A 70,541-nucleotide genomic window follows, 5' to 3' on the forward strand; every position below is an offset into this window, starting at 1 on the left:
ACTCAGCTCTCTCGCTCCGTGGGTCAGCACACCCATTGTAGCTACCTAACTCTGTGGACCGAAAAGCCTACTGCACCATCAAGCACCAGTCTTCTGGTTCTGCTGCCGCCACTTGTCTGCTGCTGCTTCTCATCATCTTGTGCCATCTCCCATGTTACAGCTCTCTCTCTCGGATGTAGGAGGCGCTCAGCACAGTGACCTCAGGTTCAAAGGACGCACTTTGCTCCTGTCTCTTCTTCTTGGTGTTAGTGAGATCTCCTCTTTCCGCCTCTGGGATGGCTCATTTTAAGCCTAGTGGGATGGCAAAACTGACCAATCCCCTTGTTAGGGTTTCATATACCTTATTTGTATGGTCCCACCCTCCACAAGGGTGTCATACATCTTATTTGCATTATTAGCAAGCTGTCTAATCCCCTTGGTGGGCCACAAGCACCTTATTTGCATAGTCCCACCCAACCACTTGACAGAAGTTACAAGACCATGGCAAGAAAGGCCATATTAAAGCAATCCATCACACCACAGTGTTATAAATAGTGGTATACTGTGAGGGTGGAGTGAAAACTGGATGAAGTAGAAAAAAGAGTTGGGGGCTACTTCATATAGGAGGTAATTTGCGATGGGCCTTGAAGGATAAATAAGAATTATTTTCCAAGGAGCTACATACCAGATTGAGGGAACAGCATGGTAACGCCTGGTAACATGAGCATGTGGAGTTTATGAGGATGGCAGAGAAAGGGACGTTAGAGGTAATGTAGAGGTTCTGTGACTGGGAGACTGGCAAGATGATACGTGATAGAGAAGAAGAGAAATCAGAAGGAAAGAGGCAGTGGGTGAGGACTAGGGGCAAGGCCAGTTTGGGACATGTGGTTTGAGGTAATGGTGAAACACATCTGGCCTCCAGTTACCCTTTTTAGAAATTTTGGCACAAGGGCCCAGAATTCAGATTTAAGCTGCCTATTCAGGGCTTTTCCACTGGGAAAAGGGGAAGTGCATATTTATTTCATAGAGAAGATGTTGACAAAGCAACTTTGACATGTGATCGCTGGATCCAAGGGATTAAAATAGCATACAGAAAATGAAGTCACCAGATTGACTTCATTTATGGATTTGGCATAAAGCCCTGTCCCGTTCATGTCACTTGCTGCTCTCAGCATCTTTCTGGCTCTATTACTTCTTGCTTGTGAGGCTTGAACCTGGCCACTAGGAGATGGAGCCAGAGCTCATTCATCTCTAAAAGAAGTGGGCAGCAGAGAGGTTTCAGCTTTTGTCTTCTGCCTGAGAGTCCTCAAAGCAGGCAGAGGTGTCCATCTCTGTCATTCAGGACTGGTTTTGTCTTGTTGGGTCTGGAATCCCACAGTGGGAGCAGAATCTTAAAACTTTTACTCAGACTCTACTTAAGTCATTTGAGACTTTAAAAGTGCTCAAATATCTGATTTTAAAGGCTGGAGAAATCTGTGATTGTCTTGTGTATGTGTACTTACTGGTGTAACACATAGGTTTGGGAACACTTAAGTTGATGTTTATCCTCTCTGGTCCTCTAAAAGAAGTCAGCATTTTTATATCCTTTCTATTTCTACTTTTTGAAGAATTTCCTGTCAGATATGAAGCAGAGGCAGATGGAGAACAGAAGAAAGTCTGCTATATACAGAGACTATTGAAACGCTTCCTGTAGCTGGAAGACACCAACCCCCTGACAGGAGTATTATTTCATTTGGAATTTCAAGTTTATAGAGCAATTCACTTCTCAAAAGTTGGGCGAACCTATAGGTAAGACTGGATGTACATTTTACTTTTCTTTTTACATTGCTTCAAGTTGAAATTGACTGATGTTTCCAGAGGAGTGGAGGGGTCAGAGATTGTCTAAGCAGTTCATGTTTTCAATATTTAGTTGGACAGCTGGGATTAGCTGGGCTGTTGGTGTGCCTAAAACAGTTTCTTAGCAAAGAGGGGTACATTGCTTTCAGAATAAAATTGCATAGAGAGTTATAAGGAAAACCATGTAGTAACTAAAACATAATTAATTTTTTTTTTTTTGGTTGATAAAATCTTTTTTTGTTGTACTTTAGATGAAGGTTTACAGAATAAACTAGCTTCTCATTAAGCAATTTGTACGCATATTGTTTTGTGATGTTGGTTACCAACTCCACAACATTTTTAATTACAAAAATAAAACAACCACATTATAACAAAATAAGACAAAAGTGTAAAAAGTGAAATTCTCACACCCACCCAATCTCATTCTCCAGATGTAAGCATTGTTAATAATTTGGGATGTATGTCTTTGAGTTTTTTTTTTTTTTTTTTTTTAACTTACATATGTGATATATATGATAACATTTGGAAGGGTTCTGTTACACTATAACCTAAGATTTAGTCATGTCTGGCAGGTTATAGATAATGTGTCATTTGTAGATTTGAGTGAGATGAGGGCTGGGTGAGAGTGATTTTAGCCTAATCTGTGAGTCTTCACACTCCTTTGCTTCTGTTTATCACCCCTCTTCATCTGTAGCTTCCCAGTGGCACCACTGTCTTCTACTGCTCCACATCCCCATACTAGCTTCCCTTCTTTAATCCTCCTCTTCTTTGATGACACTACTATTCTTATGGTTACTTGACTTTGGTTAATAAGCACATACTTCATATTGAGGTCTCCTTCTGTGCTTGGCTTCATACTAGGCAGTAGAGTTAGAAGTTAGACACTGTCCCTTCTTTCAAAAGAGGATAGTAGTCTGACTTCTTCACCATCTCTAGTCATTTGGCAGGACTAGAACCAGTTCTGCTTCTGTGGCTCCATTCCCCTACTCTGTGACACCTATCTCCTCTTTCTTTTCCTTTCTATCCCTCCTGTCCTGCCTCAGTTATAGGCCTGCCTTGCCTTCCTCCAGGCTCTTGCAGCAGCCTCACTCAGCCCTTCAGTCTCTCACCAGTCTCCAGTTTGTTCTGCACATCACAGCCAGATCAGTGGCCCTAAAGCACAGCTCCAGCGACTACAGTTCCTCCCTGTTGCCTATAGCAGTGGTTCACAGTGTGGCCTGCAGACTTGGGGGGGTCCCTGAAGCCCTTTCAGGGATCTGCAAGGTCATAACTATTTTCATAATAGTACTAAGGTGTTGTTTGTTGTTGCAAAGCAACCATGGGCAAATCAAGGCAGTGTCACCAAACTGTACTAATAGTCATTGTATTCTTCACTACTATATATTCACCGTCTTGAAAAAAAATGCCATTTTCACTTAAGAATGTTCTTGATGAAGCTGTAAAAATTATTTGATTAAATCTCAGCCCTTCAGTGCGTATCTTTTTACTGTTCTGTGTGACAAAATGGAAGTGCTCATAAAACACTTAACGCTGCATCCAAAGTACAGTGGTTGTCTCAGGAAAAGTACTTGTGCTGTTGTTTGAATTGTGAGCTGAACTAGCTACTGTTTTCTTTTTTAAATAAAGAATGACTGACGGACAAACCGTGTTATTCATTCTTTAGTATTTGGCGGACATTTTCTCGGAAAGGAAGGATGTGAGCCTGTTGCACCAAGGGACGTAACTGATAGCTGTTGTTGCCAATGATAAAATTTGAGCTTTCAAGCAAAAATTAGAATTTTGGAAAATTTGTATCTGCCACTGTGAGCTTGACAGCATCCCAATACTTAAAAATTTTTCTGGTGAGATAGGTGGTTATATTAATGAATGTGATTTTTCAATATTTTTGATGAATTGTGCCAACATTTAGAAGATATCCATAACTAATTATTCCAGTACTTTCCATATATCAGTGCATGGTATTACAAAATCATGCACAAGAAAAAGATCCATTCAAAGTATAAGATAGACCAATGAATTTTAATGTAACAGAGTATGAAGAGTTCGTGGATATAGCTCCAGGTTTCTTGCTACAGACTTTTAAGATGTTACCATTTGTTGAGTTTTGGTGTAGTATCAAAGAATACCTACAGTTATCTGAAAAGGCTGTTAAAATATTCTTCTCTTTCCCTACATATCTGTGTTGTCCAGATTCTTCATATACTTCAACCAAAACAACCTATTGTAACAGATTGAATTCAGAAACAAATAAGAGAATCCAACTATCTTCTATTAAGCCAGATAATTTGAGATTTGCAAAAATATAAAAACAATGCTACTTTGTTTTGTTTTGGAAAATAGTTATTTTTCATAAAAATGATGTTTATGTTAACATGTACTGAGTTTATTGTTATTAAGTAAATTGATAAATACAAATTTAGGAATTTCTGTTTTGATTTTAACAGTAAATATTGATGAATATAACCCACATTAAAAAAAAATCCATTCACCTGTGGTCAGCTGATCTTTGACAAAGGACAAAAGTTCATTAAATGGGGAAAAGGCAGTCTTTTTAACAAATAGTACTGGCAAAACTGAATGTCCATCTGTAAAAAAAAAAATGAAGCAGGACCCATACCTCACACCATACACAAAAACTAACTCAAAATGGCTCAAAGACCTTAATGTAAAACCTAAAATGATAAAAATCATGGAAGAAAAAATAGGGACAGTGCTAGGAGCCCTAATACATGGCATAAATACAATATAAACCACAACCAATAATACACAGACACCAGAAAAGAAACTAGATAACTTGGAGCTCCTAAAAATTAAACACTTATGCTCATCAAAAGACTTCACCAAAAGAGTAAAAAGAGAACCTGCAGACTGGGAAAAAATTTTTAGCTACGACATATCCAACGGTGATGTAGTCTCTAAAATCTATAGAATACTTCACCTCAACAACAAAAAAGACAATCCAGTTAAAAAATGGGCAAAGGATATGAACAGACACTTCACTGAAAAAGACATTCAGGCAGCTAACAAACACATGAGGAAATGCTTGTAATCATCAGCCATTAGAGAAATGCAAATCAAAACTTATACCATCTTACCTCAACTTTACTAGCACTAATCAAAAAAACAGAAAATAACAAATGTTGGAGAGATTGCGAGGAGACTGAAACTCTTACCCAGTACTGGTGGGAATGTAAAATGGTACAACCACTATGGAAAACGGTATGGCGCCTCCTTAAAAAACGAGAAATAGAAATACCATATGATCCAGCAATCCCACTCCTAGGAATATATCCTAGAGAAATAAGAGCTGTCACATGAATAGACATATGCACACCCATGTTCATTGCAGCATTATTCACAATAGCAAAAAGATGGAAACAACCGAAATGCCCATCAGTAGATGAATGGATAAACTATGGTACATACACACAATGGAGTACTACACAATAATAAAGAACAATGATGAATCCTCAAAACATCTCACAACATGGATGAATCTGGAGGGCCTTACACTAAGTGAAGTAAGTCAATCACAGAACGACAAATATTGTATGAGACACTATTATAAAACCCCAAGAAAAGGTTTACACACAGAAAAAAAAGTCTTTGATGGTAAGGAGGGAGGGGTAGTGGGGAAGGGAAACCACTAACTGGATAATAGACAAGTGTTAACGTTGGTGAAGGGAAAGACAACACACAATATAGGGGAAGTCAGCACAACTTGAACCAAGGCAAATCCATAGAAGCTTCCTAGACACATCCAGACACCTTGAGGAACCGAGTTACTGGGGCTGAGGGCTGGGGACGCTGGTCTTGGGAGACATCTAAGTCAATTGGCATAACAGTTCATAAAGAAAAAGTTCTACGTCCTACTTTGGTTAGTAGTGTCTGGGGTCTTAAAAGCTTGTGAGCGGCCATCTAAAATACATTTATTGATCCTATCATGATTGGAGCAAAGTAGAATGAAGAAAACCAAAGACACAAGGAAAATGTAAGTCCAAAGGACTAATGGACCACATAAACCACAGCCTCTACCACTCTGAGCCGAGAAGAACTAGATGGTGCCCGGCTACTACCACCAACCGCTCTGACAGGGATCACAATAGAGGATCCCAGACAGAGTGGAAGAAAAATGAAGAACAAAATTCAAATTCACAAAAAAAACTGGTCTGGCAGTGACTGGAGGAACCCCCGAGACTATGGTCCCTGGACACCCTGGTAACTCAGAACTGAAGCCACTCCCAAAGTCCACCTTTCAGCCAAAAATTAGACATGTCTATAAAGTAGAATGTTGACACATTGCGAGGATTGCAATCAATGTCACAAAACAATTTGTGTATGAATTTTTGAACAAGAAACTAATTTGTGCTGTAAACTTTCACCTAAAACACAAAGAAATTTAAAAAAAATTTGCCCCATGTACAACAATATTAAGAGGTCTTAGTGGCTCAGTGGTTAAGCACTCAGCTGTTAACCTAAAGATCAGCAGTTCAAACCCACCAGCTGCTCCACAGGAGAAAGATGTGGCAGTCTACTTCTGTAAAGATTACAGCCTTGGAAACCCTGTGGGGCAGTTCTGCTCTGTCAGTGGGGTCATTATGAGTCAAAAGTGACTTGGTGGCAATGGGTCAGTGAGGCTTCAACAATATTATCAAGTTCATAGACCCTGGTACAAAAGTTTTAGAAATAGAGAATGTAATATGACAGGCCTTTTTTGTCTGACAAAATATATTTTGAAATAAGTCTTCGGGCCTCCTTTTTGTTCCAAACAAGGAAATACGAAAATTAAAAAAAAAAAAAAAAAAAAGCCCCTTTGGGTTCTTGGTAATTTTTAAGAGTGTAGGGATCCTGGGACCAAGAAGTTTGAGAACCACTGGTATATAGAATAAGTCCAAGCTACTTAGCCTGGCATTTAAGCCCCTCCCTCCCAGATGTTAATTAATTCCTTTACAGGCATTCAGTGAGTACCTACTTTGTGTCAGGCTCTGTGCTAGCTAAGTGCTGGGGATTTAGAGATGGAGGTGATGTAATTCCCTTCCTTAATGAAGCTAATGAGGGAAAAAACACATAATCAGATAATCATAAGTGTTAGTAATAGAACATGCACAAGATATGGGAACACAGAGGTGGGAGAACTAACCCAATTGGACTTCAGGGGGATAGTAGTCAAAGAAGACTTCCCGACAGATGAAGCCTAATTTGAAAATTAGAGGTAAATCAGAGGTAATGATGTAGCATTTGAAGAGAACTGTGACAGGTTCCAAGTTTCTGAAGTATTATGTAATAGGCAAAGGAGTGTTGGTTGTTGAGGCTGGAAGGTAGAAAGGCGTTAGAATGCCTTGTAAGTCATATTAATAAGCTTGAGTGACCTGACCTCAGCCAGTTTTTTCAGGTTTATATACTATACTCCTCACACAAATCTAATCCTTTACTCTTGCTTGCTATTTCTTTAGCATACCCTTCCTTCCTCGCCCCGTCCATGTCCTTTCTTTTGTCATTCCTTTCATCTGAAGTTCCTTCTCCACATTTCTGCCTGGGGAAATCCTGTCCAGCTCAGGGCAACCTCTTTTATGATGCTTTCCAAGATTTCTGAACTAAAAAGGATCTCTCCTTTCTCTGAGCTTCATAGAACTTTCTGCCCCTTTTATGACAATTATCCCCCTACTTGGTGTTTACTTACGTCAGCCTCCATGCTAGATTGTTTGCCTTATTCATCTTCCCTTAACTCCTCCAGGATTGTATGACCATATCTCAGCAATTATATTGCATGTTCCCAGAATATTTCTTAAAAAGTTAACTCCTGTGTAAGGAATTGAGTTTCCTCCCTGTTTACCAGTTATCTCGGCCTAAATATCTCTCCCTAATTGTGAGCACATGGTTGGGGAAGGAATGAACCTATTGTTGCTAATCAGACCGGAGCCCCTATAATGAAGAGTTTTTTACCAAACTAGCCTCTCATCAATTGGAAAGGGAGGTTTCCAAAGTCTTGGTGGTTTTGCTTTGTGATCCACAGTAGACTGAAGCTAGAATCTCAGCTCATTTGGCCCAGTGATGCCCTGAGGATCCCAACAGTAATTCTGACTCCCTCCTCACTTGGTGGGTTTTCTGTCCTTCTCTGGGAACAGAACCATCTCTCCTGGCCCATCTTTTTGCCACCCCAAGATCATCAGAATCTTTTAAGTTTTATCATAAGGCTCCTCTTGGCCAGTTAGAGGGACTTTTGGTCCCATCTAGAGGATCCCCCTAGGCCTGCCTATGCAGCTGTCATTATGGCCAAGATGACCTAAAAAGCGGGGCCCAAAATCAGTATTGTGATTGGTCCCCAATTCCCAAGTGGATTTCTTCAGGTTGGGCCACGACCCTCAGAGTCAGAAGCCCCTTCTGCAACACCCTGGAACAGACTGGAGCAGCAAGCTTTTTTCCCCTGGCTGCTTGCTCTAAAGTGTGGCCTAAGGGCTGCTGAGTCATGGCAGCAAGATCCAATAATGTTGCCTCATTGCACCTTCCCACTTTGACTTCAAGATTTAAGGACATTCTCTCTGTGCTTTTCATGTTGTTATTTTGAATGGTTTGAGCATCCAGTGTGTATTTTTCAAAAAGTTAAAAGGTGATGGGCCTTTCTTCATTTGGAGACAGGTTTCCCCCACATGCAGGAAAATATGGTTTTAGCAAAAAGGGTTTTTCAGGAAACTGTCACTCTGGGTGTGGTTTTAGTGGCAGCTCCTTACACTGTGATCTGATTCGCAACTGGACAGGACCAGAAACTTGACTGAGTAGTGTCCCTCGGGGAAACTGACCAGTTTGCAACTCCAATGCAAGCTTATTAATTTATCACAGAAATGGATTGACTTAAGAAATAGGAGCTGTTTTTTTCTTCATTTTAAAAAACATTTGTAAAACTTTTATGCATGTTTGAAATCTTCCATAGTAAAATATAAAGAATAGTATAATGAATTCCCATGTATCTGTCACCCAGATTGAACAATTATCAATTTATAAGGACTAATCTTCTGTATGGACATTCTCTCCCAAGCCAGGGGTAGGGGGCATGGTAGAGACTCCCAGAAGATACAGTGATAGCTCTGAAGGCTGTTTTTGAGCCCAGAATTGGAACAGAAGGAGAAGATGGGCCTGAAGTCTAGACCCCAGCCTATTCTTTTTGGGTCTGTTGTGGATCGCCACCCTCAGGCTGCCAGCTTTCACCATAGTTGAGTGAGACACTGCAGCCTTCCTAATGCTGCCCAGCCTTACCACACCAGGACTCGTGAGAAAAACCTATGAAATAACTCAGTCCTTTGGCATCACATTTGCAGACAGATTGCCCTTTGGGTAAGCTGATTTCACAGGTGTCTCCTTTCATCCATCATGTGTTAAATTTGACTGTCTTCAGTTTGAGAGCACTCTTTTTCTTAACCTTGTCCCCATGCCCTCTACATAGTAATGATACCATCAGAAACCAAATCAACCAACAAATGAGTCAGGCAGAAGAACATAGCCTTATACTTTGATACCAGAACTGCCATGAAATAATGTGGTTGGACTTTGGTTTGTAGCTCATCTTTCATAAGATGGCAAAACATGAACTACAAGTCTGTCTCAGAGCAAGAAGAGACTTCTGGTAAATTAGATTTTAGGTTAATATAATAATGACAATGTGATAATAATGCACTTGTATTTATATAAGCTAGAGCAGTATTGCCCAACCTTTTTGACATCATAACACATATAGAAGGTGATATTGTTCAGCACACTTGAGTGAGCTGTGAGCCCCGGGACTGGAGGGCTGATGAGGGGATCAATATCTCATTCACAGCACATCAGCAGGGAGGCTCTGTGCTAAGGTTTTTAAATAAAAACATTCTTATTGGTACCTGGCTGATTGTTACTGGCTACTCCCTTCTACCTTTCAGCATTCATGTTTAAATATAGTGGAATGGTTAAATTCTAAACCATGCTGCCTGGATTTAAATCCCAGCTTTGCCATTTACTAGCTTATGTGACTGTAAACAAATCACTTAATCTCTTTGTATCTCAGTTTCTTTATTATACCTACTTCATAGAGTTGTGAAGATTAAAGAAGGTAGTATACGTAAAATGTAGTATTTATGAAGTGCTTAGAACATGGCCTGATATATAGCTTGCTGCACCATCTAAGTTTGTGTATAGTATAAGTACTAGTAGTGGTAGTATGTACTATAACTACTATACTACTTCAAAGAAGTAAATGTTCCGAGGTCATTCTCCCCAGGCCTCTCCTCCTTCCCCCTCCTTGTTTCTTAGACCTGGTCTTCTCCCTAGGAAGTATAGACCCCACTTCCTTTCATTCCCTCAGTTTCCTTTCATTTTGTCAGCTCTCCATTTGTTTGGGGGCCCTTCGGTAGCTGATGGCTGAGGAGACACTGAATCGGTAATTATAAACATCAGTTTACTCCCATTGATATTCCTTCCCTTGAAAGTTCTTGTGGCTACAGTTTGGGAAGAAGAGAGGAGTGAATTATAGAAGTTGAGAAGAAATCATGTGGTTGGGAGGAGTGTGAACTAAGCTTGCAGAGCTGCGTCAGCCAACAAAGTCACGTTCTTAGCGGGAAGACTTTTCATCTTTGATATCACATACAAGATGTTAGAGCTAGCAAGTTCTCTGTAGAGTCTATCAAATACAGATCTGGTGACTTTAGGGGCAATGTGATTCATAATAATTTATGGAGAAAGGACACAGTTCTTTCAGAAGGTGGCTTTGGGGTCACCTTGGCGAAGAACAGTAGATGGGTACTTGCATGTCAGGATTATCTGTAGGTGTTGTAGCCCCGTTGGGTGAGACGCCTTGGCCCCTCCTTATCTGCTCTGTGAGTTCTCTGGGGCCCTCTCCCCATGCAGGAGCTGGATTGATTCTTGGATCTGTATCCTTAACACCTGCTACACTTCTAGTACAATCAACACTTGTCAGCTAGCAGGTTTTGCAAAGAAAAAGCACGTATCCCTACTTTTATTTTAATGGCGAAAACAGGATAAACATATGCCTAGGAACAGAAACTTTGATTATTACTGAGGTTGATAATGATACTATGATGATGAGACTCTATTTATGATCTGCCCCTGCTACCCCTTCGGGGGATTTGTCATCACTGACCCACAGACTCTGTGTTCCAACCAGCCCAAACAATTTGCAGTGACACTAACTGACCATGTTGCCTCTCCTTCACGCCTTAGCACTTGTTCTTCCTCTGTCTGGGGCACTCTCCTCCCCAGCCCCAACCCTGGCCAGCTCCTGCTCATCCTTCAGGTGTCAGTGTAGATGTCCCTTTCTCTAATTACCGACCGGGTTAGATGCCTCTCTTCTGTGCCACAGCAGCTGATACTTCCCTGTCACGGCACTTGTCCTCCTGTGTTGAAGTTGTTTTACATGTCAGTGGATTTAAATTCCACAGGGGCAGAAGCTGTGTCTTCTCTTGTATTCTCACTGTCTCACACTGGTCAGTTAGTAGGAGCCCAGTAAATACAGTATTTGTTGAATGAATGTATTAGCTGTGCTTTTACGTCTAGTTTCTTGTTTGCTCCTTACAGCAGGCTTGTGATATGGGAAATCCAGGCCTTACTCTTTTTTTCGATTGTGTAAGTATATAGGTAACCGAACATTTGCCGTTTCTACAATCTTCGCATGTACAGTTCATTGACATTAATTACGTTCATCATGTTGTTCAACCATCAGCATTAACCATTCCCAAATTTTTCCATCACCCTTAACAGAAGCTCAGTGTTCCCTAAGCATTGTATCTTCGTTTCTCCCTCCCTCTTACCCACCCCTGGAAACCACTAATAAACTTTGGTCTCTATTTACTTGCTAGGCCTTTCTCTTATCCTCATTTTATCTTTAAACAAACTGATACTTGCCAAAGTTCATACAGTGGTGGAGAGCCAGGATTTAAACTTATCAGGCTCAAATGTTCAGTGCATTTTTTTGTTTTGTTTTTATGAAGTGTTGCCTTTTAAGGTACCCTGGTGGCACAGTGGTTAAGTGCTCAGCTGCTAACCAAAAGGTAGGTGGTTTGAACCCACCAGCCACTCCATGAGAGAAAGATGGGGCAGTCTGCTTCTATAAAGGTTACAGCCTTGGAAACCCTATGGAACAGTTCTACTCTGTCCTATAGGGTCACTATGAGTTGGAATCAACTTGACGGCTGTGGGTTTATTGCCTTTTAAAAATAGGATTTAAAAAAGGTAAAAATAAAAATAGTATTTTTTTCATGATCATAAAAATAATAAATTTCATTGTATACCATTTGTAGAATATTGAAAAATACAAAGAAAAAACTAAAATCACCCATTATGCACAGAAAACTACTGTAGATTAGAAATTGGACTTGAAAGGGCAGCATTGAGTTTGAATCCCAGTTAAACCACTAGATGTTTGACATTTGTTAAGCTATTTAACCTCTGAGCTTCAGTTTCCTCACATGAAATATGGAAAAAATATTCACCTTATGGGATTATTGTAAGAATTAATGTATGTAAAATACCTAGCACATTGTCTGGCACATAGTAGACACTCTTTAAAACTGTAGTAGTATTAACATTTTGTGTATGTCCTTCCAGTCTTGCTACTATGTATGTGTTTGTGTGTGTAAACATACTTGTGCACACACATAAGTTTTTTGAAGCATGTTCATGTTAAGTACATCATAAGGCCCTCACGCTAAACCTGGGAGGTGGGCAGGTCAGGTATTATTTTTAAACTTATAGATTAGGAAACTGAGACTCTAAGAGGCAAGGTAACTTGGCCTTAGTGCTGTGTCTGGTAATATCTGAACAGGACTTTGACCTTAGTCTCCTGATTCCAAGCCCAGTGTGTGCTCTCTGTCAGCAGTGTGCATCCTCTACGGCTCCACCTCCACCTGTGTACACAAATGTGGGCTGCTGAGCACTGAGCTGCTGAGCTGTTTAGCCCTGCCCAAGGGCTGGAGGCAGCAGAAGTGCTGGGAACCTCCAGACCAGTTGGAGTCTGTCTGAAAACTTAGAAGAGGTGCTCGCTTCCTTCTCAGAAATAACAAACACATGGCCCAGTTCTGAAGCCAGGGCCAGGCTTCTGGGCAGAAAGTTAGGGGCCTTTTAGGCCCTAGGGCTTTTTTTGAGAGGGAGTTTGTCAGGGACTTCCTAGAACTGAAGTACTTTACTCTGCGTTGCCTGCAGGGTAAAAGTGTACCCGCGTTTCTTTCAGTGTGTGCACTTGGCACTTAAAGGGCTGGTGTGACATGCACTGTACCTAGCACTTAGCATGTGCTTCATTTCGTATAATTTTCACTTCAAGTGCACATTTCTGGTGGCTGGTATGTGTCTGACATCATGCCATAACTTGTGGGAGAGACACAGGTGGACAGGGGACAGCCTGGCCTTTAGGAACATTGGAGAGAGCTCAAGGCCATATAAAATCAATGCTTCTAGTAGGTCTTGGGAGCAGAGGATGGAGCACTAGCCCTGGTTCTGCACAGTAATATCATGTAGCTGCTTAATGCCTAACTGACTTCCAGAGTGTTTGCACAAATCTTAACTCATTTAGAGTTATCCAAAAAAAAAAAAAAAACCCAGAAACTCAAACCTGTTGCCACCTAGTTGACTCTGACTCATAGTGACCCTGTAGGACAGAGTAGAACTGCCCCCCTAGAGTTTCCAGGGAGTGACTGGTGGATTCAAACTGCCAGTCTTTTGGTTAGCAGCCAAATGCTTAACCACTTGCACCACCAGGGCTCCTTAGAGTTATCAGGGAGCTTCAGAGGGGAGGGGACTTTTGAGCTGGGTTTTGATGGCTGAGAATTCTTAGGCCCAGGGAAGTGGGTGAGCCAAGGTCCAGCTTGATTGTGGGGCCTTGCACCCTGAGGAAGCATTTATCAAATGATTGCATGCATAAATGATTGAAGATGCCACAGACCCTGCAAGTGGACTCTCTGATAGAATGTGTAAACAGGCTCCAAATGGGGAACTGTCAACCCCTTGGTAAGATTTTGACACCTCTCCTGCATCCCTCCCTGCCCCTGCCCCCCCGCCCCTGTTGTAAACAAAAAAGTCAAAGCATGTTTCTTTCACTTCACTGTCTTCCTACATTTTTCCTTCCTAATTTCAAAAACAACTCTCCTTCAACAGCTCTGTTTTCAAGGAAAGCCTTAACCACTTGTCCCTTCTGGGGCACGCTCTTCCATTGAAATCCATGCAGAATAGAGCAGGTACTCTATTTTTGTGTGTGTGAAGCTATAAAATCTAATATTGAGTGCACGGTGGTGCCCAGAGGTATGCTTCTTCCACAAGAGGCTCCCCCAGCCCTGTTGTGGTAAAAACCAAGTATAAATTGCCGCTAACAGGGTTTTCTAGCTAGAGTCGTAAGTATGTCTGTGCATCCCCTGTGAATTATAATGCCACCAGCTCTCTTGCTGCTCCTCTGCCTTGCCTGCCTTTTGGCTATTTTGCTTGTCCTTAGGCCCTCCATCAGAGTGTGGACAGGGGAAGGAGAAAGAGAGGTGAAACCAAAATCTGTCCACTGTGCTCAGCTTGCAGTGCTGATGGGAAAATAGATGGGAATGAGGGACCAGACAGCAAACAAGGACAGGGCAAGCAGGATGGTACTACTGGAGGGGGTTTGAGCCACCTTCTTCTCAGCCTGCTGCCCTAATGGCCAGTGTCCCCTCGCAGAGCTCCTGAAGATGAATGACCCTGTGTTTTATCTCTATAGAATTTCTCACTATGTTCACTGTTTGGGCAGCCTTTTTCATTTTAATTTAACTTGGCGAGGGGGTGTTTGGGTCTGGTGTTTAGATTTAATTCTTGAGATTCATAGGGTGTTGAAGTCCCCAGATACATCTTGTTCTTGAAGCTGTTAGCTGGAGTAATACTTTGAGATCCTCTGTGGATTCCTTTTATCCATTTGTTTATCTGTTCTCTATTCTAAAGTATAATTGAAAATCTGCTATCATCAGATCCCAAAAACGGAAGGAAGAATGCACCCAAATGGTGCTGTCAGACTGTTGGCTGCTTAACCATGCCTTCTGGATTGTGGTGTTGAGAAGTGCCATTCTGGGTGGTTTCTCCTAATGGCTGTTGTGTACTTGCTTCTGAGAACAGTGTATAGACATGCATCCATGTTAATCAGTCTTCCTGAGCAGACTTGCCGTTTCTCTGATCATGTTCAGCCAGGGTCCTCTGAGAAGAGATTGGGCCTTTCCCCACAATGGGCAGAGAGCCAGCTTCCATTTTAAAATCTCTCAAAAAAAAAAAAAAAAATCCAGCAACCCAGAGCCTCTGTTTATTGAAGGTTGGTCGAAAAGTCTCTCATACTGTATGCCCCATCAGCACTCAAGTGCCTCTATTTTAGAAGGATGTAAAGGTTTAATCACCCTGGTGGGGATTTAGACCCAGAGACTTCATAGAAATCTTATTATTTCTAACTGCAGGCAAACAGTATTAAGGCTCCACTCTGGATCAGGGGCTTGACATGTTCTATAAGTAATTTATCTTTAACAGGGGAAGGCCCTTACTAGAGTGTCTTAGAAATAGCCCTATGATTGGGCACTGGCTCATTATTCCTCCTTTTCTCTTTCCCCAGCTCAGCTTCCTGCTTATTCTTTCTGTTTGTACCCTTTCCTGCCCAATCTGTCTAATGTCTGAATGTCTGCCTCACAAATATATCCTTTAAGATGGGGGGCTATGTGCTTACCAGTGAGGGATAATAATGCTTTTGCAGTAAGCAACCTCATCCAACAGCCTGGCCTAGACCTGTCACCTACAGACTTCCAGGTGAGCCCAACCTACATCCTCTCAAATGAAGGCATTGAGGAGGGAGAGGATTCTGTGGGCTCCACAGGCACTCAAGGCTGTGCTCTTGGACGTGATGTAATTTGGGGCCATTCCCAACCCATCCCCAGCCCTTATTGTTACTTTCACAGAGACAATCTCCACCGAAGGCCTTTTGCATCCCTGTGCACATCTAGCATGTATTACTGAGCATATGATTTCATCTGCATGGACCCCCCCGCCCCAACCCCTTCTTGCTTAGCTTCCTGGACCCTGCCTTTCTGGTGCTGAGACTGGAAAATGTCACAGGTTGATTCTGCTTATGGATTTATTGTTCTATTTAGGGAATATAGTTTGGCTGTTAGCAGATCTAAATCCGTGTGCTAATGAGCTTGGTTAAAGCAGGAATCTGCTATCCTCTTTTAATCTAGCCCACCTGTCTGAGTTCCTTTCCACGGTTAATGATCTCCTATAATGGTTTTGCCTTTAGTTTTGCCTCCTGGGTTAAAACAAATCAATAGTCCTCACAGATATTTAAAAACCACCAGTGTAAATCTCCTGATTTCCTTTTTTATTTTTTTCCTCCCTGGGTAAATTTATAGCTTGAGCAGTACAGTAATGTTCCCCTTACATCTTCTCTTATCTTCAGAGATGGGCAGCAGTGAGCCCCTTCCCATCGCAGAAAGTGACAAGAGGAAGAAGAAAAAGCGGAAGGCCCGGGCCACTGACTCCTTGCTAGGAAAGTTTGAAGGTTGGTCACACAACTCTCCTAGATCTGGGCCTGTGGCTCCCCAAGTATGGGAGGAACATCCTGGTAGGATGAATCATCTGAGAGCCAGCTCATGGTTATCTGTGTGATACGTGATGAAGGATAAAAGTTGAGAGGGTTTACACACAAGAGTGACACAGAGAGAGAGATCGAGAGCAAACTCTCAGCTGATGCACAGGCCTCCCTTGAATGACTTGACCACCTCATAGTGGGCAGAAAAACCAATCTATCAGAGGTGTACATGGAGTGAGATTGCCTGGTATGTTTCTCTCCTTTTCACATGGGATCTTTCCCTCTGCTGTTCTGGAGGGGCTGCTGAGTAGTAGAACAGCCATGCAGGAGGAAAGGAAAACCACAAAAGGCCATGACTGCAAATGAAACTAAAATTTTCTACAAGCAAAGAATTTGACTCCTAAAGACTGCAACTACTTGTGCTGTATATGTTTGACTCTATTTTGAAGGATGCATGTCGTGCTCAGGGGACACGACGTTGGATCACCAAACGTTTTTCGAACACTATATGCGAGGCACCAGGCTCAGTGCTAGTCCTTTCATCACTGGGCATGTGATGGGGTGAAATTAATTGGACACTTCTGCAAAGGACTGAAAGGATCAGTAGCTACTCCTAGGAGTAACATGTCCCCCTTCATCTATTTTATTTTTTTCATCGTGAGACCTGAAATAGCTTCCCCTCACAGACGCTCTTTCCATCATTGCAGATACGTTAGTCAACTGTTTTGTAGAGTGGTTTTAACAACAAGCCCTTTATGAGTCAGCAGTATTGGACCTCCAACTATGTATATACTCTGACCTGTGTAAAGAGTTAATGCCAAAGTGTCCACTGTGAGAGAAGCCTGTTATTTAAAATACTTGCAAACAACCGTGTGCCATCTGTTCTTACAAACAGCTGCAAGGTCAAACCATGATGGAGCCAGGAAAGTACTTACTGCAGGGTTGGTTTTGTTTGTTTGTTTTATTTTGTTGTTATTGTTTGTTTTGTTTTGTTTTTGCCTTTAACTCAGACAGATGAGGGGAGGCACAAAAGTCCCAAGGTTTTTAGAATAGTTTCCAACTCAGCAGGTCTTGCTCTTCCAATGAACAGAAGAGAGCATTTCCTGTTATTCAAGGATAGCTTGTGCAATTACTGGGCTTCTCATGACTAAGAGTGATAAAATCTAATTTCATAGATTTGCTCAGTTTGTGGGTTTAAACGCTAGGCTGCTCAAGAGGAAAAAGCTGAAGAACTGAGGCCAGGGGAGGGGAAGCCCAGCTTAACAGAGGCCACAATGGATGTGTGGCTTCCTTTGGAAGGAACTCAAAGAGCTTGTGCTTATTTGTGAGCTTCGGCAGGCCACCTCAATGTTGCTTTCAACCCAGGCGTATTACTCAGAATCACTCTGACTCAGTACCCTAAAAACCTCGAGGCTTCTGTTTGCAGCCTACTTCTGTCCCTTATTTCCTGTGGCTGACTACTGGAAACTTCTCAAAAAGCTCTAATGATTTCCATTTTATGTGTTATTCATTCCCCTTTGTATCATCAGTGTCCAGCATAGCAGGTGTTCAGTAAAGAGTAAATGAATGAATGATGCTCATTCAAGTCACACCCCTTCTATTAGGATCCCCCAGATTCCTTGAGCAGATTTAATCTCTCCCTTCCCCTCTTTTTCTACTGTATCTTGTCCTTCTCTGGTTTATTCTGGAGTCAACTTGTATATGTACCTGTCTTCCTTCCCCATTGGACTGTGATTTTTAGTGGGTAGGGACTTGTATTAGTGTCTTAGGGCTGCTGTAACAAAGTACCACAAACTATTGTCATAGTTTTTGGAAGCTAGAAGTCTGAATTTAGGATGTTGGCAGGGCCATGTCCTCTCTAGAGGAAGCTCCTTCCTTGTCTCTTCCAGTTTCTGGTAGCCCCAAGCGTTCCTTGGCTTGTGGCAACATAACTCCAGTCTCTGCTTCTGTCTTCACATGACCATCTTCCCTCTGCATCTGTCTCTGTGTCTCTCTCCTCTTTTTATAGGACACCAGTCTTATTAGATTAGGGCCCATAAAATGAATACTACCTCATTTTAACTTAATTAATTACATCTAGAAAGACCCTGTTTCCAAATAAGGTCACTTTCACAGGTACTCGAGGTTAGGACTTGAACATATCTTTGTGGGGGACACAATTCAACTCATAACAGAACTATTTCATTCTTCACTCTGTCCCTGTTATTAGTCAGTATGCTCTTTGGCACACAGTAGGTGCTCAGAAAGTATGTGCTGAATTGAAACTCTTTCATCTCTAGAATAAGAAATTGGATGCCTTCTATGTGATCTTGTTGGTCAGCTGAGCCCTGAGAGCAAAGCTATAGGTCTCATTTTCACTGAGTGCTACAGAGTCATCGTGCGCCTCTTCTGCCTGTGTTGTTGTCAGATGAGGGAAGCTGAGTGACAGCGCTCTTCTTTCCATCTTAGCTTGTAAAGGGGTGACTCATCTTATTATTCCTCTCGTCCATTTCACCTCCAGATGTGTACAAGCTGACCTCCGAGTTGCTGGGAGAGGGAGCCTATGCCAGAGTTCAAGGTGCGGTGAGCCTGCAGAATGGCAAAGAGTATGCTGTCAAAGTGAGTGTTTCATCGGGGGCCAGGCTTACTTTGCAAATTCCTAGCTTGTCCTAAACCAAATAAATTTTATTTCCGCCATATAGTGGCTGAATAAGAATGGGGCTCCAGAGCTGTATTAACTAGATCCAAATCTTGATTTCTCTACTTACTGTGTCACCTTGGGCAAATTACTTAATCTGTCTGTTCCTTAGTTTCCTCATCTGTAAAATGGTTGTAATAATAGAACCTATGTAGAATTGTTGTGAGGATTAAATAAATAATATGTGCCCTGCTAACAGACACATGAAGAAATGCTCACAATCATTAGCCATTAGAGAAATGCAAATCAAAACTACGATGAGATACCATCTCACCCCATCAAGGCTAGCATTAATCCAAAAAACACAAAACAATAAATGCTGGAGAGGCTGTGGAGAGACTGGAACACTTATGCACTGTTGGTGGGAAAGTAAAATGGTACAAACACTTTGGAAATCGATTTGGCACTTCCTTAAAAAGCTAGAAATAGAAGTAGGATACGATCCAGCAATCCCACTCCTTGGAATATATCCTAGAGAAATAAGAGCCATCACATGAATAGATATATGCACACCCATGTTCATTGTAGCACTGTTCACAGTAGCAAAAAGATGGAAACAACCTAGGCGCCCATCGGCAGACGAATGGATAAACAAATTACGGTATATTCACACAATGGAATACCACACAACGATAAAGAACAACGATGAAGCCGTGAAACATAACATGGAGGCATCTGGAGGATATTTATGCTGAGTAAATTTAATCAGTCACAGAAGTACAAATATTATATAAGACCACTATTATAAGAACTCAAGAAAAGGTTTAAACACAGAAGAAAACATTCTTTGATGGTTACAAGCATGGGGAGGGAGGGTGAGGGTTATTCACTAGCTAGATAGTAGACAAGAATTATCTTAAGCGAAGGGAAGGACAGCACACACTACAGGGGAAGTCAGCACAACAGGACTAAACCAAAGCCAAGAAGTTTCCTGAATACAATCAAACACTTTGAGGGACAGAGTAGCAGGGGCGGTGGTCTGGAGACCATGCTTTCAGGGGACATCTAGGTCAATTGGCATAACAAAGTTTATTAAGAAAATGTTCTGCTTCCTACTTTGGTGAGTGGCATCTGGGGTCTTAAAAGCTTGCGAGCGGCTATCTAAGATGCATCAATTGGTCCCAAACCACCTGGAATAAAGGAGAATGAAGAACACCGAAGACACAAGGAAAGTACTAGCCCAAGAGACAGAAAGGGCCACGTAGACCAGAGACTTCATCAGCCTGAGACCAGAAGAACTAGATGGTGCCTGGCTACCAATGACCGCCCTGACAAGGAACACAACAGAGTCCCCGATGGAGCAGGGGAAGGGTGGGATGCAGAACTCATTCTAGTAAAAAGACCAGACATAATGGTCTGACTGAGACTGGAGGGACCCCAGAAAGCATGGCCCCCGGACTCTTATCAACCCAGAACTAAAACAATTCCCAAGGCCAACTCTTCAGACAGGGATTGGACTGGACTGTGGGACATAAAGTGGTACTCGTGAAGAGTGTGCTTCTTAGCTCAAGTAGATACATGAGACTAAATGGGCAGCTTCTGTCCGGAGGTGAGATGAGAAGGCAGAGAGGGTCAGGAGCTGGTTGAACGGCCACGGGAAGTCAGGGGTGGAAAGGAGGAGTATGCTGTCACAGTACAGAGAGAGCAATTAGGGTCACATAACATTGTATGTATAAATTTTTGTATGAGAGACTAACTGGAATTGTAAACTTTCACTTAAACTACAACAATATATGTATTTATATATATATATGTGCCCTGGTGGTGCAGTGGTTAAGCGTTCGGCTGCTAACCAAAAGGTCGGCAGTTCGAATCCACCAGTCGCTCCTTAGAAACCCTATGGGGCAGTTCTACTCTGTCTTATAGGGTCACTATGAGTCGGAATCGACTCGATGGCAAGAGGTTTTACAGCTTAAAGTGCTTAGAACAATGCCTGGCACATAGTAAGTTGCTGCTTCATATTCTGATAAATAAAGTCAGTTTCAGGGAGTAGGCAACCAGATTTGGAATTATGTTTGGAATAGCCACAACAATGGACTCAAACATACCAATGATCGTGAAGATGGTGTACTCACTAAAGTTTGAGAACACTGATGATATGAGGACATTTTAAACATTAGCATATATCAGAATCACCTGTAGAGCTAGTAAAGCACACAGGGACCCAGGTTTCTTGATATGGGAGAGGGCCTGCACCTTTGGATTTTACCAAGCTCCCCAGGTGATTGTGATACCCACCAAAGTTTGAGAACCACTGATCTAGAGCAAAGGTTTTTCTTAAATCTGGGAGAGGAATTTAAACTTATTTCAGATCATCCACCTGAGCCACCAGGTGTAAGGGCTGCCTCAGACTGATAAGTCCAGCCAAACTGGCTCATGAAAGGAGCATATTCTTGTCTTTTAACCAACTGTCCACAGTCCCAGCTGTGGATTATAAAGGAGAACACTTTTGATGAGCCATATTCCTTTTTGCTGGAGTGTTGCTTCACATGGTAACAAAAGAGCTACCTCAAGTTCTTTTTAGAAACAGATGAGTATTAATTACAAGTAATTTTTTAAAATATGGCTAAATGTAATAAAAACCACAAATATAAACTGATTTTCAAGGGTTTGAGTACATTTATAGATGACAGATCTATTTCTTCAAAATTGATTCACAAGGGGAAGACCTGGCCCTTCCTGCATGCTCCTTGGCGTCACTGGGCAGACACTGGACCCTGGCTTGGCAATTCTTTTGTTTTGGCAGTTCTGCCCATGTCTCTTGACTCCCCTACTTGTTGAAAACTCCCTAGAGATGGGCTACTTCTCCCAGCATGGCTCCACAGTGCTTTCTTCTATTAGGGCTTTTCCTGCAGGCATCCAACTGATGAATCTTAGAGTCGCAGAGTTGGAATTGAATTTCAAGATAATCTGGTCTTGAATTTCCACTATAACTTCCTCAAATAGTTGTCCAGGTTCTTCTCCCACATCTCTAGTAGTCAGCACCCACTACCTTCTCAGAGAAACTACACCATTGCTGGCTAGCTTGCCTGCTAGAAAGTTCTTTCTGGCTTTGATCTGGAATGCTTGGTGAATGAATGAGTTGAATAACTTCTGCTCCTCACACTGCATTTCTCTGGCTGTTCAGAAAATGGGTCCACAGCAGTTTACTAACAGACATGGACTTATTTACACCTTCTCCTCACTTATTGACTGTCTCATTATCTGACATTTCACATTTACGACAATAGTAAAAAAAAAATCTATCCAACTATTTTGCACAGTAATGAGGCAGCAGGCATGGCTGCAACAGCTGCAGCTGTAGACCGTCCCCTCCCTCGAGGAGGGTCTCCCAGTGGCCTCCAGGAAGCTGGGCTGCACTGCCTGCACCCTCCACCCCCTCCTGCTAGCAAGGGCGCTGCATCCAGCTGCCATGGGAGGCCACCGTCCTCTGTGACCGCGGCCTCTGGGCGGATGCATAGGCAGCACCAAGCTAGCAGGCACCTGCCAGTTCTAGGTTCCCAGCTCCTATGTGGCCAGAGGCCCTGCCGCTCAGAATTGCTGTGGGGTGGGAAGGGAGGAAAGAAAGAGGCTTCCGAGAGGGTGTTTGGAAGAAATGCGTGCAAGTTTAAGGACACCCCAAAGTGAGCCGAACTGGGCCTAAAGCCTCCACCTCAGTGGGCCCTGGTGTGTGGCCAGGTTCCCAGCAGCCTTGCAGGAAGCCCCGAGCCTCAGTGACTCACCAGGCCCAGAGAACAGACTTGCAGAGGTGGGAGTGGAGCTCTGGAGGCAGCTCCGTGAGGGAAGCTCTGAGCCAGCACAGGAGGAAGGTGAAGTGGTTAAGCTTTGGGCCTTCCAGTCACACAGCCCAGCTTTATCCTGCTTTGTCTCCTCCAACCCTTCTCTGCAGAGGAATAATCCATAACTGGACTCATCACAGTGATGAACACATCAGTAAATCTTGGCTGTTATTATTTCTGTGATCATATTTTCTAAATTAAAAAAAATCGGACAAATGGTCTGAAAACAGAAAAAATAAATCCTCCATTTTCACATAATGCCAATTTTCGCATAACGACCTGGGTTTTGGAACCAAACCATGTCGGTGAGTGAGGAGTACCAAACCAAAAACCAAACCTGTTGCTGTCAAGTTGATTCTAACTCATAGTGATCCTGTAGGACAGAGTAGAGCTGCCCCATAGGGTTTCCAAGGAGCAGCTGGTGGATTTGAACTGCTGACCTTTTGGTTAGCAGCCAAGCTCTTAACCATTCTGTCACCAGGGTTCCAAGTGAGGAGTGAGTGTAGAAAATTACAGTTGGTCATGGATTTTTCTACTGCAACGTATCAGAATACTTTGAAGTGTTCTACATAGCAGTCTTTGAATGAAGGAGCAGCATTAATCATCTGTGCTGCCCACATTGCACTTGGGAGCTGTAGGACAGAGCCAGGCTCTGTAGAAGACTTGCCCACTTGCAACAGTTTTGGGTTCTCAGTGGGTCCGTAGATCTTTCCAGAGTCGGCTAGTCCCTGCATAACCCACCTGCTCATCTATTGGCTCATTTACTCATTCTTTCAGTCAGTATTTGCCAAGCACCTCCAAGTATAGGGTAGAGGAGGGGGTCAACCCACAATAGTGGAAGAGGCAAAGCTTCTAGGTGCTCTAAGAGAAGCTGTATAGATATAAGCAGGTGTAGGACAGCAAGGTGTATGGTGGCAGCTCTGGTCCAGAATTCCAGCCTTGTCACTATCAAAGCAGTGGGTAATATGTGTAATCTCTTCCTATCTTTTGGGATGGTTGTAAGGGTTAACTGAGATTATGTATGTAACATAGTGTTCTGAGTGTCCTCAATGTAGTGTCTGCCAAAGAATAAGTTCTCAGAAGAGAAAGAGTTTACTTCTGTCTGGGGGAATTGTGGAGGTGGCATTTGAGCTGGGCCTTGAAGCTTTAGTTCTCCTCCAACTGTGTCCTTCATCCCCCTTACTCTTCCTCTAGCACTAGACCATCCTTCAGGAGAGATTTTTAATTCTTCCTCTTAAGGCAGAAAGAGATGCCATTCAGGGATAGGAGCTACGTAGAGATAGCTCTTTGTCTTGCTGGCTACCTCAGTCTCCCCTGGGCAGCTGGGGGGCAGCAGTCTCATAGGCTTCCTTGGTGTTGTGCTTGGCCAGAGTCAAACAGGCTCAGCTGGGCTGGAAAGCCCTCAGGCCAGTCTGTTGCTTTGTTGACAGAGCCACAGTATCTGTGTCACGGAGGCCTACTCCAGACTTCTGCTTGAAACTGGATTTGGACTGAATTTGGCATTGCATTCTCCCAGAGGTCTCTATCTGAGGCGGTGGTTTGAGGTCATGTGGGTATACCTAACAGATTTTATTCTTCCCACAGATCATCGAAAAACAAGCAGGGCACAGTCGGAGTAGAGTATTTCGAGAGGTGGAGACACTATATCAGTGTCAAGGAAACAAGTGAGTATAGTTAGTGTTGGGTTACTTGCTGCTTCTCTAGGGGGATGCTTGGCCACAGAAAAAGCGGTTATTTCTTACCATCTCCTGACCCCAGCGTTTGGCTTTCACTCCTTCCCCCACAACTGCATGTAGCTCCTTATGTCTTTCAATGTTAAAAAGAGAAGCGGGGGGGCGGGCAGAGGGGAGAGGCAGCAGCAAAGAAGCCTGTCTTCTGTTTAGGCTGAAATAGTATAAATACCAGCAATTCAGCAAGTTAGAAAAGTGAATGATCTGAATTAGTGGCTGTTTGAGGAAAAGTGGAGTTTTCTTTCTTTCAAGTGGTGCCTGTGGTTAGTAGGCTGACCAGGTGTTGCCTGGTAGAAATTTTTAGGGACCTGCGCTAGTAAATAGAGGAGGATAATGGTAACTGTTAAGAGTGTTTGCTGCTGTTTTTTCTGTTCCTAGCATATTCACATATGCACAGATACACTAAAGGTCCTTGAAGCCTTGTTTTACACTCTGCTTAATAACTGGGCCAAGGTAATGTCTATCCCCGTCTTAGTCCGCTCGCCACCAGCTCCAAATGAGTGGCTCTCCCACTGTGGCTTTAAATCAGGGTCACCTCTAAGACTCCGCTTCCCCCTCTCTCTCCCTGCATGGCCGGGTCAGCAGGGAGCCAGTGGCCTGGTATTGATGGCTTTGTCATTAAGCTTGGAGGATGGGGGCTGCTGTTGATTTAACTCCAGGCACTGCCTCTACAGTCTTCTTTCAAATGAGGCCATTTTGGCCATCTTATTTGGACGCCTTCACGCTAGTAAAAGCCTGGTGTCTCCCAAAGTGGTCAGCATTTTTTTATGAGAGACAGATTTTTATTTTCAGCCCTGCAGCCTCTTAGTTCAGCATTAGAGATTCTACTTGGTTTATTTCGTTCTTTAAAAGAGAAAAAGCCCCCAACACCGCCAATATCCAAGCTGGTGGCTTCCCTACTGAGTTACAACACGACCTTGTTGGCAGAGCACTGTAATACTCAGGCAGACAGAGAGTGCTCACCGGGGAAGGCCACAAGTGCTACAGTGGCCAGGAACGCGGCCGTTTCATTAAGCAGAGCTTAGCAGTTAGGGTCTAGCCGTGCCCACGTTAGGCCCCAAGTCTATTTGACAGATGTTTCCATTTTCTCCAGGCAATGTAAATACTGCCCCATGATTTATGGGCAAGAGGGAGGGCAAGTAATTATTTGCTGCTTGCCTCCAGGACACACACCTACTATTCAGTGTTATTAGCCGCAATTGCTTCCAGTCGGCTGCAGATTTTATTCAGTTTAATGTGACCGGGACTTTTTTATAACTCTACCTAGTGGGTTTTAGGGTTGGGGTTTGACAGCCAGACTTGGTGAAAACACCAGAGACTAAACATTATGGAAAGATAAGGTGACCTGAATCTTGCTAACACCATTGGCTACTTCTCAAACATAGGTCTTTAATAAGCATTCTGATTTCAAGTTGCTTTCTGCCCTACTACAGGGCATTGTATGTATTGTTTGTTGTGTATTTGTAAGTGGATGTTAATATATAATGCCATTTCCCTGTTTCCCTCTCCTCCTGTTTTTTTCTATTTAAGGAACATTTTGGAGCTGATTGAGTTCTTTGAAGATGACACAAGGTTTTACTTGGTCTTTGAGAAATTGCAAGGAGGTACTTACTGTTGAGTATGTGTTTGGACTTCTGATTAAGACCCAGGGTGGTGATCATCCATCATGAATCCCGGAGACTTCTAAAACGAGTCAAGCTAATAAAAAGGATGAAGGACTTAAAAACTGCCCTTGATTTGGGAGAAGGGAGGCCGGAGGGGAGGATGATAATTAGCATTTTGCAGAGCTTAGAATGTCACCTGTGTGGGCATTCTATAAATGCCTTTTCATTATAATAGGAGTCATATAGAGATACATTTAGTCACCAATTCATCAGTCCCCTATTTTGACATGTTCACTATTTAGCTAAATTAATTATGGGGTGGAAGCTCTTGCATACATTGTGAAAGCTAAAAAGGCTCACTGGAGGGGCTCATTTGAGGGAAGGGGGGTCCCATTGTTTGGGACACAGACCCAGGATAGATAGGAGGCCTGAGAATGTGCCGCCCTTCCAGTGGAAAGATTCTACTCTTGACCACCACCACTACTGACGTCACCCCACACACGTAATCACTCGGGTGTATATTTTAAGTTGCTCTTCTAACAGAGAAGGGGATAGAGAACCCCTTTGCCTCTCCATCACTCACCCTACCCCAGGACACATTTGCAAGGCAAAGGTTAGGGATGGGAATGTCTGGAGCTGAGTAGAGGGCTACATGGTGGGGCTTGGTGGTTTAGGGTTTGTTCTCTAGAAACCAACAAAGTTAGGTTTAAGTCTAGCTCCATTTTTTAGCTGTGTGAACTTGGGAAAATCACTTAGCCTTTCCAAACAGTTTTCTCATCTATAAAGTAGGGATAATAATAGTACCTACCTCATTGAGTCCCTGCAAGGATTAAATGAGATAAACCATGTTAAGTGCTTAACACAGTGCCTGTAAGCACTACCAGTACCAGTTGCCGGCGAGTCATTTCCAACTCATGTGACCCTGTGTGTCAGTAGAACCTGTGCTCCATTGGGTTTTCAATGGCTGATTTTTCTAAAGTAACTCTGCAGGCCTTTCTTCTGAGGTAACTCTGGCTGAACTCAAATCGCCAATCTTTGGGTTAGCAGCCAAGTGCATTAACCGTTTCAATAAATATTAGCTGTTATTATTAAAATAATTGGGTATGCTGGGGTCACTATGAGTTGGAATCAACTCGACCGCAAAGGATTTTTTGTTTGTTTTTGTGTTGGGGGGGGCTATCTTAAATCTATGTGGAATATTACTCTCCACTATCCCTTTTAATGAGTTTGGGAACAGGCTTACTACAGTAGAGCAAGCTGACAACCTGGTCAAGAGCCAGTTTTCGGGGAATGTACCCTAGCATGTTGAGGTCGTTTAATTGTTTAATCTAGTAAGTGAAGTATCTTTGGCCATTCTTCCCTTCCCTCTCTCATCACCTCCCCATGCCAAAAAACAGAGATAAGTAAGCGTGTGCCATTTTTAGGACATAGAGATGACACCTTCAGCCTAGAAACACTGACTTCTAGTAGTGTAGACCACATGGAGCCAAGCCATATGTAAATGCCTATGTCTGCCCCCTGAATTACATGTTTGAAATACTAGATGCAATGGGGGATCGTCTGTAGCCATATTGCTTACAGGGTAGCTCTCTTAAGGCTAGACCCAGTGGGTTAAGAGAGTGTGGTTGACTCAGGGCAACCCATCCTCATGGCAGTCCAACCACAAATCCTACAGCTGGGAAGTCTGCACAGGCTCAGACTTACTCAGCTTAAGTGCTGGTTCCTCCACAGACTTGTGCATGATCTTGGGCAAGTTGCTTAAACATTCTTGGCTTCCATTTCCCCATCTATAAAATGGGGATAACTATACTGCTCATTTTGTACAGTTGTGGTAGGTAGAAGATAATTTATTTAGAGAGTATCGCATAGTGCTTGGCACATTGTAACTACTCAGTAAATGTTGTTGTTGTTGTTAGGTGCTGTCAAGTTGGTTCCAACTCATAGAGGCCCTGTGTACTACAGAACGAAACACTGCCCCATCCTGCACCATGCTCACAATCATTGTAATGCTTGAGCCCATTGCTGCAGCCACTGTGTCAGTCCATCTCATTGAGGGTCTTCCTCTTTTTCAATGACCTTGTACTTTACCAAGCATGATGTCCTTCTCCACAGACTGATCCCTCCTGACACCATGTCCAAAGTATGTAAGATGTAGTGTTGTCATCCTTTCTTCTAAGGAGCATTTTGGTTGTACTTCTTCCAAGACAGATTTGTTCATTCTTTTGGGAGTCCATGGTATATTCAATGTTCTTCCCCAGCACCACAATTCAAAGGCGTCAATTCTTCTTTAGTCTTCCTTATTCATTGTCCAGCTTTTGCACGTGTATGATGTGATTGAAAACACCATGACTTGGGTCAGGCGCACCTTAGTCTTCAAGGTGACATCTTTGCTTTTCAACACTTTAAAGAGGTTTTTTGCAGCAGATTTGCTCAATGCAGTGCATCTTTTGATTTCTTCACTGCTGCTTCCATGGGTGTTGATTGTGGATCCAAGTAAAATGAAATCTTTGACAACTTCAATCTTTCCTCCGTTTCAATGTTAGCTATTTTTAATAAAATGATAATGTTAACAATAAATGGGAAAATTTAGGGGAAAAAAACAGGTCTCTTCCCTTTTCCAGACTTTTATATATCTGGTGAAGATGTGGCATTTCCATTTGAAGGCTTGTACCCTGTCTGGATCTGAGATCAGATGCAGAGGAGGAAATGTTCCTACAGAGAGCCCTCCTTAGCTCCACGTGGATTTACTTTTAGTTCCTTTTGATTTCAGAAAGCAAGTTAGCACCAGTGGTGTTAATGCTTTTTGGTCATTTAAATAGTTCTTCTCTCTCCCTTCGGTACTCATATAGGTCCAGAAGATAGGAGTTCAGTTTTATTCAACAGACATTTACTGGTACCTCCTCTCTGCCAGGCATTATACTTGGTGCTGGACAGTTGTTGTTGTTGTTAGGTGCCATCAAGTGAATTCCAATTCATAGTGACCCCATGTGACACAGTAGAAGTGCCCCATAGGATTTTCTTGGCTATATTCTTTATGGAAGCAGATCGCCAGGTCTTTCTCCCACGGAGTCACTGGGTAGGTTCAAACCGCCAGCCTTTCGGTCACAAGTTGAATGCGTAACCATTTGTGCTACCAGAGCTCCTTGCTGAATAAACCTATGTCCCCACCCTCAGGAAGCTCCCAAACTGGTATAAATTTAGCCTCTAAGAAGTTAGACTTACTAGAGCCTGAAAAGTCTTTCCTCTGTGTCCCCTTTGCTCCCCAGGCTCCATCCTGGCCCACATCCAGAGGCGGAAGCACTTCAATGAGCGAGAAGCCAGCCGAGTGGTGCGGGATGTTGCTGCTGCCCTTGACTTCCTGCATACCAAAGGTGAACCAAAACTTTGCCTCGGTGGGTGGGTTGGGCTGGGCTGGCTGGCCAGCCTCTGGGACCCAATGCATAGGGGGCAGGCCAGGCAGAGGGCTTGATCCAGGAAATGGTACAGCTGGCAGGCAGCTTGAGATTCGAACATACCCACTCATGAGGGTGAGGGAACAGTCCAGGATGAGTCCTAGGCTTCTGGCTTGAATGGTAAGTAGATGGTGGAGCTGTTAACTAGGATAGGGATACAGGAGGAAGAGCAGGAGGAAAAAGAATAAATTTCATGTTGAACAAGATATGTATGAGTGTGTATATGTGTGAATGTGTGTGTGGATGATACCTCTTTTTCCTGATGAAGAATATAAAGCTTATGCATACTACCATTCTGTTATAAATATTTTGGTGTTATTCTTTATAGTCTTTTTAAATACATCATTTGTGTCTCTCTTTTCAAAATTGGCATGATACTATATATGTAGTTTTATATCTTGCTCTCAATAAATGAAAAATGCATTTATCTATTACCGTGGTAAGTCTGAGGTATCAGTTGAACATCACAGTGGTAAATAGCAGACTTCTGTTGTGTGAATTATACTTCAGTTTACAGTCCCATTCCGAGGACTGATTATTTAAGAACTTATGTAGAGAATTAAATCTCTTTGCAAATTGTTTTTGTATTTCCATAAATATGTTTGAATATTACATACATTTTTTAAATTTGCTTAAGCTAACTGTACTGCAGCGCCATGGAAAAAATGAATTCTGGCTTCACCTTTTTTCCAGCTATGTGCTCTCTCAGTAGTAATGCCTACCCCATAGAGTCACGGTGAGAAGTAAGAGAAATAATATTAACAGTTACGAACACTATATAGCACTTTTCATGTGCTAGGCACTGTTCTAAGCCTTTTATGTATATTAACTCATTTATGTAATTGTGTGTACGTATTTATAGGTATAATGTAGATGGAGCATAAGGAGCCCTGGTGGCGCAATGGTTAAGCACTGAGCTGCTGACAAAAGGTTGGCAGTTCGAACCCACCCAGCAGCTCTGTGGGAGAAAGACCTAGCGCTCTGCTTCCGTAAAGATTACAACCAAGAAAACCCTACAGGGCAGTTCTACTCTGTCACATAGGGTCACTATGAGTTAGAATCAACTTGACGACACTCAACAACAATGACATCGATGGAGCGTAGTGTCTGGCACATAGTAGTTCCTCAGTAAATATTATTTCCTCCACTCTCATCCTGTATCAGACAGAAGGCATTTTTATTCCTAATATTAATTCCCTTGAAGAAAACTATTCTGTCTGGTGGGGAGTGGGGCTGGAGGAAATAACAATTTGTGACTTGGCTCTATTCGCTTTCCTGTTGTGGATATTGGCCAGCCACATTGGTGGTAAGTGCTTAGGACTATTTGTAGGCTTGCAGTTTATACATGTCACTTGGTGCCAGCAGCACAGCATGGCAAAGTGCAGACTGGTGTGCATATGTAGGGAGGCTCAGGTTCACTGATTCTTTCAGTGGCTGAAAAGAGATCTCCGTATTGACAGTGCCAATGTTGGGGGCCTGACTTGCACCTGGGATGGAAATTCCTAGAAGGAGGTGTCTGTACTTTCCGCAACATGATGAATAGCAGTTGTTCTGTTTCTGAAAGCTGGGATGCATGTAGGTAACACCTGCCTGACAGAGATTTACAACTGCTCCCCAAGCTGCCTCTATAGATTGCAAACTGGGTCACTCTTTTTACAAGATCCATACCTTGGAGTGGGGTAAAGGCGGTTTTATTTTTTTTTTTTTTTAACAAGAATGCACTAAAGGGAATGGAGGCTGGTGGTGTCTTAGGAGTTCTGAAGTGCTTGTTAACATCCAGCAGGCCAGCTGCCCATGTGACTAGAAGTTGGAAGGAATGAAAAACGATTTCCAGCTGAACCTGGCTGTTTTCTAAATAACTTCATGCTGGGAAGATGAATTGGGCAAGAGTGGGTCAGCCCTGAAACAAGTTGCATACTTTTAAATACTGGACACACGGCCACTTAACCTCTGGGAAATGAACCGGAGCAGCTCGATGGCTGGTTTGCTCACACAGGCAGGCCCGTTATTACAGCAGGGCTGTCTGAGTTCTCAGGCTGGGGGACGACTGGACCATTGCCACCTATTTGGAGACTAAGGCTCCATGTGTGGCTGGTGATCCTTCTGTGGGAGCACTTCCTGTAATGGAAAATAGCTTTCACTTTTAGTGCAGCGAGCTGTAGCCCGACTCAATTTGTGCAGCCTGGGCTGAGTTGCTCTGGGTTCTCATTCAATTAGGTGACTGATGAAGTTACTTAGTCTGCCAGAGCTCAGGTTTTTTCTCTCGAGTGAAATGCCTCAGTTGGGCTGAGCCCTCATCACCTAGAAGGGAATTGGAGGCTGCCTAAATTGATGATCAAGAGAGTTTCAGTAAAGCAGATTCTGCTTTTCCCACCTACACTGGTTACCCTGAGAATCCTCTGCGCTTCCCAGGACTTCCAAGCAGTAGCTGTCTGGCTCTTGCTTGACCCTCCAGCCCTTCTGTCTCTGCGTTGTGCATTCTGCAGGAGGAGAGAGAAATGACAGATTTCTGAGTCTGCCTCCAGAACGCCATGGTCCCGTGTGTTGGTTCTTTGTCCCTGTCTTCGGTTAGAAGGTGGTTTTCCCCAGGTGCCTTCTTGGCCAGGTCAGCTACCTTTAACCCCTAGTGGAGAAAGATGCTATTTGCCGTCTCCTTCAGGAGAGAGGTCCTGGCCAAAAGGCGAGGGAGGCCTCTCTTTAGACAGCACCCTGAGGCCACAGCAACCCTTGCTTTGCTTCCGGTGAGGCTGTCTTAGCCATGCAGAGCAGGCAAGAAGGGAATCAGACAAGCTTTGGGAGATTCGTTAACTAACACTTGATCCCCTGAACATTCAGGGAGTCCCACTGAAGGAATCTTTTAAAAAAAAAAAAAAAAATCGGCCACACAAGAAGAAATGAAGTAGAGCAGTCCAACCCCCCTGAGAGGCTCTTAAACAAGGCACTAATTATTTCTGCATTGCTGTTCCCTGCACTGACTGTGCAGAGCTCTTTGCTCTGCTTTGCATTAGGCTTTCTTACTCTTGTCACTGCAGTGCTGAAAGGTAGGCTGACTGGGATTCGTTTAGCCCTTCTTATCCTGCGAGACTTCTAAAGCCCCCACTTCAAAAGAACTTGCAGAATCAACTGTGCTTTTGGTCTGTGTCTCTGGTTGCTTCTGCCTCCTGCAGCTCGTTGATTTTTTAATGTACCGTAATTGGGAATTAATCTGCGAACAACAGCATTTGGAAAAAATTGTGTGTGGAATGTTTGATAATTATGTGCATGTGTTAACCATTTCTTTGCTCTTTGTCATTTCAGGCATTGCTCACCGTGATCTGAAGCCAGAAAATATACTGTGTGAGTCTGCAGAAAAGGTACTTGGGGCCTAATTTGGGACCTTACAGTTTACACTGATTTGGGGAAGCCCCCTTTGCTTTCAGTATAGATTGTTGGCAGTCCTCTCGGCCTCAGGTACCAACTTGAACTGTGTTATACCTAATATGCAATGGCCCTATGTTCTCAGTTGGGTAATCCTTGTCCCTTGCCCATTATCATCAGTGTTATTAACTTAAGCCGAGAGTTTGTAAACTACATGAGAGCTGCACAAAATTAATGTTTTCCAATCCAACGTGCCACTTTCAGAGCAGTTGATGTGAGCCATAAACAACAACTCAATTTCATACGAAGCATATCTCTGCCTAAATGATGTTTATGTTATAGTATATATGCCAGATGAAGTACTAGCATGTTCTTGAAAAGTATTTCTGTTTCCATTTTTATTTCCAAAGGTGGCCATTAAAAAGAAAATATTCATGCTTGGTGTTGAACAAATGCAACCTATTTTAAACTATTCCCTAACTTAATCTACTAGTAAATGGAAATATGTGCATTTCTATAGTGTCTACGAATTTGCCAAATTCTGTATTTCTTAGGAGGGATTTAGGGGCTGGTGGTTTGGGTGACCCATGTTCACGCTTCTGTGTGTGTAGACGTGTGTGTGCATGAGCGCAGGTGACTTGGACTGGATTAAACTATGGCTCATAAATAAAGAATAGCTGTTAGCAAATATGTGAGTCAGCCTGTACTTCCTACTGTTTTGTGGTGAATAATAATGAATTAGCTCAAATAAGATCTTCCATCTTCCTATCAATGATTCTGGCACAAAACTTTATAACTTATTATTATTAATAATTATAGTTAACATCTGTTGAGTGCTTGCATTGTGCCAGGCACTGTGCTAAGTGCCTTATTTCATTTGTTGTTGTTGTTATTAGGGCTGTCGAGTCAGTTCCGACTCATAGCAATCCTATGTACAACAGAACAAAACACTGCCTAGTCCTGCACCATCCTCACAATCGTTGCTGTGTTTGAGCCCACTGTTTCAGCCACTGTGTCAATCCATCTCATTAGGGTCTTCCTCTTTTTCGCTGACCGTCTGCTTTACCAAGCATGATGTCCTTCTCCGAGGACTGGTCCCTCCTAATAACAAGTCCAAAGTACATGCGACAAAGTGTCGCCATCCTCACTTCTAAGGAGCATTCTGGCTGTACTTCTTCCAAGACAGATTTGTTCGTTCTTCTGACAGTCCATGGTATATTCAATATGCTTTGCCAACACCATAATGGAAAGGCATCAATTCTTCTTTGGTCTTCCTTATTCCATTTAGTATTTTTAAAATCTCATGAGGTAGATACTATTATTATCCTCCTTTTATGGATGAGGGAACCAAAGCTCAGAGAGATTAAGAAACTTGCTCAAGGTCACTCAGCTAGTAAGTAGTAGAGCCTAGATTAAAATTAAGGCCACCTGACCCCGCAACTCCATGGCTGCTCTGAACTACCCTGTTACAGTGCTTCTGGTTTACAATGTACTTCATGTCCTTTGTTACATTTGATCTTCATGGTTGCCTTTTTTTATGATTGACAAAACTAAAATTAAAAAAAGTGAGAAAGAAAGGAAGAGAAGTTGAGACTCTCCTAGGCTGCCCGAGGTGGGTAAATGGCTGACCTGGGACTCACAGAACCGGCCTTTTCGTCCCCTTAAGGACACTCACTGTGCTGCTTCCACCACATAGGACATTGTCATGCACACAGCAAACTGCCTGTCTGGTCAGCACCAGACATGAATCACCCTGGCTGTGGTCTCAGACTTGGCATCCAATTATAGTGGGCTTGGCTGCTGTGTTGACTCCATCTAGGGTGACCAACTATCCCAGTTTTCCCAGGACTGAGGGGTTTCCAGGATGCGAGACTTTCAGTGCTAAAACCAACAAAGTCCCAGGCGAGCAAACCAGGACAAGTTGGCCACTCTACAACCCCTGAGGTGGTCAAAGATTTTACTCAAATTTCCCTTGCCCTTCACTGAATGAGCTGCAAGTAGTCTATCTTTCAGGAATACATATTAACTTCTCTAGCTTCTATGCTACAACCTATGCCATCATTTGCTGGCAAGTGTTCCATAGGTTTACTACTTATTTTATATTAAGCACACAACAATCTAACAAAACATAGTAGGGAAATAAGTAAAGAGTGGAGTCCCTGGGTGATGCAAACAGTTCAAGCACTCTACTACTAGGTGAAAGGGTAGTGGTTCAGCCCTGCTTAGGCGCCTGGGAAGACAGGCCTGACAATCTGCTTCTGAAAGGTCACAGCCTTAAAAATGCTGTGGAGCAGTTCTACTTTGCACACATGGGGTCTCCATGAGTCAAATCAACTCAATGGCAACTAACAACAACAAGAAGAAAAGAGCATGGGAAAGAGGACACCTTCGGATAAATCCTTAGGTGATTTCTAGTTAACCCAAGGAGAGTAAACACAACCTGAGAGACAAAGCTGGGCTTCAGTGTGACAGCCATACAGCCATGCCCCCATTTAGTCCTGTGGTCTCCTCATGCCCTTTATTGTGTTATATTTGTAATCTTTGGTTTCTGTTTTCCATTTCAGGTGTCTCCAGTGAAAATCTGCGACTTTGACTTGGGCAGTGGGATAAAACTGAACAACTCCTGCACCCCCATAACCACACCAGAGCTGACCACTCCAGTACGTATGTCTGGGCATGCTGTGCCACTCCCTTCCAGGTGCCTGTACATTTGGAGTATCCTCTGACCCAAAGCTGTAAAGTCCAGAACAGAGGGCTAAGGAAGGGAAACCCAAGGGTATCTGTACCATTTCCTGCTGCCTGAACTGTCATTTGGCTCACTCCTTTGTATTAGTAGGCCCCGCCCCACAGAGCTGGTGCTTAGTTGCTAATGAAACTGACATTAGAGCTTTTAGCTTTGGGTGGATCTTCTCTACTAATGAAGAGACAAAAGCTTGTATCTACAACACAGACTGAGCCCTGACTCCTGACCCAGGTAAAGACACACACTACTCCCTCTCAAATACGGCACGGGGATAGCTCTGTGAGCCCCCTTCCCGCTGCTGATGTCATACCACATCCATCTTTGCTGATGGAGGACTGGAAGCTGTCCTCCCCTATGTGGCCTGCACCACCGTTTCTCTCAAGAGATAAAAAGGAAAGGGAAACGAGCAGAGAAGGGGGAACTCATATCACTAAGAAAGCAGTGCCAGGAGCAGAGTGTGTCCTTTGGACCTGTGATCCCTGCGCAGAGAAGCTCCTAGTCCGGGGCTTAGTCTATGCTGTAGATACAAGCTTTTGTGTCTTCATTAGTGAGAATTGTGAGGCTCCGGGCTATATGCACTAGGATTGCTTGGCTAAGTTTTCTGTTGCTCTCTGACTTCACATTTCACACATCCAGATGGTGCTATTGGGAGCTACTTCCTAAGACAGCTCTTGTACATACTTAATATACCATAATTATTATGATTCTTTTGAGATTTACATGCTTCATAAGTGAATTTTTCTAATAACCCTTTTCTAAGACATTCATTTAAGTATGCCTATATTACGTCTTATTCTAAGCAACATTATTAGGAATGTTTCTGAATTAGCTTCTATTACATTGGCCTACCTTGTTCTCAAAGTCATTAACTCTAATTGCCAATAACAAAGAAAATATCCTTTCTGCAGTTACCATCTTCCCATCAAATTACTTTTGTGAGTCTGTGTGTGTGTCTTAGTCATCTAGTGCTGCTATAACAGAAATACCACAAGTGGATGGCTTTAACAAAGAGAAATTCACAGTAAAGTAGGCTAAAAGTCCAAATTCAGGGCGTCAGCTCCAGGGGAGGGCTGTCTCTCTGTCGGCCTTCTCATCAATCTTCCCCCGGACTAGGAGCTTCTCTGCACAGGGACCCTGGGTCCAAAGGAAGCTCTCTGCTCCAGGCACTGCTTTCTTGGTGGTGTGAGGTCCCCCCTCTGCTTGCTTCCCTTTCCTTTTTATCTCTTGAGAGAGAAAAGGTGGTGCAGGCCACACCCCAGGGGGACTCCCTCTACGATGGATCAGGGATGTGACCCGGGTAAGGGTGTTACAGTCCCACCCTAATCTTCTTTAACATAAAATTACAATCACAAAATGGAGGACAACCACACAATACTGGGAATCATGGCCTAGCCAAGTTGATACACACTTTTGGGGGACACAATTCAATCCATGACTGTGTGTTGGTGAACCTGAAACAACATTGAGGGGAGCAAAAGAGAATTTGTTTTAGTCTAATCAGCAGTTTTCTATGTGAGGGTGGGAGGGAAGAATCTCGGATTCCATCCTGGGGCAGCCACTGATGCACTTAGGCAAATCCCTGTCCCATTCTAGGCCTTGATTTTCCCATCTATAAGTGGTAGGGGAGATTGGATTTATTCCAAGAGCTCTCCTGGCTTTGATGGTCTCTGGATTCTAAATTCTTATACCCTTGCTCTAAGCTAGCAGGGCAGTTTGACAGGACTTCACTTTTAAAAATCCTTCTTTTCTGACATTGGATCTCCACAGATACCCCCTCCACAGCAGTAAGTACTTGTACATTAAGTGTCTGTTTATAGAGAGCTGAGGCAGGGAGAGATTCCTGGAGCTTATTGACCAAGGGTATCTGCCTACTGGAGAAGGACCTGAAAGATAAGAACGTGGTTTGGAACTGATCATGTGGGTCATGAGGGATGATAGGACTCGATTTACACATGTTCAGTTGGCCCGTCTTTTCTCAGTGCCTTGGCGGTATCAGGTGAGCTCTCTGGCTGGCTTTCATGATAACTTCCTGCTCTGTAACTCCACCCTCTTGCTCAGTTCCCATTATATTTTGCTGTTTGCAATCGCCTCTCCTGTGACTAAGCCTCTCTCTTTTTCTGCCTTTTCCCCCTCCCCCAACCCTGGCCCCCACAGTGTGGCTCTGCAGAATACATGGCCCCTGAGGTGGTGGAGGTCTTCACGGATGAGGCTACTTTTTATGACAAGCGCTGTGACCTGTGGAGCCTGGGCGTGGTCCTCTACATCATGCTGAGCGGCTACCCCCCCTTCGTAGGTCACTGTGGGGCTGACTGCGGCTGGGACCGGGGAGAGGTCTGCAGGGTGTGCCAGGTGAGCCCAGCCCCAGGGACTCACTCTCTTGGCCCTGCTGGGGGGTCAGCGTGGTTGTGGGGATGCCAAGCAGGACTGGGCTTGGGGATTGTTCCTGGTCTGAAAGGATTTTTATAGTGTCCCTGTCCTCTCCTATCCAAGGGCAGTGATTCCAAGAGATGGTGAGAAAAGAGGAGAATAAGAACCAGGGATGGGAGGCCAAAACTAAAGGCCCTAAAGTGGAGGAAGAGTTCTACCTAGCCCACTTTCCTATTCTACTGATGAGCACACCGAGGCCAGCCTCACCCCTTTGGCTCCTGGTATAGAGGACAGAGCACTGGGCTATGAATGAGAAGATAGGGGCTCAAGCCCTGGTCTGCCATTGGCACTGGTGGGAGTTCACCCTTCTGGGCATCTGTTCCCTCATCTGCCAAAGGGGATAATGATACCCGTCCTGCCAGCCTCTGAGAGCTGTTGGGAAGTTCAGTCAGAACACAGAGAAAGCCCCGCAGAAGCAAGCAAGTAAGGAGCTGGTAAGGACAACCATCACAGCCATGGGTCTGGTGGTCATTAGCCTGAGACCATTTCTCTGCTGGAGAACATTCCGTTGCCTGCATCCGCTTGACAGGGCCAGACATGTCACCTGCATGGACAAACTCCATATTCTATTTTCTGAAGGTAGAAAGATACAGGAAACATGCTCGAGACAGCTGGGTAGTTGGTGTGAGAGGGCACCAGGCTGGGGTGAGACCTAGACTCTAAGCCCTGCACCATCCACTCGTTTTGTCACCCCTGGCAAGTCCCTGCCTTTCTCTTTGTGGGAAGTGGACAAAGTGAGCTGGAAGGAGCCAGGATTCTCTTTATTTCAAGAGGCACTCACTGAGCACTGGTTCTGGGCCAGACCCAGAGTTGGCCAGGCTGCCAGGTGCACGAGACATGATCTCTTCCCTCAAGGAACTCATGGCTCGTGCAAGGACTCTCAGCTTCCACACTACTGACATTGAAGGCTGGATGATTCTTTGTTGTGGGGGCTGTCCTGTGCATTAGAGGATGTTTAACAGCATCCCTGGCCTCTACCTACAAGATGCCAGTAGTACTCCTGCCAGTTGTGACAACCAAAAGTGTCTCCAGACATTGCTACATGTCCCCTTGGGGTAAAATCATCCCAACTGAGAACCACTGGTCCAGTGGGTGAGAAGGATAAGTAAACTGATAATTTCAATAGAACAAGGTAAAACAGATAAGCCGCCCTCAGCCCAACTAGACGTCTGGGGAGGATTGTTAGGCAAGATGATACCTAAGCTGAGGCTTAAAGGATGAGACAAAGTTCCCCAGGGAGTCCCTGGATTGTGCAAATGGTTAAGCACCGGACTACTAACTGAAAGTTTGGCAGTTCAAGCCCACTCAGAGACTCCTCAGATGACAGGCCTGGCAATCTGCTTCCAAAAGGTCACAGCCTTGAAAACCCCATGGAGCAGTTCTACTCTGCACACATGGGATCACCATGAGTCACAACCAACTTGACAGCAACTAACAGCAACAATAAAAGTTCCCTAGGGGAAGGAAGTCAAGAAATAAAAGTTGAAGGAACAGCACAAGCAGACACGGAGGTAGGAAACAGCTGAGCATATGTGTGCGAGGGAGGGAGTGGAAGTGTGAGGCTGATGATGGTGGGAGGTGAGACTGGAGAGACTGCCAGGAGCCAGATCATGGGGGCCCTGTATGATGGACCAAGGAATTTGGGCTTTGTCCTATAGGTGATATTCCCCACTTATCACCCATTTAGCCCTCTAAGTAGCATAGCCACCCTGGCCAGCCAAAGATGTTCTGTGTAGTAATGATTTAGCCATGAGCTGCAACTTCAACTGAGGTCAGTTGGATCCAGGGTGATCAGTCTGATGACAGGCACATCCTGTCCATTTCCTGGCCACTGAGACCTCAGAGCAATCTTCTTTCCCTAGAACAAGCTTTTTGAGAGCATCCAGGAAGGGAAGTATGAGTTTCCTGACAAGGACTGGGCACATATCTCCAGTGAGGCCAAAGACCTCATCTCCAAGCTCCTGGTTCGAGATGCAAAGCAGAGACTCAGCGCTGCCCAGGTTCTGCAGCACCCATGGTTGCAGGGGGTGAGTGACTCCGGGGAGGGGTGGCATTTCACCTCCACAGGCTTGCAGCATGGCCATGAGGAAGCTCTCATAGCAGCAGGTACTGACGCCAGCCCCAGTGGCTGACAGTCGTACAGCAGCTTCAGTGCCTATACATGCAGAGTAAATTGACTCCTAACTTAGTCCCAGACTGAGCTCCGTTCACAGGTCAGAGACCAAGCCCCTAGCTGACCGATGCCTCTCTGGAGTGAACAGAGATTTCCAGGGGTTTGGCACATACATCCCACTATTGACAGAGACACACAACCCAGGAAGCAGCATGGCATTGTCATTTGGGGCCTGTAGTACTATCCCCTTATATAAAAATGTCACCCGGAAGCAAGGCCTTGCTACCTGCTTGCTGTGTGACTGCATTGGGGGCAAATAAGTTCTCCTCGTGGTCCTGGGTGTCTGTGTGCAGCTGGCTCGAAAGGCACGTGGTGGTGCTTTCCCTCAGGGTAAGGATTCAGCCTTCACTAGCATCATTTTTGAAATCTTACTTGCTTAGTCACAATACCTAATCTCTGCCCCTGCATGAGATCTGCCAGGCCCTCCTGTGAGTGACTGTGTCCTTGGTCTGCAAGGCCCTAGCCAGTGACAGTGACCTGGCTAGTGGAAGGTGACAAGTGGTTGCCAGCCCCATGTTACAGACAGGGACCTGATCCAAGGCAGAGTCTCTAAGTGGCAAATTTCCAGCCACCCAAGAGTTACTTGTCTTTACTGAGCACCAGGCACATGCCAGATACTGGCCGTACAGGGATGAGTAAGACCCAGTCCTTGTCTTCATGTTCTAGTGGGGAGAGGTAGATGGGAATACATGACAGAACAGTGTACTGAATGCTTATAAAAAGTGCTGGGGCACAAAGGGGCAAGGAGCTGCCTCTGCTTGGAACTGGTGTAGGGAGGTGGCAGGGAAGGGGAAGCTTCACAGGGGAAGTGACCCTTGAGCTGGGTCTTGGAGGATGATCAGGACTTTGCCAGGCAGAGGAGAGGGGGCCTCTCCATGCAGGGAGAGCTGTGCTGAGGGCTGTGACTTCAGATCATACCTTTCTTGCTCTCTCCTTGGAAGGTATGACCCTGCGGGCCAGCACTGCCTAGTCCCTGTGCTGGGCCGAGAGCCTGCAGCAACCTTCCAACTCTGTGCTGGCTTGGGTAGGGGCAGCTCTTAGAAGAAGGGAGCAGCGCTTACCCACACAACTATCCTTCCCATTCTAGCAAGCTCCGGAAAGGGGACTCCCCACGCCGCAAGTGCTCCAGAGGTAAACGCTGCAACCACACCTGACATCCGTCCTTTCTTGGCTTTGGCTTTCCCTCAAGCTCTCAGACATGGTGCAGATGGGGTTCGGGGAGCCCATCTCAAGGCTCAGGTGTCATCCTCCTCAAGGGGCTCTCGGACCTCCCATCTCCCTACCCACCGTTTCTTTCCTCTACTGTATATCTGCCTCCCTCTCTTCTCTTCCTCCAGGATGGTTTCCCCTCCCCTCCAACACCTTTCAACCCCCTATTTGCACTGCTTGCAAGAGAAATAACCTGTTTTGCATATCCACTTGAATGCACAGAATTAGGCTTACCTATAACTGGAAATCACCGTTTATAGCCCAAAGACAGGCGCTACCTTGGTTTCTTCTGCTGCCATGGGTTGGTAAAAGTAGCAGGTGTCAGGAGCACCGTAAGGCTGTGGGACCAGTTGTCACACATACTAAGAGATGTACACTAATAGTCATGGCTACCAGGTACCAAATATTCACCCCATGCCAGACATGGTACTAAGGGCTTTACATATATTCATAATCTGCGTGATAAATTTAAAAGAGAGGTACTACCATTATCCCCATTTTGTAGATGAGAAAACAAGAGTAAAGTTAACTTGCCCAAAGCCACACAGTAGCCTTGGGAGTTGGACTTTCAACCCGGATCTGTTTGACTCTAGAGCCTTTTTAACAACTAGATTGTGTTTCCAGTGAGCACTGCTGTATTCCCAAAGCAGCCAGGGCTAAAGCATTGTGGGAAACCCCTATGGAAACCAACTTCATGGCCAGTTTAGAAGTTATGCAGGGAAGTCTATCTTGCACCTTTATAGTCTCAATTAACTTTGACCCAAGATGCCCGTGACTAGTTTCAAACCTCAGATCCACCTTAGAAGATTTATTCAGCAAACCCAAAATGCCTGTTATATGCTAGCCACGGGCTGGGTTCTAAGGACACAGGCATGAGGCACAGCCCCTGCTCTTGGCGCTGTTGCCCTGACGGGGAGAGGGATCTACACACTGAGTCTGATCTGCTGTGGCCCTTCCTCCGGGAGGGATGTCTGCAGAGTTGTGGGAGTCAGAGGAGGGGCTTCTGAATAGATGGTGGCATTTGCCCCAACTGTGAAGTCCAGGACTGTCCTTGAGGCTGAGAGGCCATTCCCAGAGAAGCCAAGGCAGCCTCAGTGAAGTAAAATTACACACACAAGCAAGAATTGCTTTGGAAAGAGTAGCCCACATTGGCTCAGAAAAATCTGGTAGGAGGCTAGAACTGCAGCAGCTAATGGGAGCATCCAGGAGCTGGCCTGGCTGACCCCAGTTGAGTCCTGCCTCCCTCTCCTCTGTGCCTTTGCCCTGCCTCCACAGGAATAGCAGCACCATGGACCTGACTCTCTTCGCCGCTGAGGCCATCGCCCTGAACCGCCAGCTGTCTCAGCACGAGGAGAATGAGAACCAGCTGGCTGAAGAGTCCGTGGCACTGGCTGAGGGCCTCTGCTCGGTGAAGCTTTCCCCTCCCTGCAAGTCACGCCTGGCCCGCCGGCGGGCCCTGGCCCAGGCAGGCCGCAGTGCAGATGCGGGACTGTGCCCGACACCCACAGCACTCTGACCCATGCAAGTGACCCACGCAGTCACCCCTTCTAGGCCCTAGGTCTGTCCAGGTATAACCCCCGGAAAGCTGTGAGGTCAGAGTCTGCAGAGCAAGCTGAGGGACCTGCTGTGCAGTCCCATTCAGACCTTCCCCTCCACAAAGGCCCTGAGGTTCCCACCCAGTCCCCCAGTTCCCCAGGGTCCTTGAGGAAAAAGCTTTTTCCAAAGGAGTTGTCATTGAAAAGGAAAGCAATCACTTGTCACTTTGCATAATCGCCGGTGGCAGTGGGGGTATCTCTTTGCTGGGCTCCTGCCCACCTGCTCACCACCTGCAGATCCAGCCTGCTCTCACAGCGGCCGGCAGCTGGGGCTGCAGCCTTCAGGGAGGCAGCTTCGAGAAGCGTCAGTTGACGGGCTGCTGACGTGTGCCTCTTCCCTCTCTGCACTGTCACCCTCCTCTGGCGGTCTTTCCCACCTTCCTCTGTCCTCCGGATGGATGTCCTGTTTGTCCGTCCTCTCCCTTGACTGAGCAGAGCCATCCCCCGAAGTCAGGGGAGGACAGGGAGCCTTCTGCATCAGGCAAGCCAGAGCAGTCTTCCAGTCTGTAGCACAGAGAAGCACATAATCTTTCTTTGCCGTGACTGAAATGTGTCCCTCATTTATCATCCTCTTCCTTGTTTGTGATTGCTGCTAAAGTCAGTATTACTTCATTTTAAAAGGGAGGGGGGTATTTTTTTTAAACTGCGCTTTTCCAGCAAAGATGGGACTTTAAATTCCCACTGCAAGCCCACGGGCTTTCCAGAGTGTGTAATGGCTTGCTTTTGTTCCCTGAATGTCTATGCATTTGGGTTTTAATCCACTTTTCCTAATTATTCTAACTGGTTTTAAGCTGTTAGACTATCATAGGCAACTGAGAGACAGTCCCAGTGTCAGCAGCAGCTGCAGTGTCCCTCAGGTATGGTATGGAGGTGGCCCGGGTCTGGGCAGGGTGCCTGGCGTGGAGCCAGATGGGAGACCAGTTGGCCTGCATCAGAGGCGGCCGCTGCCCTGTTCCGAGCTCCGTGGTGCCTACTGCCAGAGAACACGCAGGTTCACCCATTGTTAAATAAACTAAGCTGTTGAATTAAGTAAAGAAAATAGGTTTGCACATGTCAGACAGACATTTATACTACACAGAGATGCTATTATACATTGTGTGTGTTTTAATAAAACTTTCAATTTTAGCCGTGGTATTCTTTTCTTCACCTATAGTCCTGAGAAGGAGACAGGACTTCTGGACTGGGGCTGAGTCCAGCCAGGTGGGAGAAGGCATCCCTTGTGAGGACCTCTAAAGATAGCATCTCATTTGATCGACAAACAGAGCGAAGGAAATAGCATTACTTTGCTTTTTTAGGTGAGGAAATTAATCAAACATTGATCAGTTACCTACTCTGCTCCATGACCCAAAGATGAGTCAGAAACAGCCTCTGCTTTTCAGGATCTCCCCATCAAGTGGAAGAAGTGGTGTCAGCAACCATCACACCAACCTCAAAAAGTGCTTTAGTAGATGTACCCTGTACCCTGCCTGGCCCATCCACCCCAAGCAGGAGCAAATGTGCCCTCTGTCTAAAAGCGCTACTGAGCCTTGGTTAAAAACCTATTGTGTGCCCAGGACAGTGCTTGTCTGCCAGAGTTGGCAACAAAGAAAAATGGTACCACATCCACAGCCTTCATGTACATCATGCAAAGAATGTTCGTGTACATTGTCCCGTGTAATCCTCAGAACCGGTCTGGAGAGGGGCAGGGTGGGGCTGGATTAGGAAGGACATTTGTATGTTCCCAGGGAGGTGGCAAGAGTAGGTCTAAGTGTCAGGAGCTGACTGGGTGCTCCTGGCAGCTTTTCTTCCTGGAGAGAGCAGAGAGGGGAGGTAGGGTTAGAGGTTCTTAAGTCTGGGGGCAGGGGATGGGGCAGGCTACCAGCTGTCTTACACCGGAATGCCTCCATATTGAGGGGAGCATACCTTTTGTTGACAGTCTTGCTTTACAGTAACCCTCCCATCGCTCCTTCATCTACCTCGTGCGGGATTAGCTAGAAAAGTAGGCCTTTTGCCCTGCCTCCCAGCCCTTGAGGGGCCAGAACCAGGATATAAGTTCTAGCTCCAGATGCCAGCCCCAGCCTGGATAAGTTCTTGTCCAGGTTGGCCCCACAGGGATGTGACTTCAAGGGGCTTCCTGGACCAAGCTCTCTCCACCCCTCACCCCTGGCCCACACCCTGTCCAGCCTGCAGCTCCAGCCCCGTCTCCTGCTTCTGTGCCTCTGCTCAAGTTGTGCCCCTCCTCCCACCCTAGTCTGCCTGGCAAAGCCATTCTCGTACTTCATGGCTCTGCTTATGGACCACTCTGCCTGCCTTGGTTTTGTTTTTAGCTAGCTTTGTTGTGCACTTACTAAGTAACAGGTACTTTCTAAGAAGTTTACAGGCATTATCTCATTTAATTCTCACAGCAGTCCCATGAGGTAGGTGCTATTATTTTATACCACCTAACATGAGAAAGCAAGAAGAGAAAGGAAAAATAGCCTGTCCAAGGCGGTACAGCTAGGAATGGTGGAACAGGAATTCCTGACCAAGCCTGGGTGACCCCAGAGCTGCACTACCTGAATTCAAATCCCAGCTCCACCACTTGTTGGTTGCCAAGGCTGTGGGCTTTGGACAAGTCACTTAATCTCTGAGGGTCTCAGTTTTCTCATTTATAAATTGGGGGTGATAGTGCCTACCTCATGGTGCTGTTGTGAATTAATAAATGGTAAGTATTTAGAGCAGTTCTAGACACACAGTAAATGTTCAACAAATGTTAGCTATTATAATTTATTTTTATTGTTACCTGCTGGGGAAGAATTATTCAATTCATGCTCCCATTGATGGAGATGAGCTTTCTCTCTTTCTTTGCCTCAGAGAACCCGCTGCGGAAGGGCTTATGTGTTGTGGAGATGGACCTGGGGCTTTCAAGATGGGCCAGGCCGCAGACCCTCTGTGGGATCCCCCTCCTGACAGGCTGCCCTCACTTTCTGGGCTGGAGTCCCTGTCCCAGAGGGACAGCTGTGGTGCCCAGGAAAGAGCCTGAGGTTGGGGACCAAGGACCCTGGGTTCTCGCCCTGGGTTCTAGCCGTGCCTCTGCCACTATTTGCTAGGTGACCTTGGGAAGTCCCTCACCCTTTTTGAGCACCAGGGTATGTGCCTGGCTCTGCTGGCAGCGGCAGATGTGGCAGATACTAGGACCTCAGAGCCCCTTCCAGACATGGGACCTGGGACTGTGGAAGCCAGTTTGCTGGCTCTAGGGCTGACGCTTGGGTGGGCCTTAGAAGGAGAGAGCTAGTCCCAGCCAGCCAAGTGTCTCGGGCCTTTTTTCTCAGAATCCAGTTAGCTGGCCATGGCCCCAGCCCCAGTCCTGGTTCAACCGGACCCTGAGAGCACCTGGGCACAGGGATCATCCAGTCTTTCTCCCTCCACATGTCCACTTGCCTGAGCTCTGGGCCCTTCTCCCTCCTGGCTGACTGCCCCTCCCCAGACCCAGTCCCATGACCATCAGGGCCTTGGTCCCTTGCCAACTGCTCCAGCTGCGTCAGGTCTGGAGGGGAACGAAGAGTGAGTCCCCCCCAAGGCTGGCCCTCTTGTTACTATGGTAGCAGTTGCCTTGGAAGCTGCTTCCCTGACTTCAGTTTCCAAACAGTCCAGGAAAGCTGCTCGTCCCCCCGGGGGATCGGTGAATTAATCACGCTCTTTTCCAGAGTTTTTACCCCTTGAGGAAAATAAATAGAACGAAACCAAGCTGGGGCCTTTTCTCCCACTCTTCCTCCCCACCCCCACGCCACATTTTGAACTGATGCCTCTGAGAAGGAGAGAGCGTGAGCAGACACACTCTGGCCCCTGCCTCACAAGGAGACAAAGAGGAGCGATCTTGTGGTGGAACTCAGAAACGTACCCTGGCCTGGCCACACCTGACCCAACCCGCATCCTGAGTCCTGTGGCTTCCAGGAGCTCCCAGGCTTCAGCAAAGGGGACCAGATGCTTGTGAGGGGTAGGGAGTGAATGAGGGTGCTCAGGCTGTAGTGCCTTGGGCCTCCGTCTCAGAGAGAGGGTCCTTAAACTCATTTACCTATTACAGTAAGCACATTACCCGAGGACAAACATGTATTTTCTTTTTCATAGCTGATAGAGCCCAAATTCATGTTGAAGACAGAACTGGTAAATTTCCTCTCTACATTTGTAATCCACAGAGGAGCAAGCATCCAAAAAAAAGTTTTAGTAGCCCGTAATGATGCTCTCAGAGCCCTGGTGGCACAATGGTTAAGAGCTACAGCGAGTTACAGCTACTAACCAAAATGTCAGCAGTTCGAATCTACCAGCTGCTCCTTGGAAACCCTATGGAGAAGTTCTGCTCTGTCCTAGAGGGTCGCTATGAGTCGGAATTGACTCTATGGCAACAGGTTTTTGGTTTTGGTTTTAATGATGCTGTCACTGTCATGGGCTTGCTTGGCTGATTCTTTTGAATACAATGTCTCCCTCTGATGGTGGGGTTGCCAATTCTTCCCACCTCAAGACAACATAAAAATGCAGAGGCAGAGATGTACTAGAGTACTTCCTAGCTAAGCAGGAAGTCTGGACATCTAGGTTCCATCAAGGACTCTGGGGCTCTCTCTCCACTTCCTCATGTCTGAGTTTCCCCATCTCTTCAATAAAGGAGCTGGGATGGCTTGTGGTTCCGTGATTTTGTAACTCTTAATGGCTTTCCTCCAGATTTCCTCCCCTGACTCTGTGCTCTGAGGGATTTACAATGTCAAAGAAAAACTCTAATTTAGAATTTGGTCTCCATTTTTTGGAGGTCGGTGTGTTCTTCCAGAATCTGCACAGACATCCCCAAATTCAGCCTCTGCCACCCCATCCCCATTCACCAGATGAGGTAAGTGGGGTATAGTGCAGTAGAGTTGGCTTGCCCAGGTCCCACAGTGTGTAGGTAGCGGAACAGGGATTGGAATTGCTCGAGACATGGCTTGCAGGAGCCTCTGTCCTGCTGCTGGTGTGATAGAGCTTCCCTCAGCCCTAGAAGATGAAAGGAGCCTGCATGAGCTCTGCCCTCCGGTCCAGAGTTATACAAACACTTAATGGGGATGGGGAGTGGTGTGGAGGGTGTTCAGATTCCCAAAGCCCAACATCTCGGAAACACGTTTTCATGGACAATTATTTTGGCCACTCCTACTAAAACTAGTCAGCAGGGGTTCAATTACGTGTGACAAGACATGGGCTATCATTTGATGCCTAATTAGAGGAATAATCAGACCTCATTCTGGCAGGAGGCACGGGGGATGTTGGCAGCAGGCAGCTGTGGCTAGGGAATGCCCCACTCCAGGGGCTTCCTTTTGGGAGCCAGGAACATGGCCCAAGGGCCCATCTGTGCTCTACAGTTACCCCTCTTCTCTAAAGACCTGGGTTCACTCCTATCCTTGCCCAGGCCTCTCTCCAGCTTCCTGGCAATGCCATGCTTCAGCTGAAGCTCAGCTCAGATGACCGTGGCCTTCTTAGCCCTCCATCATACCCACTCTGTTAGAGACAGAGGCTCCTTGGTGCCTGTAGCCTTCCTCTTTGCTGACCTGAGGTGGCTGTGCAGGTTCCAGCCCCCACCCCCCTAACCCCCCCGCCCTGAGCTCTGTCCTTGAGTCCAGAGGCCCAACTATGTTCTCTTCTGGTCCTCTCCAGCTGCGACATCCTATGAAACTCGGAGGCCTCCTCAAACAATCCCTGAACCTGCCCTCAAGGGGCTCACAGCCTACAGGGGAAATAGAGAAAACAAGGAAAGAATGTGGGCACTTTAGAGCAGGGGCCTGGGAGCAGTGGTGGCAGCCTTACCGTTCAGGGCCATCAGGGAAGGCTTCACAGAGCTGGGGCTAGCCAAGCAGGATCCTGGGGATGAGGAGGTATTCTCCAGGCTGTAGGGGCCAGGCAGCCACTCAGAGCAGGGAGGGCAGCAGAAGAAAGGGGAGGGGTAAGGGGCAGGCGGAGCAGCTTGGAGGGAGGTGGAGGCAGAAGACTTTGAGGCTAGCTATGTCGGACTGCAGACATGGTGGGGAGCGAAGGGGAGCCAGGAAGAGGCCAGTGAGGCCGGTAAAAGGACTCTGAGCAGGAGTCCCTGGGAACTGTGCCCGGGCACAGGGCTAAGGGCCAAGCCATATTCTGGGATTGGGGAGGCCCTCTCCATGAAGGGCTAGAGAATGCAACTAATGATCAACACTGGAACCAGGGGTGGGGACAGGGCTCAGGGCTGTCTGGGTTGGGTTACCGCTCCTGCATCCTGCAAGTAGGTCAGATAGGCTGGGTTAGAGTTTCCTGCTCCCGGCCTCATGACGCCCACCCTGCCAATTCCCCTTCCCAACCCTTCCCAGTACATGTTTTCCTCCCGCCCCACGCTCACCACCACCACTGCACTTCCCCGTCAGTCAGTCCCTAGCCAGGGATCAGGGTGGGGTGGGGTGGGAAAAGCTGGGATCTCAGCCCACTGGCAGCTAAAAGGGGAACAGGTACCAAGCCCACCTGAGAAGGACTAGGTCCCCTGAGGTCAAGTCTCAAACTAGGACCCTCAGCCCTGCTTGGGGGCCCAGAGGTTAACAAGATGGTACAATTGGGGAGGGGGACAGGGAGAGGTATGAGCAGGGGTAGAGTGGACTGTTTCCTCTTTCTGTCCCAGTCTGTTCCTGTTTCTTGAGCATTGTCTATGTCTCATGTCTTGATCTCCAAGTCCCTAAGCACAGGCCCCAGGTGTACCTCCAGGCCAGGTGTCAGAACACAGCAGAATGGATCTGGAGCATGTGACCAGAGAGTCTCCTCACACCCTGGCATCTGGACCCCATTTGAAGCCACTGACTCATCCTGCCCCTCAGGAACCAACAGTGGAACCTGGGCTGGCTGCCCCAGCGGGCCTCTGGGACCCAGGCAGTAGCTCACATTGCAACCTCATAAATAACTCAGCACCTCCCTGCTGCCTACATCTCTGAGGAACTTTGTGCCCGGGACCAACACACACACCCCCGCCGCCGCCCCCACCAACACTTTAAACTTTAATTGGCCAATGCTTACTGGCAACTGAGCAGACTCTAGGGAGCAGAGACAGGATGTCCTGGGCAGTGGAAGCTTGGCCTGAGCTCTCCTGGGAAGAGACTGACAGGAGGACCCTGTGGGGCAGGCCCAGCTCCCCAGAATTCTGGGAGCCAAGGTAGAAATGTGGCTAGGCAGGAGCCCCAAGAGTGACCTCCAGCTTCAGAGGCCTTTAGGAGAGGAAGAGTAGGCTGGGGGTGATCTGGCAGAGACCCAGGTCAAGGTGGGGCTGGGGGGCCCCTAGGAGAGCTGTGGGACAGGGTTTCAGATAAATCCAAGGGTTACCAGTCCAGAATCTTACTGCCCAGAAACTCCCACCCTGAAGGTGAAGCTCCAACAAAGGGACATCCAAGAGGACAGAGACCTCCAAGACTTGTCTGGGGAGAGCCCCCACTAGCTGGAGGCAGTGCCCTGGGCAAGCCTGCATGGACATCCCCAGCAGCAGCAAAGACTTCCGCTGCCTGCAGCTGGCCTGTGTGGCCCTCGGCCTGGTGGCCGGCAGCATCATCATCGGCGTCTCTGTGTCCAAAGCTGCAGCTGCCATGGGTGGTGTCTTCATTGGTGCAGCTGGTCTGGGTGAGCGAGTGCTGGGCTGGGCTGGGCTAGGGAAGAGGAGAGGCTGGAGGGGGACAGGGGCATGACTAGGTGAACAAGAAACGGAGAACAGCTGGGTCACCAGCCATTGAGTTGGGGGAAATGGGAGGTAGAGGTGTGAGTGAGGCAGCCGTTAGGGGCACGGGGAGGGAGAGGAAGGTTAGGGTGAAGTTCCTTGCCATGGGCTGCTGAGTGAGGGACTATGGAGGAAGGAGCTGGATGTCACACTCCTCTCTGGATGCTCCCCCTCTGGCATCTCAGCCCCGAAGTCCCAGGTTCTTGGGTCTGTGGTAAGATTCACAAGCCTGTTTGGGATGGAGGTCACGGGGGTCAGGTAAAAGAGGATAGAATCCCCCAGTGGGACCCTCTGGGCCAAGATGGAATCCAGCTCAGACAGAGGGTTTTTTTTTTTTTCTTTCCCTGTTTGTCTCAGCAGCAGATTAGTCTGGCCAGCCATCTGTCCATCTGTCTGTCTAGACCAGTCCCACTGATATCTCCACAGTGATGCTGACTTCCATTCCTCACCCCACCCTACCACACCGGGCCAAAAGCAAAACCAGAGGCTCCAGGCTGAGAGGGCTCTGGGAATCTGTCTCTGAGAATTCCAGCCAAGGGCCACAGGCACTTGGGTCTGGAGTACAAATGGGAGTGGGCAGGACAGGACCCACTCTTCTGCCACCCCCTCCCCAGATCTGGGTGGGGAGGAGCATGCTGAGGAGCCCCCAGCCTAACTGCAGTCCTGCCCTGGGGGCCCAAAGGAGGGTGGGGCAGGGGAGACTTGGTGGTGGTGGTGTCAGCTGTGCCCATTGCCAGCCCGCTGAGAGGGAAAGGAAGTCAACCTGCTCTTCCACCTGGGCAGGGTAGACCAGGAGCCTGGGGCCTCCTCCCCATATCAGCACTGCACCCCCCCTCTTCCTGGGACTGGGTGTTGAGACCAGGGACAGAAGGCCCTGGGCAGCCCCTCTAAGGCACGGGGGTGCACGGGGAGCTGCACCACACACTCATAGGCCCGCATTTACACACTCACAGACCCAACCCTGCACACTCGTGCTCTTCCCATGCACACCCAAACCACCCCCAGGCTCACATCCCACCCATAGCCTCCTGTTCCTCACACTGACCAGGCCCCTCATCACAGAACCCCTCCGTGTCTCTCTTCTCAGGGCTCCTCCTCTTTGCCTACCCCTTCCTGAAGGCTCGGTTCAACCTGGACCGCAACCTGCCTACGATAGGTGAGTCTTCTCCCCACCCTCAGAAGACCCTCTGCCAAGAACTGGGCAAGACCCTTTGTGTGTATCTCTGTGACGCACTGTGCAGCCGAGCCAAGCCCATGTGTATGATTTCCCCTGGTTGTGTGTGCTGGAGTTTCTCTCTGTGTGTGTGTGTGTTCTGCAGGCATTGCCATGACTACAGTGCAGCAGACTCTAGCCTGCTGCCTGCCTCATAGGTGCCTGAAGGAGCTCAGAGCACCTAGAGCTCGCCTCTCCCTTGAGAGAGTCTCCATCTCCCTCCAAGCCCCCAAGATCTTCAGATAACCCTCTTCATCCCTGGACCCCCATGTAGAACATCTGTGTCCCCTATGACCACACAACACTTGTATAGCTCCCCACTTTATCTCAGTTCCCCACATAGACTTCCATCCCCATCAATCTGTGGGGTTTTACATATCCCCAAGTTCTCCCCAGGGCCCCTACCTCCTTGAAAATCCTGCCATATTCTCCTTTAGGAGTCCGTTTCTTCACCCTACCCCCCAAATAATCAGCCTAGATCATGTGGGAGAACCTAACGGAATCCAGTGGAGCAAAGACAGCATCAGGGATGGAGATTAGACAGGAGGAAGGACTTCTCTTGGGCTTGATTTGGGAATGACTTGGTAACCAGGGGACTTGGGGTGGGCTTATCCTGCAGGGAGCCTGAGAACCCACCCTCATCCAGGGCCAGACCGTGGGGAGGGAGGATCCAGCACCAATGGCAATAAGGAGGGTAAGTTCCAGAAATTCCGGAGTCCATCCTTCATTTTCCCTCTCTGGCTGAGCAGCACTGTGGTACTGAGGGAAAAGACTTGAGGGGATGCAGAAAGGGCTTCCTCAACCTCAGGGAGTCAACATAGTTGGGTAGTTCTTCCATGTGTTTAATCAAAGCCTTCTTGCCAAAAGCTGAGCTGATTTCCTCTTGTTGGTCCATGGGACTTCTCTGTTTTGCAACACATGGGCTCTAGGGCAGAGGGCACCTCACTGCCTCCTCCCCTCCCCTAGGTCCCATATACTGGTTTATTTTCCCACTAACCTCTTCCATTGTGGAATTTGAGTCTCAGAGCTGGTACCTGAAACTGGATAGCTTCTTGATGCCCCATCCCCACATCCTGGAAAATTCCAGGGCATGAGTTTCTCAAAGGTGACCTCAGCCCACAGTCTCTGCCACCAGTGGCAGGATGCCTAATACTCAGCAAGAGGTCCCATTCCAGACACTGTTCTAAGCACTTCACGGATATCAGCTCATTTAAATCTCAACAACCATATGATGAAATACTAGAATTAGCCCCATTTTGTAGATGGAGCAACTGAGGCACAGGGAGATTAAGGAAAATGCCCCAAATCACACAGCTAGGAAGTGGTAGGGCCAGAACTGAAACCCAGGCAGTCAGCTCCAGGGTCCTGCCTCTAAGCCCCACAATATGCTGCTTCCCCTCTTGAAGGGCCATTTTGACCATCTGAGTCTCTTTATACTGGGATGGCCCTCTCTCCCCATTCTATCCCCGCTCTGCCCTGGGGTTGCCAGCACCCCCACCCTACTCCCTCTGACCCCAACAACTCCATGGGGATCTGTCTACTCTGTCAGCCCCTTTCCCTGGTCTCTCCCCCAGGAACCCGCAGCAGCCTATCCACCGTGAGCAGGACACTGGAGAAGCTGAAGCCAGGGGGCCGGAGCACTGAGGAGGGCTGAAGACAGCTGAGGGGCTGGGCCATTGCCCCCTGCCCCGCCCTCCCACCCCACCTGCCATCCCACTTCAGAGCCCTCCAGTTAGAAGATCCAAACCAGAAGTGAACCAAGCCCTGGAAAAGCCAAACGCAGCCAAGACTCTTCTAAGTGGAGTCCATGTGGCACTGGGCAGGGCCTGACATGGGTGTCCCAGGAGGCCCCACAGGGCTCCCTTGTTTCAGGCTCTTCGCCTGTTTTTCCTCTCTGGACTGCAGCTCAGCTTCCTTCCCTTTTTGATCTACTGAATTGTTTCTCTGGAATTGGGGCCCTGGGCCCTGACGAAAACCAGGTATGCCCTGGTCCCTTGCTTCATCTTGGCTACAGAAGTGGACCACAAACCCACAAAGACCACAGACAGGGGCCCTGACTGAGCCCCTTAGCCCCCTTGGCACTGGGTCTCTAGAACTCACCAGATAGAGGGCTGGACCAGATTCTTTCCAGAATATCAAAAACTCCCTAGCAATTCCTCGGGGACAGACCCTGAGCAGCAGTGAACATGATGGGGCATGTCCTTGAGGGGTTCCGGGTCCCCAGAGGAGAGAGATTCACAGAGGAGAAGTCACAAACAAAATGACCACTGCTATGACAGGGGACAGACAGCACAGGAGCCCAGATGACGCACCTGTGTGGCCTGGAGTCAGGGAGGCTTCCAGAAGGAGGTAACTCCTGAGCTGAGCCCTACCCTGAGACTCGTGGTGTTTAACTCCACTATGCGAGGCTTTTTGTGACCGAGCTCCCCCAAAACCTCCAGCCCCCCCTCTTCTCCTCTATCCTCTCCCTGCTCCCTGAACAGTCTAAACATGTTCTCACCTCCAAGCCTTTGCTGTGTTCTCCCGGAGGGCCCACGCTGCTCCTCTCTATCAAAATTCCCCATTTTTAAAGGCCCAGTTCCAGGAATGCCCTTAACCGCAATGCTCTCTTCGTCTGCTTTGGCAGCCTGTGTCTCCTGTTCTCTTGACACCCTCCAGGCATAGAGGTATGGAGTCTACTTTTTCGCAAAACAGTTATTAAACACCTACTCTGTGTTAGCTCTTCTCCAGTCCCTAGCACAGGGCACAGCACATGGTAGGTGCTCAATAAATATTAGTGGCATAAATTTAATGGAAAAACACTTCCCTAGACTTTCTCTGGAGAGTCACTTCAAGGTCTCATCAGAGTATGGGGCAGAGGAGGACCTGGCCAAGATGTGTGTGGGTGTGTAGTAAACATTGCTCCTCTCCCCACCCCATTCCTCATACACCTGCACCTCAAGGTAGAGCAGAGGTGGTTGACGGCTACAGAGAGATCTACTCCATGTGGCCTCTACCTTGGTTGATAAGCAGAAGACAAGTTAGAATAGTCTCATTCTTCAAGGATCACTGTAGATGATGTAGGGATGCCTCCCCTGACTTCACTGCTCCCACAGCCCCAGGGCTTCTGTCCATCACGGCACAAATCACTCTAAGTGGCTGTCATCGATTTCCCCCCTCAAATGTGGGACACAGGGCCAGGCACCCCGTGGATGTTGGAAAACCAAACCAAAAGTGGAAGAGACCATTTCATTGTTCAGATGAAAAAGCTGAGTCCCTGCAGGTAAAAGGACTCACCAAGTCCCACAGTGAAAGGTCGTGTTCGGGAGAAATGCTCTCTGATTTCTGGGCAACTCCAGAACCCTCTGATATATATTTCAGCATCAGAGGGTGATGAGAGCAGGGACCCAGCTCTTCCAGTGGCCTGTTCCATAAATGAAATCAATCAACAGCCCTGCTGTGACACCTGGACTGTAGCTGTGCCTGGCCTGGGTTGGGTGCTGAGAACCCAGCAGTGAATCAAAAGTGGAGAGAGCTAGTTCCAGGCAGCCTCCTTAAAGTCACATCCCTGCTGGGCCAGCCTGGAGGAGGACTGAAGAAGAGGCTGAAACTGAAGATTCACATCCTGGTTCTAACCCCCAGGGGCTAGGGCAAGAAGCTGTGGGACCTTGAGCCTCAGTTTCCTCATCTGCAAATCGGGGATGATTGTAGCACCTTCCTACAGGGCCACTGTCAGGATGAAGGGCCTGGCCCACAGTTCAGATCAGAGGGTTTATGAATGAATGAGTGAACGAATGGGGAGATTAGAGATGCTCTTCCAACTGAACTCCTCCAAGGTCTGGAGAGTCACCACTTCGGAATCTGACCCCAGTCCTCTCTCTAACACAGTCCAACCTTCTGCCCACCACTCCTTCCCCATCCCTCACCCCCAACACGCTTTTAAAATCCCACCATGAGATAGAGCCTATTCCCTATGAGGGATTTCCTGCCACGTCTCCTTCTAGGGTGTAGGATTGATGGAGGTTGAGGACGGGGTGCTGAAAACAAACCTCATTCCTTGAGAAATCTCCTTGGTCCCCGCCCCCCAGCTCCACCTCCAGGGAAGTAAGGAATCCCTTGAGGCTGAAGGTAGAACTAGCCCGACCTATACCCCTTGCGATGAGTGAGTTACAACGAATCGATCCGGACTCCTCCAATTCCAGACTGGAGACTGTGTGGGCAGGCGAGGAGTTATATGCAAGGGTGCTTGCGAGCGGGAAACCTAGAGGGGAGAAGGGGAGAAGGGGAGAAGGGCGATGCGGAGCTGGAGCTGGGAGGATACTTAGTGAGAACGTCGCTCCTCTTGGCTAAAGGGGAGCCGAGGGTCTGCCAGAGACGCCGAGAGAGAGGCAGGGGCGGCGTTGGGGGGCGGCTCCGAACAGGCTCTCCCCAGGCTCCGGCCCGTCGCCCCCGCCCGCAGCAGCCGCGAGGGGCGGGGGCAGCCGTGGGGGCCACTCAGAGGGAGCCGAAGCAGGTCTGCTTGTCTCCCCGCCGCGCGCATAGCAGGCACCGCAGCCCCCAACCTCCCCGCCCTTGGTGCAGGGGGAGGGAGCCCCGAATGGCTGCCCCAACCCCTCGGCCTGATCCGGGATCTCCAAGCGGCTCAGCCCACCGACCCCGCCCAGGAGCCAGGCCCGGGTGCAAGGAGGACTACCCTGCCTGCCGCAGCCCACCTCCCCACCCCTCTGCATCCTCGAAGTTGGCGGACAGCTGAGGGGGTCTGGCCTTCGGGCGCTTCCCTGGCTGCTCTGCTCTCGCAGAATCTTTCCCTCCGGCTAGCCCAGGGTGCTCAGAGGTGTCAGCCGGGTCAGGACCGGCAGGCAAGTGTCAACCCGACCGGCTCAGGCAAGTGGAAGCTACAGGAGTCGTTGGGGCGGGGGGCGGGGGTAGGTTAGAGGGAAAGGAAGGGGAAGAGAGCGAGAAGGGGATGCGTTAAGGAATGGAGGAGAGAGTGCTTAGCCCAGCTCTGAACTCAATGGGGAAGAGAGTAGTGCCAAGACAAGGGGTCAGGGTCCTGTAGCCTTGAGACAGAGTTCTCAGTAACCAAAGAGAAAAACAGAGAGGAAATAGGGGAAGAGGAAACACAACCTGAGTGGCTGCCTTGGGCTCCCTCTTCTCTAATCCCTGCCCCTCTTTGACTCAGTAAGAATCCTTAGAGTCCACCTCTAGTCACCACCCTCTCCTGCCACAGATGGGCGTGCCACCTGCCACACCCTCCCCAAGGTCCAAAGTGAAGAGGGAATTAGAAAGAAGTGGCCTCAGAGCAGCCAAGGAACAGACGTAAAGCCAGGAAGGCAGGAGACAGACACCAGCCCCTCTGATTAATTCCTCCCCCCACCAAAAAACCGCTGCTGTCCAGTTGATTTAGAATCATAGCAACCCTATAGGACAGAGTAAAACTGCCCCATAGCGTTTCCAAGGAGCGGCTGGTGGATTAGAACTGCTGACCTTTTGGTTAGCAGCAGCCAAGCTCTTAACCACTGTGCCACCAGGGCTCCCTTCCCCCCACCATTTATTTAATGATATTCAGTGAGCATCTGGGGGGAGTCAGGCACTCCATTGAGGATACAGCTATAAATAAGGTGGACATAATCCTGGTCCTTAAGGAAGACTTCAGGAGATGCAGACCTGGACACAGGGAGTCACAGTGCTGGTAGAGAGTTGGGAGGTTGGGACCCTGATTTGGGAAGTTAAGGAAGGCTTCCTGAAGGAAATTGTGCCTCAGCTACAACCTGAAAGTTGAGCTGGAGTTAGCCAGGTGAAGATAAAGTAGACACATGGTTCAAGCACCAAATAACCAGTTGCCGTCAATTCTGACTCACGGCAACCCCATGTGTGCCAGAGTAGAACTGTGCACCAATAGAGTTTTCAGTGGCTGATTTTTTGGAAGTAGATCACCAGGCCTTTCTTCCGAGGCACCTCTGGGTGAACTTGAACCTCCAGCCTTTCAGTTAGCAGCCAAGTGCATTAACGGTTTGCATCACCCAGGGACTCCAGTTCAGGCACAGGGAGCAGCATGTTCATTGGACCACACTTGCTGAGTTCAGCTCAACTAGAGCAAAAAACAAGAGGGCCACCTGAAGCAAGCCAGGATGGAACATCAGCAATAGAGAACAAAGGAGAGTTTTTAACCAGGAGGGAGAGATGGCCTGGAGCACTGGAGGCGGGGGGGATGGGGCGAGGGGGCAGGGGGGTGGCTAGCAGTAGGACTAGAGAGGAAGGGATGAATTCTAGAGATACTTCGAGGCAAGAATCTTCAGGACTTGGTGATGGATTGGAAGAGTGGAGGGAGGCCTGAGGGAGAGGGAGGAGCGAAGGATGAATCCCAGGTTTCTGGCTTGGCAGTCTGGACTTTGTGGGGAAAGATGAAGATTAAGATGCCTGTTTCCAAGAGGAAGAGAGTGTTTCCAGGAGGGAGGATTCCCCAGGGCCGAGGCTGTGGAGAGATCCAGTGAGCTAAGGACTGAACAGTGTTCAATGAACTCAGCAACCGGAGGCAGCTGGTGGCCTTAATGAGAAAAGAATCGGTAGCGTGATGAGGCAGACACCAGACTGGAGTGGATTGACTCTTGAGAAGGAGATGAAGTGCGGAGTGTAGACAGCTCTTTCAAGAAGGGAAGAGAGTATCAACTGAGGCAGTTGTGTGGTTGAAGGAAGGTTTTGTCTTATGTCAGGAGGCGCGTGAGTGTGTTCAGGAGGAGGTGCCGTCACTGTGAGAGATGGCGAGCCCTGACTAGGAAGAGAGAGGTCTCTGGGGAGCCTTGAGGGCCCCAGTGATGCCAGAGACATGGATGCACAGGGCCCCGATGCCCGGGTGGTTTTGCCTACTAGGCTTAGCAATTTGGGCATTGACTTGGAGGAAGCAGAAAGCTGAATGGGTGCAAGATTGAGGCTTTGCTGGGCAGCTTTGGCAGAAAGGCAAAGGGACAAGTTAAGGGTGTTGCAAGAGAGTAGCTGAAGTTAGGCAGTGTGGATTCTCTGGTGGATGCAGAAAGAAGCGGAGGCAAGAGGCTGATGGGGGAAATGTAGAGAGTTCCATGGATTTCATGAGGTCAGAGAATAGTTACAGCAAGAAGCCATGTGGAGTTGTGATGAAGAGCACAGATTTAGGATACACATAGCCTAGGTTTGAATCCCACCGCTGCCTTAGGCAAGTAATTTTACCCCTCTGGGCCTCTGTAAAATGGGGATGGTTAATAGCATCTACCTGATAGGGTTTTTTTCAGGTTTAAATGAGTTATATATATATATATAAAGGCTTAGAACAGTGTTCAGCACATAGTAGGTGCTGTACAGGTGGTTGTTGAATTGTGGTGCAATGAGGTTAGAGTCGAGAGTGGGCTGTCTGAGTTTCTCACAGGTGGAGAGGTTGAGAGTGATGGTAAGAGTGATGGGTCCCAGGTGTGGCAGGGGGAGGGTGGCTGAGGTGCATTGGAGGAATTGGGCATTGAAGATGAGGGGCCAAGGAGCTAAGAGGGCAGAGAGGGTTGGGTGGTTGTGCACAAAATGCTGAGGTCCCTTGGGGGAGATAGGACTTAGGCTGGAGGGGAAAGCGGAGCTCATATCAAAGCCTTGGAAAGAGGAGGGACAGGAGGGCCAGTTCCCACTTCAGCCAGTCTAAAGTTCACTCCCTCTTCCCCTCCTGCTAGCTGCAGGCAGCTGAGTGAGTTGGCTTGAGAGCAGAGGCCCAGACTGAGGCTGGAGATCCAGCTCTGGCCACAGATAGGACCCCTGCTGGAAGCTGTGGTCTGAGGAGGCTGGTGGGCAGATCTGAGAACACCAGGGAATACTAGAAGGGAGCACTTTTGCTGGATGGATGCAGAGGAAGGTCTAATGAGCACAATGTGATCTCTGCAGAGATTGCCGCAGAGCCCTGTGTCATTGGGCCCCCTCAGCTGTGTCCGAAGCCAGAGTCTACAGGGCCTGCAGAGACCAGCTAGACCAAACTCCCATTTCATAGCTGGTGCAACTGAGTCTCCAGTGAGAACTGTGAGTGCTTGCCTGTTACAGGCATGGAGACCCGTTTCAAATGGGAGGGCACCATCAGGCCATCAGGCAGGAGGGCATGAGGGCTGGACTCATATTTCCCTGTCACCTCACTGAGGTTTCCTGCTCATCTCACCACCAAAGCACGTCCCCTCCAACCCTCACTCCCAGGCAATGAGAAGTCTCCAGAGGCAGCTCTGCTGGGCAGCAGCTCATCTCCATCAGATAGGCAGGCATCTGAGAGTATCTCTGTGCATCTGGCTGTCTATGTGTTAACCTGTGTCTGCAACACTCAGTGTGTAATGTGCCTGTGTTTGTATTTCTGGGTATGTCTAGTAAGACTGTGTGTGTGTGCATGTGTGTGTGTGTTTGTGTGTGTGTGTGTGTGTGCTCAGGATAAGGATGATAGGGCCCAGGAGTCAGACAGAAGAGCTGGGAGCCACCTTTGGGCTTCATCTTCAAGCCTTGTTTCTAGCTTGGGGGATGATTGTGTGTGTGTAATACGGCAACCAGCTTGTCCCTGCTTCACATCTAGGGTGGAGAAGGGCTGTGGGACTGGCTGTGGTGGGGTAGTGGCAGCTCTTTGGGCTCAGGAGAAGCAGGGTCAGTTAGCAGAAACCAAGAGCTTCCAGGGTAATGAATAAGCCCCAGTAGGCAGTGAGTAATGGTGATGTGGGAGGTTCCCTGAGGATGGGGGTGCTAGTGAAGAGGGAAGGGGGTTGGGGATAGAGAGAACACTGGGGCTGGCAGGGGACCTGGGGAGCAGAGGGGTTCACATTGAGGGGTGAGAGGTCAGAGTGAGCAAATGAGAGCCTCGCTGCCATATGGAGGACAGTGGACTGGGACCAGTGACTGGTGTCTGGACCAGCAGCTGCAGCCCCCTCCCCCAGAGGCTCTTGGGCCTTTGGAGTTGGAACTTGGGGCAGGAGACCTGTCAGCTGCCGCCGTCAAGCAACTGCTTTTGTGCAGCATAAACACCCTGGAACCATGGTTTAGGTGGGGTGGGATAGGCTAACTTGGAGGGGATTTAGAAGGAGACCTCCCTCCCAGGAGCTCCTGCCTCCACTACTGAGGACTTCCTCCCTTGAGCCCCATGCTTGTCAGTGGTAAGCTGGATGATAATAATCAACTGTTAGATTTTTTTGACAATCAAACATCTATATACCTTCCAGTAAGCAGAAATTCTGGTGTAGCAGAGACAACATGGGCTTTTCAACCTGACAGAACTGGATTCAAATCCCAGCTTTACCTACTACAGCTGAGTAAACCAAAGCAAGTCCTTTCACCTCTCTGAGCCTCAGTTTCCTTACTGTGAACTGGGGACAGTACTGACCAGCACACAGGGTTGTAATGAGGATTAAATGTGTTAACGTAGGGAAGTGCTTAGCACAGAGTCAGTGTCCAATGTGCGTGCTGATTCCCTGTAAACCCACACAGCAGGCAACTTCTTATGGAAATGGCTTAATCGCAGCCCAAAGCAAAGAATTTGGGCATCTCATTGAGCAGGTATAGCAGTTATTACAGATAAATGTACTATTTTTCTGAGGCCATTTGATATATTGACAGAAATTCTTGATCAGGTTCCCATTTCCATCTTCACAAACCTCAGGTAGTTGTTGATGGACAAGGGACCTCAAATGTAACAAGGGACCTTAGTTTGGGGACAATAACCTAGTTAAATTCCTGTCTTTATATTCAGGCAACTGAGGCCCAGAGAGAGATCCTAGCCTTCTCAAGTTGCCCAACCAGACCAAAGTCAAGAACCCTGATCATCTGAGACCCAAATTCTTCTGACCTAGACTCACAAATAGAGATCTCAAGTCCTTCCTGGCCAGAGGCAAAGCCGCAGGGAGGGTGAGCTGCATGGCCGGGGACATGAGCAGCTGAATGGCACTGGTCAGAGCCATGGCTAGTGGGGGAAGGCATGGTTTTGGTCTGGCTTAGCCACAGACTCCATCCATGACCTTCCCCACTCCAAGCCTCAGTTTCCCCCATCTGTAGATGGAGGGATTGCCCTAGGTAACCTCTACAGGCTCAGCAGCTTGGAGTCCTCATTAAAGCAAAGGCCTCTTCCAATTCTAAGACCTGAAGATTCAGAGCAATGACCTTCTCTCCTCCTCAAGCAGTGGGGTTGAGGGCTGGGCTTGGACTGAAGTGGAAAGGGCTTGGAGGGTTTGGATTAGCAATAGCTCAACTTGGAGGGTTCTGCTTCAGTAATTAAATATTCCAGCCTGGATATGACACATGTTGTAATTCATTGGCCAGAACCAGTCACATGGTCCCACCTAAATCACAAAGTGTCCAGGAAGTGCAAACTTACCATATGCCCAGAAGAGGGGAAGGGAGAACCAAAAATATTTAGTGAATAGCACTAATGACACCCCACAACAGAATAGAACGGACCACTGCAACAGCGGTAGCTGGGGGGCCACAGTCTACCAGATGAAAATGGTGGTTCAAGTTCGGTTGCAATAATAGCTGGACTGCCTCAACACCTCACCCCTGCGTACCCCGGATTCCAATTAATCAGGGAATAAGCCTGCCTTTAGCCCTTTCTCTGCTAGGGTGGAGACTCTGGGAGTTGTTTTTCTTACAGATTAAGCTCTGGCTCCCAGGAGCAGATAAAAATCATTCACTGGCAATTAGCACTTGGGAGCTCAGCCCCTGAGCAGGAATTTGCTTTCCTTGAACTGAGTGTGATGAGCCAAGGAAGGAGCAAAGTGAGTTTACCTTCCTGGAGAGACAGCAAAAATACACCCTGATCTCCTGTGCTGTTTAACGTTTGAACAGTGTAAGTGCCAATTACAGGAGCTTTCCTACAGGGCCTCTGAGGAGAGCCCTGTGGTTCAGTCATTCCGCAAACATTTATTCAGGCACTGCGCTAGGTTCATAGTGTAAGAACTCAGGCTTTGGGGTCAGGACACGAGGATCCGAATCCTGACACCACCACTGCCATTGAGTGGTCTTGGGCAAGTTTATTCAGCCTTTTTTGTACCTCAATTTCCTCATCCAGAAAATGGGGATATAATAAAACCAAGACCAAACCAAACCTATTGCCATCTAGCCAATTCCAACTCATGGTGGCCCTGTGTGTGCAGAGTAGAAGCACTTCATCTGGCTTAAAGCATTTAATTCTCATTATGCCCTATGGGGTAGGTTCTATTATTAGCTCCACATTTCAGGTGATAACACTGAAGCATAGGGAGTCAGGCCACTTGTCCAGGTCACTCCCTGTTCCTCACCCTGCATGTTCTGCCTCCACCTGTGGTACCATCTGACTACTCCCCACTCATCTCCACTCCAGGCCCCTTCTGACATGTTTTCACAATTCTAGCACAGTCTGCTAGCTATGATCTCACCTTTCGAGGGCCTTTATACCTTTGATTTCATGTTATAGAACAGAATCTTCAATAGAAGCCACAAATCCCTAGACTCTAATTACATTACCCTTGCTTCTGCATGCATTCCCAGAATTCTAGAATCTAGATCCCAGAACCAGAACTACAGAATCCTAGAAAGGAATTCTAGCATCCAGGTTCAACGTAGAATCCTGGGAGTTGGGGATGGGATTGGAATCTAAATGTCCAGACTAGAAAGGGCCCAGGGGCCTTGGGTCTGCTCCAGCCCAACGCAGTCCATGTGAGGACTGCCCCCTCCCCATGGCCACTTGCGGCATCAGGAGCTCCTCACCCCCATGTGGTCACTCACTGTAGGGCCTCATTTGATGTTTAGGAAAGTGAACATTACAGCTATGCCTACTGGAGCCTAGTGTGAGGATGCCTAGGACAGGCGGCAGGTCATTTAGGTCCTGGTCTGGGCACAGGACAAATTACTAGACCCTCTGAGCTTGTTTCCTCCTCTGAACCAGGAGGGCTGGACCAGATGATCTCTAAGGCCTCTTCCAACTGGGGGAGAAAATCAAACGAAACCGATTGCCATCTAGTTGATTCCAACTCTTAGCAACCCTATAGGACAGACTAGAACTGCCCCATAGGGTTTCCAAGGAGCAGCTGGTGGATTCGAACTGCTGACCTTCTGGTTAGCAGCCAAGCTCTTAACCACTTTGCCACCAGGGCTCCAAACTGAGGGAGAGGGTTGTCTAAATCCCAAAAGCTGCCTCGCGCCCTCTCTCTAAATTAGGACAACTGCTGCTGCTGCTGATCGTTTACTGAGCACCTAGAATGGGCTAGACACTGTTGAGCACTTTACAGCCATTCACTTAGTTAATGTTATCAGCCTAGGAAGGCTTTCTGGAGGAGAGGAGGTTGAGGAGCTGTGTCTGACAGGAGGACCAGAGGAAGTGGGGAGGGACGGAGGATGGGAAGATTAGCCAGGAAGGACTCCAGGGACTGGGTGGGGAAACAATGGGCAGACTCCTCCCATCTGGGGTGGGCTGTTGCTTCCCAGAGGCAGAGGACGTGCCAAGATGACCTCTGCACTCACAGGCACTGAACATAGCCAGGCCCTGCTGACCCCTCCCTCTTGCTCTGTGCCCGCAGGAGGACTGTGAACCCCGCCCCTGGCATGTGGGCTGGTCGGGGCCTGCAGCAGGAGGGAGCTTGATGCGCCCCTGGCGTCCCCAGGCTGATGCCGCCCCCGGAGAAGAGCGCGGGACGCTCGGCACCTGCCCCTGCGGTCCGCGCTCTGGGCGGGACGCCTGGGCTGCCGTCGCCGGCGCTGTGCTGCGCCTGCGGTCTGTGCGTGCTGTTGGCGGGCGTGAACGTGACGCTGGTGGGCGCTTTCGCCTCCTTCTTGCCTGGGCACAACGTGCCACTCATCGTGGGGCCGGCGCTGCTAGTGCTGGCGCTCGGCTTCTTCGCTGCCTGCTGCGTGTGTAGCCGCCGGGGCCCAGCGCCCGGTGCGCGCTCGGTGGCAGCTGCGGGCAAGGGTCAGGGCTGCGGCCGCGCCGGGCCTGTGGCGCTGGAGATGGAGAGTAGCGAGCGCACGGCGCAGGACACCACGGCCGTGCAGCTGAGCCCGGCTGCCTCGGGTGCGTCCTCGGGCCGCTCCAGCCCCGGCCCGTTCGCCGTGGACGCCCCCGCTCCCGCTGCTGTCTACGTGCCGCGCTCGGAAGGGGTCCAGCTCAACCTGCCCCGGGAGGGGGCCGCCCCCTAGCGGACCACACCCCCTGGTCCTGGCTTTCCTATCTGGGTTCCCTCCCTCCGTTCAGTGCCATTCAAGCCAGCCAAAAAAAAAAAAAAAAAAATTTTTTTTTTTTTCCTTTTATAAAGGTCCCGTGCTGGGCACAAATGACCTCATCCATTCTCTCTCCAAAACTTCTGGAGGGGAGAATGTGATGATGGTGTTGGGGCACACCCCCAGAGGAGGGAGCAGAGCCTGGGCCCCTCAAATGGAGTCTGCTGGGCCCTACTTCACCTCTACTCCCAGATTTGAGGAAGCTGGATCTCTGGACCTTTGAGCCCTGAGAGGGTCCCCCAGCCCAATGGCATTTGGGCACTGGGAACTCAAAAGCATCCACTTGGAGAGGGGCTAACTATCAGTAAAGCCTCGGCCCCCATGGAGAAGAGGAAAGGGGAGAAATGTCGGCCCAGGCTGTCTCCCCTCCTTGCACACTGTGAAAGTCCCTCAGATCCCCCTCCTTACCATCTCCACCCTCCTTGCCTCTAGTCCATGACCTTTTGGGATTTATTTGAGGGAGAGTCTGCCTGGAGCCAAGGTAGCCCCTAGGGTAGAGCTGGATAGAGTGCATCTCACCGATTCTGCCTGACTGATCGCAGCAGGAGCTGAGACTGTGCTCAGGCTTCTGGGATCCTGAAAATCTCGGTGTGATCGTCACTGCCAACAGCGCTGCCCCCGCCCACCTGTGCCTGTGCTGCACTGTGCATTCCTGCTGTGCCTCGATCCTCAATAAAGCACCTTCAGAGTCAGTCCTCTGCGATGGTACAGGCTGGGAGAACGGGCTCACTGGGGTCCCTGGCTGAGCACCCTGGATTCTGCGGTCCTCCCAGCCTGTGGCCAAGTGCTTCATCATCCTAGCACCAGCCGCTCTTGGAAACCTAGAAGGGCTCCTAGAGGAGAAGAGTGTGACTGTGAACAAAAGACTGTATCTGAGACTCTGCTGCCTGTGCGTGTCTGTGGGAACAGGTGTCAGATGAATATATGAGTGTGACTGTGGCTGATTGCCTGGCTATGTGGATGGGTGGGGAGTGTGGGAATATTTGGGTAACACTGTGTCTGAGATCACACATGCAAGAGGGAGTGTGGGGGGGAAGGGGTGTAGTGGTTGAGGGTGGGTCACCCCGTGGGGATGGGGATGGAAGAAAGCCTCCCCAGGGTGTGCAGAGCCCAGACCTCTCTCCTGGACTGACTGGGCCTGCAGAGTATGGGCCCAGCCTGTGTCTGTCCAGGTGGGTGGGGCATCTGGTAGAGGAATGGGGATACCTTGCAGGGAGAAGCTAAGGGACTGGGCCCAGCCCCTCCTCTCCCTGCAGAGACCCAGGCAAAAAGTGCCCAGTGATGGTGGCATGCACTGGCCTGAACTCCCTGCCCATCCACCCCTGGCTCCATCAGCCTCCCTTTCTCTTTCCAGGGTGGGCTCTCCTGTTCTTGTGTCACAGCCCTGGCACTTTGCCAGGCTTGGGGCTCTGTCTCCCTCCTCTGCCCCGTCTCTGCGTCTCCTAAGGTCTCCCCTGCCCCTCCCCTGCCACCCCGTAGGTGCTGAGCAGATCATCTCCATTAATTCTTGTGGATTGATGGACCCTAACCTTTGAAGCACCCAGCCCCTGGAGCCAATGGCGTCTTCTCAGAGCACCTCTCAACGCTGTGTGTGTGTGTGTGTGTGTGTGTGTGTGTGTGTGTGTGTGTGTGTGTGTAAGGAAGGCCACCTCCTCAGGCTGCAGTCCCATCTCGCCTTGTTCACTGGTCTGCAGCCTCAGACGCCACCTGCTGCCCTGGCGGAGTAGGAGCCAAGAGGGGCCACAGCCGATGCTGCCTTGGGGTGTGGTCTGCACCACCCTTCTCCCACCACCTCCTTGGGAGGAGACACTCCAGATTCTAATCCTGAAACATTTGGCCCAGTCCAAATCCCTTTCCACCTGCTGGCGGATCCCTAAAATTACACCATCACCGCTTCTTTCTCTCTCCCTCCACACAACCCAGAAGACTTCCAGATCCTGTTCTGGAAGTCTGGCTGCTGGCAAGGAAGAATAACATGATAAAAGCTAGAGATAGTGGCTCACGGAGCAAGGGTGTGTGTGAATAGAATGAGTGTGTGTGTGTGTGTGTGTGTGGTGTGTGTAGGGCACTAGCTCCATGGAGTTCATCCCATATGTGCCTTACACACACACACACACACACACACACACACACACGGAGAGATTCTCTATACTCCAGTGCTCCAGGACCCACTTTCCAGTCAGCCTCAGCAACTGCCCCCCATCATAAACTCAACATAAACTCATAAACATAACATAAACTCACTGCCACCTAAGGTTCCAATCTAATCTTTCAAGTTGCTGTTGTCAATTTGATCCCATATAGATAGCACTTAAAAGAGCATAATGCTCAAGGCAGACATTCTTTACTAGTTAAGCTAAACTATTGTTTGGTTTTAAGAAGACTTCAGGGGATATTTTTGGTTTAAGGCTTAAAGATTATCTCAGGGAAATAGTTTCAGGGGTTCATCCAGCCTCCATCATATCTCTGCCACACAGGGGGGCTCCTCCCCTCACACCCCTACCTGAGCAAGAGCCAAGGAGCAGGCCCCTCTAGGGTAGTATGGCCGTCTAGGAGCCAGCAAAGCCTGAGAGCAGCCCCACTGTGCTGCACTGAGGCTGGAGGACGTGCTCTTGTCTCCACATCCCAGCAGGCCCCACCCAGGCATGCTCGCAGCCCTGAGGGCAGACCTGGGGCTTGAGGGAGCCCAACGGGGAGACGGGGAGACGCGTTTCTGTTGAAGGTGAGGGCGCAATTCTAACAGGCAGGGTGGTCACAGGGCTATCAAGCTTCCTGACCTTGAAGAATCTGAGCAGGGACTGGTGACTCCTGCAGGGACACTGCGGAGGGGCCCTAGGATGAGGCCTAAACCCCCTACTCCCACCCTGGCCTTGAGACTCTGAGGATCAAGGCACCGGCACCTGTCATCAGAGATCCAGGTCTGCAGTGGAGGACACACAGCTGGTCCTGCGAAAGGAGGGGTGCTCCCCAGGGCCTTGGGGAGCTCTGAGGCAGCACGGTGAGCCTACCTCCTAGAGGGAGCTACTGCTAGGCTTGTGCAAAGGACCCACCAAAGGGCTGGGAACTCAGGTCCCCTCCCCCTCTTCCCGTGAGGAGGAATGAAGGCAGTTGCTTAGAACCATTTTTTGCTAATTATTTCAACAAATAATTCCTGAACTCTACTATGTACCAGGTACTGGGAATACGGTGGTGAACAAGCCCTCATGGAGTTTCCATTCTACTTGGGGAAGATAGGCAGTAAAGAAATAAGCAAGCAAACAAGACAAAAAAAAATTGCTGTAGTGAACAGTGCTGTGCAGAAAATTACCATAGGAAGGTGTGATAGAGGGACTTATTGAGTGGTTAGAGAACTCTTCTTTGGGGAAGTGACAAGCTAAGCTCTGAATGACAAGAGTCAGCCAAGCACAGGTCTAGAGCAAGAACATTTTTTTAAATTTTATTTATTTTATTGTTGTTGAGAATATACACAGCATAACATATGCCAGTTCAACGGTTTCCTACATGTACCATTCAGTGACATTGATTACATTCTTTGAGTTGTATAGCCATTCTCATCCTCCTGTTCTGAGTTGTTCCTCCCCTGTTAACATAAACTCACTGCCACCTAAGGTTCCAATCTAATCTTTCAAGTTGCTGTTGTCAATTTGGTTCCATATAGATAGCACTTAAAAGAGTATAATGCTCAAGGCAGACCTTTTTTCTAGTTAAGCTAAACTATTGTTTGGCTTTAAGAAGACTTCAGGGATATTTTTGGTTTAAGGCTTTATCTCAGGGCAATAGTTTCGGGGGTTCATCCAGCCTCCATAGCTCCGGGAAGTCTGGAGTCCGTGAGAATTTAAAATTTTGTTCTACATTTTTCCCCTTTTGATCAGGATTCTTCTATAGAATCTTTGCTCAAAATGTTCACAGGGAAAGAATATTTCAAACTCAGGAAATGGCCAGCTGAGAATGAACTTGGCTTGTTTGGGGAGCAGAAATAAGGCCATAGAGATGGGGTGAGAGATGAAGATGGACAGGTAGGTGTTGGAGGAGGGTACTCAGATCAAGTAAAGTTTGGTAAGCCAGGGTGAGGAGTTGGGATTTTATTCTCGGTGAGATGAGAGCAACTGGACGATTTTAAGCAGGGAAATGACATGATCTGATTTATGATTGTAAAGATCACTCTGCCTGCTCTGTGGAAAATAGACTGTTGAGGAGCAGGAAGGAAAACAAGGGGTGGGTTAGGAGACTACTGCAGTGAGATGTGGCAGGACTGGGACTAGGGTGGTGGCTATGGAATGGACAGATTCTATACCTGTTTTCAAGGTAAAATGGACAAGTCTCCCTATTGGGGAAATTTAGGGGGAGTGAAAGAGGAATACTAGAGGAAGTTCTAAAATTTTGGTTTGAGCACTTGGGTTTATGGTAGAGGAATGGGTTTTGGAGGAAAAGTCAGGGTCCTGGCATGGTGGAAGTCCGGCAGCCCAGTGGAGCTATCCTGAGGGAGCTGGAGCCCGAGATCTGGAGAAAGGAGAGCATTAGGGATGCAGATTGAGGAACCATCGGCATATGGATGGTGGTTAAGCCATGGGCTCAAATGAGGCATTTGAGAAGAGGTGTACACAGAGAATCCAGAACCTAGAACAATCTAACCTCTGAATCTAGCCAAGAGAAGGGAGCCCAGGTTGCCCAGTTCTGAATCTCGCCCAAACTTCTGCTGATGCCAAGGCCTTTCTGATGAGAGGTATGGACTAGAAGTTGGGGATTAGGGAGAAGTAACTGCAGTATCAGCTCTAAGAGGTTGGGACTTCTGTCTTGTTCACTGCTATACTGTCAGTACCTAGCACAGTGCCTGGCACAAGGTAGGTCTCAGTAAATATTTGTTGAATGAATGAATGGATAAAAGGTATAAATCTCATCACACAACTGAGACTCCAGGTCCCCAGTAACAGGGATTTATCAAGATGCCTGACTCTGGGCAAGAAGAGAGAGAAGCTCGTTCTGTGTATAGAAGAAACAGTTCTGTCTTTGAATTCTCTAGATGGGGTGCCTTCACAGAGTTCCCCTGGCCAATTCCTCAGTTTTCGACTTCTTTGGGGGAGGGGGAGTCATGGGAGAGTGGGAGGGTGCAGGAGGAGCAGGAACGTAGAGCTGGCTAAACAGGGCATCAAGGGATGGTCTGAGAGCCAGGCTCCCAGAGCAGGGATGGCTAGATGGGCTGTCTGAGGAATCGACTCTGGTAATGAGTGCCACCAGAGGGCACCCTGGGCACATGACAGGGGATAGAGGTGGCTCAGCTAGGCCACATTGCACAACTTGGCCTCTTCTCCGCTGAGACAGG

General features: G+C 47.7%; 2 protein-coding genes across 5 annotated transcripts; both read left to right on the forward strand.

Annotated features, from left to right (window-relative positions):
- The first annotated feature begins 1,627 nt into the window (after positions 1–1,627).
- Positions 1,628–44,240, forward strand: MKNK1 (MAPK interacting serine/threonine kinase 1). Of its 4 annotated transcripts, XM_023727105.1 has the most exons (12): positions 1,628–1,767; positions 16,238–16,339; positions 18,870–18,967; positions 24,410–24,489; positions 26,086–26,159; positions 29,426–29,530; positions 32,909–32,964; positions 35,533–35,628; positions 37,866–38,060; positions 40,001–40,165; positions 41,399–41,442; positions 42,796–44,240. In XM_023727105.1, exons 2-12 carry the CDS (start codon positions 16,240–16,242, stop codon positions 43,034–43,036), a joined length of 1,254 nt encoding a protein of 417 aa, XP_023582873.1. In that variant the 5' UTR covers positions 1,628–1,767; positions 16,238–16,239; the 3' UTR covers positions 43,037–44,240. The 4 variants fall into 4 exon arrangements, with proteins under 4 accessions (XP_023582873.1, XP_012409724.1, XP_023582874.1 ...); XM_012554270.2 differs by lacking the exon at positions 41,399–41,442 and having other exon boundaries at positions 42,796–42,887; XM_023727106.1 differs by lacking the exons at positions 1,628–1,767; positions 16,238–16,339 and adding an exon at positions 16,350–17,310.
- Positions 44,241–50,563: 6,323 nt separating this feature from the next.
- Positions 50,564–53,675, forward strand: KNCN (kinocilin). The gene is made up of 3 exons (XM_004371781.1): positions 50,564–50,714; positions 52,641–52,715; positions 53,596–53,675. The coding sequence occupies exons 1-3, from the start codon at positions 50,564–50,566 to the stop codon at positions 53,673–53,675; spliced, it is 306 nt and encodes a 101-aa protein (XP_004371838.1).
- The last annotated feature ends 16,866 nt before the right edge of the window (positions 53,676–70,541 follow it).

Source organism: Trichechus manatus, unplaced genomic scaffold (assembly GCF_000243295.1).
Source record: "Trichechus manatus latirostris isolate Lorelei unplaced genomic scaffold, TriManLat1.0 scaffold00015, whole genome shotgun sequence".
In the NCBI taxonomy this organism is placed as follows: domain Eukaryota; kingdom Metazoa; phylum Chordata; class Mammalia; order Sirenia; family Trichechidae; genus Trichechus; species Trichechus manatus.

Excerpts from the sequence above, each read along its gene's own strand:
- MKNK1 (XM_023727105.1), top strand. The coding sequence starts at position 16,240 with ATGGGCAGCAGTGAGCCCCTTCCCATCGCAGAAAGTGACAAGAGGAAG. Across the intron at positions 24,490-26,085 it reads TATCAGTGTCAAGGAAACAA|GAACATTTTGGAGCTGATTG; the intron begins GTGAGTATAGTT and ends TTTCTATTTAAG. Across the intron at positions 40,166-41,398 it reads AGCACCCATGGTTGCAGGGG|CAAGCTCCGGAAAGGGGACT; the intron begins GTGAGTGACTCC and ends TTCCCATTCTAG.
- KNCN (XM_004371781.1), top strand. The coding sequence starts at position 50,564 with ATGGACATCCCCAGCAGCAGCAAAGACTTCCGCTGCCTGCAGCTGGCC. Across the intron at positions 50,715-52,640 it reads CATTGGTGCAGCTGGTCTGG|GGAGCCTGAGAACCCACCCT; the intron begins GTGAGCGAGTGC and ends CTTATCCTGCAG. Across the intron at positions 52,716-53,595 it reads CACCAATGGCAATAAGGAGG|GAACCCGCAGCAGCCTATCC; the intron begins GTAAGTTCCAGA and ends TCTCTCCCCCAG.